Source organism: Nesoenas mayeri (genome assembly GCF_963082525.1).
Source record: "Nesoenas mayeri genome assembly, chromosome: 19".
Classification (NCBI taxonomy): Eukaryota; Metazoa; Chordata; class Aves; order Columbiformes; family Columbidae; genus Nesoenas; species Nesoenas mayeri.
Genome location: NC_137568.1, coordinates 11,484,631 through 11,555,130, shown reverse-complemented (window position 1 = coordinate 11,555,130; position 70,500 = coordinate 11,484,631). Strand labels below are relative to the sequence as shown.

Here is a 70,500-nt window from a genome sequence, read left to right as displayed (position 1 = left end):
GGGTGTGAAACCTGCTGCCCCTCCAGACGGTTGCAATCATGGTCGGGCTGGTTCTGGGTCAGTGGCCGGGTCAGCCGTGGCTCTGCCGGGCAGGTCTGGGGGCAGGCAAAGCAAACACACCGGGGAGCTGGTCCAGGAGTGCTGCCCGACCCCCGGCATCGCCGAGCTGGGGGTTCCTGCGGCGCCGTGGGCACCGCGGTGGTGCCTGCGTGTGGCGAGCAGAGCACAAAGCTGCTGGAGATGGCTGCCAAACGATGCCACCTTCAAAGCTGGTCTGTCTCTTTCTGTTTTGTTGGTGCATTGTGGCTGAAGCGGTTTCGTGCTGCTGCTCTAGTACCGTGTCCAACGAGCGCATCAGCCCAGCGGCTCCGCTGTCGGCCCCGCCATTCACCAGTCAATCAGCATTAGGCTGGTCATAGTGTCCCCTCGGCTGAGCTCTCGTTGGTTTAGGGTGGGTGGGAGCAGGAGAGGACACCGGGAGGGACACAGGGGTGTTTGTACCACCCTCAGCTCCTGCACTGCAGTTTTCCTTCAGTTCCCTGTGAGGGTCACGCAGGGGGTGGTTACACGGACACACACACAGCCCTGCAGGACTGTTAATGAGAATCAGATCCTTTAACGACCCACTGATGTACAGGGTGGCCCTCAGATGTATTTTTGGTTGAAATCACTAGTTTTGTGACTGGATCAGCCAGCCAGAATGGGGGGGTTGGCATCCCCAGGGGATGCAGTTGGGAGACATCTCCGTCTTCCTCCTGCAGTCGCATTTGAAATGCTGCTGCTTTGGGCTCTGCTTTAGAGGAGGGTGAATTCCCAGGGTGAAACCAAAGAGCAGAGCTTGGAGTTTAATGGTTTAACCCAGGACACCTCAGAAATGTCCCCGATACCTCCCCCAGGACCACAACTGCTGGGAGTCAACCTGGTGCAAGGGGATGCTGAGCCAGGGCTGGAGGGTCCTTGGCATTGTGAGGGAAGCTCTGGGATGCTCTGGTAGAGCAAGGTCCTGTCTGCCACGTCTTGGGAAGCCTCCTGGGGTGTGTATGTATGAGACTTGCAATCCTGTCCTTCACTGAGCAGTGCTTAGTGCCAGGGAGGGCAAAGAACAGCAACAATAATAACGAGAAGCGGTTCACAGCAGACGCTGGCCTTCCCTGCAGCTCCCATTTCCCACAGGTTTTCTCTGAAATTTCTGTATCTAAAGCATTTTTGTTACTGTTACAGAAGATGTTGGCAAAGCACGTCAAGGGGTATGAAAAGACGTTGAGGCCTCGGTGCCAAATCGCGGGTCAGGCGGTGGAGGAGCTGGAAGGCGCTCGCAGGGTGCTGCTCCCAGCGAGGATTAGACCTGCCAGGCACGTTAATCTCTGACCTTCCCAGGAGCGTCCCAAATTGTTTCAACACATTTCAATTACCCGGCTGTGCTGCCCAGAACTGCTCAGCTGCTGCTTCACCTTTTTGGTGGCTCTTTGTTGTGGTTTTTTTTTTTTTAATGAGATCTCAAGGAAGCAGAAGGAAACCCAATTTGGGATGTATTTACGTGCTTCTGATCAGCCCCTCGTATGACATGGTGCTTGCTGGAGGTGTGGACGCTCCAGGACAAATTGCTGATGCTTTGGGAGTGGATGCAGAGCCAGGATTTTGGGTTTGCTTTGCTCCGTTTTGGTGGGTCTGGAGGAGCCCCTTTGCCACTTTGGTGGCTGTTGATCTGGCAGGGGGATGAGCAGTTTGGGACTCCGGGTGCTGTCCCGTGCAAACAGAAACGAGGGATTCCTGGCTGCAGATGTGGCCTGTGTGGCAGGAGGGAGCAGATGTGGTGTGTTTTTGCAGTGAACATTTTGGGGGGGGATGATTAAATGCTTTAAGTGTTCTCCCTTGGAGCAAAGTCCTGGAGGCTCTTAAACTCTTTGCAAAAGTGACTGCTGCACGTGGCGTGTAAATCCCACTGCGAGTGAATGGGACTTTGCCCGTTAGGAAGTTAAATCCCTTCTGAAAAATGGGACTTAGGTATTTCTCAGAGCCTGCTTATAATTTTACCTTTATTCTCCCTTTATGAGCTGATCTTGTGCTCATATAGTGAATGCGGCAGCTCTCAATGGCGTAGGTGGGTAGGGATGTTTTCCCCTCGCTCTGCTGAAGGTATTTGAAAACTTGCTCATAATTTATAGCATTTCTGACCCTTGGGAACATGTGGCTCCTCTGTCCTCGTGCATTTCACATCTGCTGCCCAAGGAGCAGGGGCAGGTTTGGCTGAGCAAGGCTCAGCATCATCCCGTCTCCTCTGCCGAGTTGTCCTGGACCAGCTTACCCGCCTTCCCCCAACCATCATTACGCTGCATGAACTCACCCAAGGGACACCCTCAGTGTCCAGCTAGAGCGGGTTGACCCATGGAACCAGAAGAAGACCCCCAAAGAGGGTGATACAGCAGCAGAAAAAGCTTTTGTAGCCTTTTTGGCTGCACAAGGAGAGCAGTGAGGACAGAGCCCGTCAGACACGTTGCTGTGGTGGAAACACCGATTGAGTCGTCTCTGGTGGTTGGTGGGAAATTATTCTGCGGCTGCCTGGGGTGGGGCTTTTAATTTATTTTAACGAGCTGACAGTATCGCGCAGCCACGTGAAGCCCCGGGCTGGACGGGTGCACCCATGGGTGGCTGGGGCGCTTTCCTCGTGCGGCAGCGGGAGCCCAGCACCCATCGGTTAATTAAAATCTCAAAGCCGTCCGCAGTCCGGTTTGCCTTGGCTAAAACCAGTGTGAGAAACTTCCTCGCCGCATTTCTGCGTCGTCCGGGCTGAAGTGTTGTCATCCGAGGCTGCTTTGCATGACAATGCCGTGGGCTCTAATTATGCACAAGGATGCTAATGGGCACGGAGCGGGCTGGATCTCCATGGGAAAACTATCTGTTTGTGAGGGGCGGGGGGAGAAAAGAGAAAGCAAATCCACCCAAACAAAATAAACCATGACAGTTTGGGAAGGGAGGAGGACTTGGGAGCGAGGAAAGAGGACGGGAGGCAGCAGAGGGGTTGAGGAAGGCGAGTGTGAAGTAAATAAGGTTCAGTTTTGGCTTTTTACTGGGGTCTTTCCTCAGTGGTGAGAGACATGCCTGTGCTGAACCTCGGTGCGTTCTGGTGACTGAAATGGCTTCTGCAGTGTCGATATCTGCAACGACCTTGTGCAAAATCACCTCTCTCTGATTTCCAAGCGTCAAATGAGAGCGGTTCTCTGCAGCTGGATCTTGGGTGGGCAAGTGGGGGGAAACTGAGGCACAGAAGAGGTTGGGTTTGCCTGGATGCCAGATGTGTGCACGGGAAGGTTTGGGGGACCCAGTCTTGCTTTTCTTGTGTTCCCAGGGCCGTGTGCTCCAGCACTCACTTGTCCTTGTTTTGTTGCTCTAGCACAGCTACAAGGAGCAATTGCTATTTCACAGCTGAAGAAAAGGCAGCTGGAAATGAAGGGCTTTGCCCACATCTGCGTCCAGAGGCTGATCTTGCCAAGTGTAGTTGGGTTCTTTTCTGGGTTGCTGTGTTGGCTTTTCCTTCCTATGTCTGCTGAGAGCATTTTGTGAAGAGGGGACGTGGGAAGAAGACAGCATAATTTTCTACTTTTCTGTCCTACTTTGAGAAGGATGAGGTGCTTTTGCAATGGGGAATGTTTGAAACGTTGTATTTCCAGGTCGATAAAGCGACATGGATGGTAAGTGTCCATCCAAGGGAGTGTGGGACCTAGAAACCTATGTTTTACAGCGGGGTCTGTTGCCAGCTCGTGGTAGGACCAGCTGGGTCATGAGGCGTTTGGTTTGGCATTTTCAGAAAAGCAGACGTGATTCCTGGTGCTCTGAAGGTGCCGAGGCACCTGACACCTGCTCGGGGTGGTGAGAGAATATACGATAGACACATAGACAGAGGCTGCTCGGTGTCCTTATTAACCCTCACTAAAATGCTCCCTCACTTAGAGGAAATGAAGAACATTAAAGAGCAAGGTGCAGGAGCTTGAGGAGCTTGAACCTTTCCCTCCCTGCTGGTGTTGATGTACTCACCTGGCTTTAATGATGCTGGCATTACCCGCTCTGTTGGTGTTTAGAACAGGGGATGTATTTTTAATATCCAGCTTGCAGGAATTACTTCTGCATTGTTTCTTTATAACCTGGGTCTGCTGAGCGTGGCAGGGATGGACCAGCATCCCCACACTGACTCTGCCAGGGAAGGACCACCTGGATGTTTCTGCTCATCGTGCCAATGGCTCAGGCCATCCGAGCTGGATCTGGAGGTTTTTCCCCTGCTTTGACATGCAGGTGTCCCTCCTTGCTTCAGACACATGGGGTTTGGCTTCCCTGTCCTTCAGCATGGTCTCCAAACGCTGTTGAAACTGGTGCAGCTTGTTCCCATGAGACATGTCACTGGGGAAGGGCTGGAGCGATGGATTGTCCAGGTGCTGGGACAGGTAACTCTGCGGGGATGACAAACATCTTCCCACCCTCACCCAGTTCAGACCAGTAGGATCTGCTGGCTGGGAGGGACTCTGGGCCATCAAGTGTTCCCCATGCCATCACAGGGATGCTGGGCCAAGAGGAGCCACCTGCTTCTTCCAAATCACCCTCCTGCATAATCCAGCGCATAATCCTTCCCCTCTGCTAAATTGAGTGCATGCCAGCCCAATGCTAATGAGCTTAATTGCTCCCCCTTGTTTTACATTGCATCACCCAGAGGAAAATCTGAGCCTGGTTTGCTCCAAATCGTTGGGGTTTTGGGGGAGGGAGAGGAGGTCGTAAACATCCAGGGTGGAAAAAGAATCACCCGCGAATGAAAAACTCTGGTTTTTACCCTGAGAAAAAGGGGGATAGACAGACTGACAGACCTGATGACAGACCGGGCCCGAAAGCACCCTGGCCCCACAGTGCGGAGAGATGCCTTATTGTTTGATCTGGCTGTGAGACAGATTAGCAGCCCCAGGTGGAAAGTCATAATCTGCATTTAAATGGGCCGGTTATAAAAGGTAGGGAGCCCAGGAGCCCGCAGCATTATGCTGTGTCTTTAGGACTCCGTAATCTCTCTTTATTTTCTCCGCAGTCTGACCTGGGGGCACAGTTTCTAATTACCAGGTCACCCTGCTAATATTGTCATTTCCAGCCAGTGGGTGTGAAACCATAGCAACGCCACATTTGCTTCCAAGTTTCTAGAGGAATAAAATTTGCCTTTTAATCACAGAAAATGACTGGGTGTCTCCCTACCCCCCTAACTCACTCCTTACTAATGCAATTCACTATTGGGAGGGGGGGGGTAAAAGATATTTCAGATGGGACCTTTTTGAAACAACTTCACCTTGTGGCTGTGGCCAAAGACAAGGGGTCCGTGTCTCGGGCAGTGAGGCTGTAGGTTCCAAGTAGGTTGTTTGGATGCCAGTGCTTCACTAAATGCTGTTCACCAAAGACACTCTGTACTTTGTTCATAGTACTTTTTATCTTTAAAAAGTTGTAAGTGAGCTGTTAAAACAGGGAGAGGAGGGTACCAGACACAAGTGGGTTATAGGGACATGACCCGTCGCGCTGTTGGGATGTTCGTGTGGACCTGGTTAGCTTGGCTCTCTTGGGAGGTCACCACGAGGATGGTGGCTCCAGCTCATGGATTTCACCTCCCAGTTTGGACACCTTGGAAAAAGTCCCTGGAGAACGAGGAGGTGCCAGGGCTGGTGTGGTGGGCACATCAGGTGCTCCATGGCATAGTGACGTTGGGTCATCTTCCCTTATGCATCTCTGGTAGCTTGGGGCTTCAACAGGTACATCGTCTTCTCGCTCACCTAGTGCAAAACCAAAGGTGCGCTGAGCCAAGTTTTTGTGCTCCTGGAGCAGATGATAAAAACTTGACTGAGATGAGCCCAAAGAGTTTCAGAACTTGGGGAGGTTGGTTTCCAGCTCCCAAGGGCTGCCCTGACGATGGGAGAAATGCAGGTCGGGTCTATGCTGCCACTGTCCCTCGGACCCTCCTCCCGGCCCTGCACAGCGCGTTTACTGGGTTTCAGAAGCCGTTTCTAACTCGAAGTGAGTCAGACGTGAACTGCAATCACATTGTAAGGTGATTTTCCAGCTGACAGGAGTAGGTTAATTGTAAACTGTCTACTGAAGCTTTAAAACTCCTGTCCAGCCTTATTATTAGCAGTTTAAAATTTATGGAGTGAGACTTTGCTTGGTGATAGTTGGTTTGTGCCCAGACGACGTGTGTAATTAATCCCCACGGTGGGGGAAGGAAAATCAAATGATCAAATGTAAAGCTTTTTCTCCCCCTTTCCCTCTGCCACGTCTCAGGGTGCGCGGGGGACCTGGGGGTGGCTGCGCAGAAACGCCATCCTACCCGCGCTGAGCTGGACTGTGACATCCGAGTTGTCACCTCGAGCACTGAGGGTTAAATCCTTTCCAGTAGTGAGAAACTTCACTTTGTCTTGAAGGAAACTCCAGGCTGGGGTCTGAACCAGTGCCCTGAAATGCTGGGGAATCGCACTGTGGATTGGGAGTCTGCGGCTGGAGATCCCAATGGGATTTTTAAGGAGGATGATGGAGGCGATGCCAAATGCAGGGGATGGGGCTGGGTTGCTCTCACCGGTACCTCTGCAGCTCCGGCTCCGTGCGGGTGTTTTCTGCACGTGGTTGTCTTGGGACGGCCACATGTTATTCACCTTGTGGGTTTCCTCAAGTCGCAGCTCAGACCTTGTTAAAAATTGACTTATTTCCAGGCTTAATAGCTGCATCTGTCTGGGCTGGGCAGCCCTTGGACCCGGGGCCGCCCGTCGCTGTGGGGTTGTGGGGCTGTTATTGCGTCTCCGCGCCCGGACACGGCGCTCGTGGTGCTCATGAGCTGCACAGACCCAGCTCAGACCTTCTCCCCATAAAATGCTTTAATCACTGAAAACTGAGAGCAGCTCCCAGGCAGGTAATTAATTAGAAATGTGAATTTGGAGGCTTGTTTCCCTTCCCTGTGTATAGTTGCTGTTATTTCTTATTTCAGGAGATTTTTATTGAGCCTCTTATGAACATGACTCTGTTTTAATGAACAAATAGCTCCCTGCCCCAGCTCGACAAATAACGCGTCTCAAAGCTCAAGCTGCTCGCCATGGATGGTCTCAGCCTCTCTGTGCACACACATGCACACGCAGGAGCACTCAAACACACACGCGTGCAGAATTAAAGGGGAATTTCCCAGCCGCAGGGCCCGCCGAGCAGCTCTGATCCTGCTCCCCGTGCGTGGGCCAAGCTCCTGTTGGCTTCGGGAGAGTCTTGCCTGGTTTATGAGCCTTGCGAGCGCAGCCCTGAGCAGGGGCCGCTTGTATAACGGCTATTGTGTGATTACTGTTTGTATTACAATAGCGCTTCAGGACCCCAGTTGCAGCTCAGCGCCCCATTAGAGTAGTCCTTGTACAAACACGTTGTAAAGAGGTGGGCTCTGACCCAAAGAACTAACAATTGAGGTCTTTATGGGCCCCGAGGCACCTTAGGATCAATTATTTATGTTACAGTAGCACTTACGGCATGTCTGTGCCCATGCTGATGTGGGTGGCTGTGGTGGCTGTGGTCTGTTGTCGGGAATTCTGGGGTCTGCGGGACGGGTGGGTGACACTGGGCTTGGCTGCTGGAGCCATGAATGGCCGCTTGATGATGACTTGTTCCTGCTCCAGAGGGTTAATTCTACAACGGGGGTGGCTTTGCCTTTAATTCTGCAAGGGGGGTGGCTCTGCCGTCCCCTCTGGAGGCAGATTGCTGGGGAGCGGGGGGTCCTGCGGGACCCTTCATCCTCGCCATCCTGTGCCATGGGTGCTGCATCCAGCCGTCTGCCCTCGCGCTGTTGGAGCTGGTGCTGCAAACCCAGGGTGTGTGTGTGCAGGAGCAATCCTGGGGGTGGCGCAGCCCCTGGGCGAGGGGGAGCAGCCTGGCTGGGGACAGTGGTGGCTTGGTGACCTGCAGCATCGCACGGTGCATCTTTGGCACCCGCATCCCGAGCCGTGAGCTGCTCCGATCCCACCTGCATATCCCCGTCCAGCCTTGTTCTGATCCTGCAAGAGGCAGGAGGCTTGTGCTAGACAGATGTTTAAGGCATTTTCCAAATCTTCTCTCATCTCTTGGACCTGTTGGTGTTTGCGTCTCTAAGTTCTCCTCTCTCCCCACCTTGTCCGGATGGGTTTATCTGTACAGCATCGAATCCAAGCATCTTAGTGAAATTTTGCTGGTGTCAGCAGAGAAAGGGGAACTCGTGTTCATCCTCCCGTTCCTGAGACGCCTCTCCTGGGGTGGCCAGGTTGTCCCCGCTGAGCGTGGTCTGGGCGGGAGCCCAGCGCTGGGGTGCGTGGGGAACCCAGCTTGCTCTTTTCACTTTGACATATAAATCTCCATTTCATTTAACCACCTGACTCTTGGAACTGGGCCCTGAAAAGGAAAAGAGAAACCCTAGCAAATCTCCCTTGACTCGCAGCGAGCCCGGCTCCGCTGTGATATATTGTTGTTACACGTCCCAAGCGCTGCAGCTGGGCAGGAGCCGCAGCCGATCCCAGGATCCCGGCGCACAGCTGGCTGCGATCTTGCCGCCTCTCTTGGAGAAAGCCCCGGCTGTAATAAGATGTCAACATGAACAGCTGGCTGAGGAAATGCAAATTGAAGCTAAATTTCGGAGCAGCTGCCACCGCTGCAGGCGGCCGGTGCGCAGAGCCGTGTGTGGCTGGAGCCGGGCGCGGAGCCTCGCACAGTGGGCGTTACGGGGCCCTGGGTGGGAGAGGGGCTGCAGTGCTGGCTCCCCACGGCTGCTTTGCAAATTTCTCACCCATTCCTTTAAAAAATGAATAAATAAAAAATGGGTGTTTTTTCTTTCCAAACTGTGTCGCAGAAGCCCTGGTGCACATCTGTCCCTGCGCCCGCGCTTATCTGCACCACCTCAAACCTGCCCTGCAGCATTGTCAGAGTTCCCTTCAATTCTTTTTGATTTTCCCCACCCCTCCTGCTCTGCTTTCTGGCACAAGGTGCCCTGAAGCTTTGCAGATTTTTCAGTGCATTTTCTCTCTCTCGGTGTCTCCTTTTCCTCCCCAAGCAGAGCACACAGAGCAGGAATCTCGGAGCTGCCCGGGGACCCGCGTCCAGCTCGCTTTCCCCGAATGGAGGCCAAGAGCATTAAAGCCCACACCATAAGTAAACAGTGCAGAAGTTATAGGTCCAGGGTTGGGTCATGAGGTTTGCTCTTTTGGTTTCTTGTGGGGAAGATATCCCCGAGATGCTTCCGGCTGGAAGGTGGAGCCGTTGGGAGCCGAGCACGGCTTTGTTGGGACAGAAATGGCACCGCAGAGCCTGGAGCAGCCGGGCTCAGCCCTGGTTCACGGCATTGCCACTTTATCGGGATCATCCCACCCACCGCTTCTCGCTGCGCCCAGTGCAAACTGGGGGGGATGCGGAGGGTCCCTCCCAGCCCAGACCCCTGGAGAGGCAGGCGGGCAAAGGCCATCCTGTTTTTGGGATGTTTTCCAGCTTGTTGCTGGGTAGCAGCCCAACCCACCCACACGAGCATCAGGAAGACATGAAGTGGTTTATCGAACTGTTTGTTTGTGGCGGTGCCGTGCCAGCCCTGGGCCGAGCGCTCGCCGGGGCCGCCGGGCGCTTCCTCGCCATAACGCCGGTAGCTGCGTTTGTTCTTCTCTCCTAAGGAGCAGCAAAGCCCAAACTTGCAGCGTGCAAAGTCCGACTGGGCAGGGGAAACCCACCACGTGCTGCGGGAAGATGGCTGGGACCGAAGCGTTCCCACCGGCCGCGGTGGCTGATTGCACGGGGAAATAGTGACAGTGACCCTAAGTAATGCACAAAGTAAATGAATCCCTTTCAGTTAATTGGCTTAAGTGTTACTTGTAGTGAGAGTAAATATTTTACAGCCGTGTGGAGGCTTTGCGGGGCAGTGGTGAGCTCTTTGGGCTCTGGCTGGGGCTGCGGCGTCCCTGCCCCGAGGTGCCCGTGCTGGGTGCACCTCGGGGGGTCAGAGGTGGGTTTTTTGGCTGGAGAAGGAGTCTGGAGAGAAGAAACTGTTGGCAAAATAATGTTTTATTAGATAAGCGTCTGGGGGACACCCTGAGCTGAACCGCGATGCTCTCGGCTCGCAGTGTGGGGCTGCTGAGTCTGGGTCAAGTTGTGATGTGTTTGCAGTAGTTTCCCTATGTGAATAACTGTGCTCTTGGAGGAGAGGGGACCCGCAGCCCCTGCGGTGATGCCAGCGGTGGGTGTGCGCTTCCCGGTGTCAGGAACCAGCGAGGCAGAGAACGCACACAGTGAGGTGGGATGAGGTGGGGTTGCCCGGAGCACCAGGAGCTGCAGGGTTAGAAACCATGAGTTTGGAGCAGAGATTCACCCCGGGATGGGTTTGATAGGAAAAGCGGTGCCGGGCCGGCGGGTCTGTCCTTGCCAAGGTGCTCGTGCTGCGTCTCTGGGGCTGCGGGAGAGCAGGGGGCGAGCAGTGACTCGGCTCTTTGGGGATGATGCGTCCTGCTTGGTTGGTTGGGAGATTTCAGCTCTTTTGGGAGAATTTCAGTGGTTTGGGGAGAATGACCTGAAAGCCTAAAGCCCCTTGGCAGCTCCTCCTCTTGTTGTCCCCAAAAACTTGGGGCGGGTGACAGCGCGGAGTTCACACCCTGAGTGTCACCTGGTTTGGTCCCATCTCTGAATCCTGTTGTGTCCCCAGCTCCGCTGTCTATTTGGGGGGACACCCCAAACCCCATCAGTGAAACCAAATCCAACCCGGGGCTTCAGCGTGACCTGGCGGCTCTTCATGAATCAGAGACCAGTGAGGGGGGGGGTTAACTTTTAATACAATGTGTATTTATTGCAAACAATAATATACAAAAAAAAAAAAAGGTGAGTTTCACAAAGAGAAGGATCTTGCAAACAAAACAAACCAAAAACTTACCTAGAGACAAAATATGATTTAAATGACAGGTCTTTTAAGTTACAGAAATACTTTAAAAAGATCTGCTTTTATACAGAAATAGGAAGATGCCATATTATAAGAGTGCTTTAAGATTTTTTTTTTTCTACTGAATCCCTAAAAAAAAAAAAAATGTTAACAAATATATCATTTTTTTTTTTTAAATAAAAAAAGTTTGTCTTTTTTAAAAAGCAATCCTTAGCTGTTCAGCCACAGCCGCACCCGGGCCCGGGGGGGGAGCCTGAACGCGCTGCCGGGGCGCCGGGTCCCGTCCTCGCACCAGCTCGCGTGGCCCCGAGGGCTGAGGCACAAAACAAGGCGAATGGTTCAGTGATGCGCTACATTTGCAATCTGCAGTTTGTACAGTTTCTTCTCTTTTTCCAGTTTATCCTTAAGACAAAAGAAGAAAAAAAAAAAAAACAAACTAAAGGAAGAGCACAAGTTTGTACAAACCCAGGACACAGATTCCAAAAAGAATAATAATAATAATAATAAAAAAGAATTAAAGAGATAAATAAAGGACTGGTTACGGTTTAGACCATAATTTAACAGGCACGGTTACCTTCCAAATAATGCTCCAAATGCAAATGCTTTTGAAAGGACTTAGAATAGAAGGGAGACTCAAAAAACAAAATAATTGTGTTTAAAAACTGCTCTTCTCACAAAATAAATAATGTAAAGTATCTGTGATGTCCCGCGAGCAGAAGGAGCTGCTGGGTGGGCTTTGCATCAGGCCTGGGGTGGGTGGGGGGTTGATCGGAGGGGGTCGACCTGGCCCCCCAGCCCCAGAGCTGGGGACAGGTGATCAGCACAGGGCTGCTCTTAAGGCTTCTCAACAGCACTTTGGGCTGTTCTTCTTCTTATTCTTTAAAAAAAACTCTTTGTTTTTCTTTCTTAAGGCTCGAGGTTATGAAAAAATACAGTTAAAAATCTCCTCCCGGCTGGTTTTGCTCTTAGTTAGAAAAATAAAGCCTCTCCCGCACTCGTTCCCCGCTCAATCCCGCGCTGCGGAGCCGACCTGACGCCGGCCGCTCACCGAGCGTTACAACCACGCCGGGTTGCTGCTTTATTTGTAGAGAAAGAGACACTTATCTATACAAAAATATCTCTGCAAGAAACCCTCGGACTGCTCCGCTAAGTGTCGTTGTTTTTTAGCTGTTGGAAAAATAAGAGCGTTTTAAAAAAATCTCTAAAAAATATGTATAAATCCCCTCAAATTGGTGACGGATCATACACAGTACATACTAAAAAATATTTAAAATAGAGAATGTTCCTCACAGAGGACTCTTTGAGTTTTTTCTTCCCCACCCCCCATTTTTTTTTTTTTTTAATTACTGCTAAAAAAACCCTCAAATCATTATAAAAGTCCAGAGAACAAGTCAAGGAGCCGGTTGGTTACAAGCGTCGTTTCCACGCCGCGCCTTGGAAGCGGATTAAAGTCCAGTCCTTGGCAAAGCCCGTCCCGAGTTCTGGTGCTCCGGAGGCTGCCCCAGCGCAGGAGGCTCCAGGCGCCCTCTCCTCCCTGCCAGCTTCAAATGTAGCGTCTTTATTAATTATTATTTAATTTCAAAGAAGGACAATAGTCTGAGGGAGTTCTCCGTTCGTGCTGCTGCTTCTGTGATTTATTTTTTCGCTGTTGATTTTTTTTTTTTTTTAGATTTATTTATTATTATTCTTTTTAAACGGCTTTAGGGCCTGGTGAGCTGCGTGTAGACGGGCTGTTCCCAGTGCTGCGGGCTGTGGGTCTGGGGGATGGAGGGCACCCCCGAAGTGTCTGCAATGGGGGTGTACATGGGGCGCTGCGTGGGGCTCATGTAGCTGAAGGTGGAGTAGAGGCCGCCGCTCTGCCCCCCGGCGTGGCTGTAGTAGGAGCCGGAGTTCTGGTGGTCGCTGTAGTCGTACTGGGAGCGGGTGATGGGGGGGTAGGACGAGCCGTAGTGCTGGAGGTTGAAGGAGCCGTAGCTGAGCTGCTGCGGGGAGTGCTGCTGCTGCTCGCTGTAGTGGCTGGGGCTGAGCTGCTCCGTCTTGATGTGCGGCCGCTGCTGCTGCGCGGGGCCCTGCTCGCCGCTCAGCGCCGCCAGCCCGTGCTGCGGCTGCGGCGGCGGCTGCGGCGGCGGCTGCGGCTGCTGCTTCGACATCCAGACGTGGCCGGCGCCGCTCGGCGAACCCGACGTGCTGCTGATGCCGTAGCTGCCGGTGTAGGTGACCTGGCCGGGCTGGCCGTGGGTGGCCGGGACCCCCGGGTGGCCATTGGGGGGCAGGTACTGGTCGAACTCGTTGACGTCGAAGGTCTCGATGTTGGAGATGACGTCGCTGCTGAGCTCGCCGATGTCCACGTCTCGGAAGTCGATGTGGGGTGGCTGCCGGCCGCCTTCTTGCAGGGGGCGACCCCCCTCGCGCTTCAGGTCCTGCTTGCCCGGCTGCGTGTCCGTCTTGGGGGTGGTGGGGGGCGTGGGGGGGCCCTGCGATTGCCCTGCGGAAGGAAGGGAGAGGCACGGGCGTGAAGGGGGTGTCGCTCGTGGGACGGCGCGATACGGCGGTTAATGGTTAACCCGCGGGCACAGAGCAGCGCGTCGCTTCTGAACGCGGTTGCGTAGGGCAACACAAACATCGCCAGGTGCGAGGAACACGGACGAGCCCTATCGGTGCCCGTCTATCGCGCTGGGTAACATAACCGAGCGTTCAGACAGGAGCTGCAAGAGCAGGGCTGTCTTTTGGTTTATTTTTTTAAAAAGTATGGATTAGCGTTTCTCACGGGGTGGAAGTGGCCGCAGTGTTTGCGGGCAGCTCCCCGGGTGCAGCCGACCCCTTCTCACTGCATTTCTGGGTCTGTTTCCGCCCCCCCTTACCGAATCCCAGTGTCAGACTAGTTCGGGATGCAACTTTTCTTAGGTGGTTGTGACTTAACCCCCCCCACCCCGTAACACCTGGCGGGGCCGTGGGTACCTACCCGAGTGCTCCCCGGGGGAGTGCACCTCGCTGATGCTGGAGGACGACTGCGGGGAGTCCGCCTGCAGCGCCTTGAAGATGGCGTTGGGGGAGATGTGGGTTTGCTCGGAGCCCTCCTCCTGCTCCGACTGCCCGTTCTTCACCGACTTTCTCCTCCGCGGCTGGTACTTGTAGTCAGGATGGTCCTTCTTGTGCTGCACCCGCAGCCGCTCAGCCTCCTCCACGAAGGGACGCTTCTCGCTCTCGTTCAACAGCCTAGGGGGGGATGTGAGGGTTGAGGGGCTGCAGCTCCTGGGGGGCAATACTGGCTCCCCCCACTATGGCATTAACAGCAGCACAAACCTCTTGTCTCCGTCCCCTGAATCGGCACGCAAAGCCCCCCATGATGTTTAACCCCCATCTGGGGCACGCGCTGGTTGTCATCCCCTCCCTGTCCCCTCCAGCCCAAATAGCCGGATTGCTATGGCGGCTGAACAGGAGGTGAGAAACTGGTGACAGGGTCTGGCCCTTGTCCCTCCCCAGCCACCCCTGCAAGGGGGTACATCCTGTGCCCAAGGTGCTGTAGGTGACGGCCCCGTCCCTGCCTGCCAGGGCCAGGTTTGCTCGCCGCTTTCTCCTCCTGCTCTAAGAGCAGCCACAAATTTAGGATTCATCCCCCACTCCTCCTGCAGTCACAGAGGCAGCCAGGTGACTCACTTGCCTTCTGTTTTTCTCCCCTCCCTGCCTCATTTTGGCAGTCGGAGGGCACCCAGCCACGCAGCACTCATCGCACCCACCCCAAAGCCGGGCTTGGCACAGCGTGGCCAGCGCTCGCCCTGCGCCGGCTCCTGCCGCCCCCTCCCCTCGCATCGCTTCTCCTCCCGGGCCAAGCTGATGCAATCCAGAAAACCATCATTTCCTCTGGACAAGAGCACAAACAAACAAACGCCAAGGCAGGCCCTGCTCACCCAGCTGGGGGGCTCTGCCAGCCCCCCCCCCCCCCCCCCCCAACCTGGCAGGTCCAGCTGCCACCCGGGGCATTGCTTGAGAAACCACTTGCAAGACTAGAAGGCAGCCTCAGGGAACTACTTTCTCTGCTTTTCCCCTATTATTCTGGCTTCTCCCATGCCAAACAAGTTTGCCAGCACATGCAAAAGTTTTCAGCTAGTTTTCCAGGCTTGAGACCATCCTCTCCCTCCTCTTCCACCTCCTCTGAGTGCTGGTACAAGCTCGAGCGGACTTTGCAGGCAGCAGCCTCCCCCCAGCATCCCCCGCTGACCCGTCCCGGCCTCCGCACTCACCTCCAGAGCTTGCCCAGGGTTTTGCTGAGCTCCGCGTTGTGCAGATGCGGGTACTGGTCAGCCAGCTTCCTCCGGGCTGCCTGCGCCCACACCATGAACGCGTTCATGGGTCTCTTCACGTGGGGCTTGTTTTTGCTGGATCCGTTCACCCGGACCGGCATAGGCACCAAGGTCCAGTCGTAGCCCTTGAGCACTTGGCTCACCGCCTCTCGGATGCACACCGGGAACTTGTCCTCGTCGCTCTCCTTCTTCAGGTCTGTGTCACCCTTGGGGAAGGTGTTTTCTTGGGGTCTGGTGTTCTCCGTGTCCGAGCCGGATCCAGAGGGGCAGGGGGACCCGGCAGAGTCATCCGACATGGTGGGGCTGGGGGCATCGGAGATACATTTGTCCTGTTCTTCTGTCATTTTCATGAAGGGGTCTAGGAGATTCATGCGAGAAATTGGCAGAGGGGGGACAGGGGATGAAAAAATAGAAATAAAAAAAAAATCAGGTGGCTAAGGGGTAGGGGAAGAGTTAAAAAAATAAAAGTAGGAGAGACGAAGTCTCCACCGGCTGGGGAGAGCAGGAGAAAGCTGGAAAAAAGTTTGCAAAAGTTTATTATTATTTTACCCTACCCTTCGAAGTAAAAACAAAAAAAAAAAAAGGGCGAGGAGAGAAACTTTTGCAAGTTGTAGGAGAGAAAGGACGGGAGCAAGGGGGGTGGCCGTGGGTGGCAGCGCGGGGCCGTGGGTGGCGGACGGGCCCGGGTGCCCCGCCGGTCTCCAGCGCGGCTCTGCGGCCCGCGCCGCGGCGCGGGAATAAATACCCTGCGCGGCGATTTCGGCTCGGGAGCGCTCCGCCAATGGGAGGGCGGCCCCCGGGGGCTGGCGCGCACGCCATTGGCTGAGCCGCCGCCGCGGGGCGGGGCCGGCGGGCGCGCAGCGCCGCTCAGCGCCGCGCAGGGGGCGGGCGGACGGGGCGCTGCGGGCGGGGCGCGGTGCACGGAGCCGGTTGCGCGGGTGCGGAGCGGCGGCGGGTCCCGCACTCCGTTCCCCTCGGCGCCGTTCCGCCCGCCGCGGCGTTTTCTGCTTTCCCGGGAGTTGAGGAATGAGCGTTGCGAGCGCGGGTGGAGTTTCGCTCCGAGTTGCTCCCGCGGGCTGCCCTCCGCGGGCGCGGAGCGGCGATGGAGGAGCGCGGCGGCGCCCGGGGGCCCCGCGGGCCGGAGCGCGGCGCGGCGGGACCCGCGGGCGGTGCGCGCCGCCGTCCAGAGGGGGCGCCAAAGGCCCAGGAACGGCGCGGGGAGCGCGGGGGCGGGGAGCGCTGCGCACCCGCGGGGGGGGTGTCCGCGCCCCCCGCGCTGCGCTGTTCGGGGGCGGACACGGGGGGTGCATGAAACCCAAAATGCCCCAAAGTTACTCTTTTTTTTTGTTGGTGGTGGGGGCGCACCAGCGCCCGTCCCGCCGCGCTGTAGATCCGTCCCCTTAACCCCCCCATTTATTTCTCTTTCTAACGTTATGTTTCGGCTCCGCTGCGGCCGGTGAAGCTGGTGCTGCAGCTCCGCAAGGGGAAGGAGCTGACCCCCACCCCCCCATCCACCTCCCCAGAAAGTTTTGCTGGGTTTACCAACTCTTATCATCAAAACAAAACAGCAAAGTAACAAACAAATAAGCGCTGGGAGCTTTCCAGGGTTATCCCCAGATAAACGCAAATATTTCTCTTTGTAGTGAATCATACGGTATTTGCTTTTTTATCAGCAAACTGCTTTCCATACACGTAAGAATTAAATATCGGGGATGCTGGCGGGAGAGGTGTCATGATCAGAAAATAAAGCCGATTTCATGGTGCAAGGTTTAAAGGAGAGGGGGTGTTCGCCGAGAACCGAATCTGCAGCCGCTCTCCTTGCCCTGCACGCTGGGCTCCACCAGCGGGTTTTGGGGGGAGACGTTTTGCCAGTTCTGCCTTCACCAAACCCGCACGGGGTGATTTTTCATCTCAACTCCAGCATTAAAGTTGGTGCTTTACGCTTTATTTGCTGCCTTGTCCTGCCGCACGGTCTGCGGGGCAGCGGCCGCTCGGGAGCCGTGGATCCCTTATCGCCATTGTCACCGTCCTGTTAATAAGTGTGTTTTAAAGGTATTGGAAATGGCACATGAAAAAAAAAGTTAAAAAAAAGGGAAAAAGGCAGCGGGGGAAGGAGCTCTGAATAAATGCGGTTGAAAGCAACCTCCCCGACAGACCCTGCTTGTCTTTTGCTATCTTGCCCTGAGACTTTTGTTGTTTTGTTGGGGTTTTTTCTTCCACTTGCAAACTTTTGGCGAGTAGTTTTCTTTGGGGGAGTTGAAAGGTAAGTGTCCTGTTCCCTTTGTCTGACAGAGCAGGGGGCTGAGAGCAGGGGGGACTTTCCTTGGTGAGCATTTGGGGTTTCTCGTGCCTGTGACACCGAACGCGGTTTTCACAGCCTTACGTAGCTTTACTTTGCTAAACGAGAACAGATACGCTGAATTTTGTATCATTATTTGCAGTGGAAAAGAGAAACGTATAGCAAATGTTAAAGGAGATGGTTTTGAAATATATTCCCTTGGTAATTTTGGCTCGAGGCTGGTGCACGAGTGGAATTTAGCTCAACAAATCTCTTTTGGTAGATGTATTTGTTATAGGAGCATCAAAGAAAACTCAGGGACTAGATTGTTCTTATCTCAGCTGGAGCTGCTGTAGCAAAAACCTGAACAAATGTACCTGGAGGAGAAAAATCTGGTGACAACAGATTGTTCCGTGGCTTTCCACACAAAAACAATTTGGGACGATAATTGATTTAATGAAAAGTGTAATAATTAGAACATTTTTCATTCCGAAGGTCCATCTGCTGAAAGGGGCTCTGCCTTTTCACTGCGCAAGAATCTGTTTTAACAAAAGAAAGTGGTTTGACAAGTTTGAACAATAAACAAAAGAGAAATGGCAAAGAGCTTTCCAGTTACGTTAGTGTGTGTAATTTTATAATTTCTGAATTATTATTTCTAATTTCTGCTCTACGGACTATTTGAACAATATGGACAAGTTGATTAATCACAGTCATTTTGCGAGGCTGGAAGTTTCCTTTAAAGTGACAAGCTGTTGCTGCTTTTACGTCAGGATGGAAGTTTTCTTTTCTTTTGAAAGAATTAACGTTGTTTTACAGTAAGCGGCGAGCTCAGGTAGCAGGGAAGGCTTTTAGGAGCAGCGTGTGCATTGCAGCCCTCGGTCGGTGATTTTTTCTGCCTTGTGCTAAGTCAAACCACTGGTTTTTAGGCAACTCTCTGATCAGAGAGCGAAGGAGCTTTGGTAGCAAAGGGAATAGCACCCGCGTTGGGAATCTGGGGGTGTTTTTCTCTCAAATACAATATTTATGTGTATCGGAGTGGTTGTGCTGAAATACGTTGTATTCTATGGGTGTTCTGTGGGAGCTAGGGGTGGTTGATCCAGCTCCCCCTTTGCGTCCGGTGAGGTTTGCGCCGTCCTAAAGCCTCTGTGTGTCTGGGTGTGATGTCACCTGGGATGCTGTGACATCACCCAGGGTGCTATGACATCACCAGGGATGCTGTGACGTCACCCATCCCCTCTGACACCACCCCGGGACGGTGGCGCCTCTTGCTCCAGCACCAATGGGTCCCCCCGCTCGGTGACAAACCCAAGGAGGAGCTGGTGCCAACTCCCCATCCACAGAAACGCTTTCCTGCTCGCGTTTGCCATGGTGCAAAATGGGGGTGAAACTGGGGGATTTGGGTTCTAGCGGAATTCTCTAAGAACAAATGCATTCCCGCACCACATCTCGTGAATTTGATATCAGAACTGTATCAATCATTGATTGGTGGCACAAAACGTGAATGCCAGACACAATCGTGCCTTTGAATTTATCGGGTGTCGTCTGCTCTGGTGATTTTCGGATGGTGGCTTTTGGCGGACAGGTCCTGAGAATGGCGCGGGGCGGTTAATTGCAGTGTAATTATCGCTCCCCTTCTATAAAAATTCTCCCGTTATTAAAAATGAGAGTTGTGCTGCATCCCACTGAGCACAGAACAGCTCCAGCAGCCAAGCAGCCTCTGGGGCTTTTCCCCCTTAGCACAAGATGTTGATACTTTAGTTAATTTAGTTCCGAATTCCTTCATATGGTTTATCTCCACCTTTGCATTAATTTTTAAAAGATCTGTTTCTCTGGCCTGTTGTGATAACGTGTCGCCCTCCAAAATTGCTGCGGGTTAAGCTGGAGACAACACTGCGCGTTGATTTAAGTTTGGCAAATACTGAGCTGGGAATAGGTGAGAAACCTGGATGAAAAGCATTATTTCCCCCTTTTTCAGCGTGTGAGATAACAGGGAGCTTGGAGACTCCAACACGAGTGCCTGAAGATATTTGCTTTTACTGCCTTTTAATTCATACCTGAAAACACCATTTCGCTGGACTTGCTACATAGAATAAAGTGAAAGAAATTCAGCAGTTTCAGAAGAATAACCTTAGTGCCCCAGTGAAATTATTCTGATAATTTCCAAGGGCTGAGCGGTGTTAATTTGACCACGTCTGTCTGTTTTAGCTATTAAATAACTGCACACTCATTGTGGCTGGTGAAATAGCATCACTTTAAATAGCGCTGTGATTTTACCACTCAAAAAATAACCCTGCGAACACAAAGTCGCCGGGGCCAGCGGGGATCGGGCTCAGCAAAGGCGTTATGGTCTTTCGGATCAGAGAAAAGCTTTTTCCCCCTGGAAAAAGAGCTGAAGTGCTAAAAACACCAAGAATCTGCCAAAAGGAGAGGGAAGGATGGGGATTTGTCACTCATAAGAAGTAGCGGTGCTGATGGCAGCTCCCCAGTTCACGGAGCTGCTCCCCCGTGGGAAGGTGCAGCCGTGGGTTCGCAATATTGTCCCGTTTTGGGTGGGGATCCCGAGCGGGGTTTGAGCAGCCCCGGCTCTGCGTGGTCACAGCTCCGCTGCTCTCGCTCCCACAGTTGGAAACCGCCGCGCAGAACCTGGTCCTCCACAGGCGCTCTTTGCTGGAGATCAAAGCACTGCGTTTGCGGGTCGGTTATTTATTGATTTGCTCGCAGCGTTTGGCCCGAAGCTCTGCAAACTTGGGTAAACGGAAAATTTATCAGGCTGGGCTAAAGTGGAATGGAAACACCCTCCTGAAAGTGCTGAGTTTTTCCTCGTAGGAGAAAAGGGAATTATTTTTGAATTTCCAAGGTGCAGCCCCAGCTCCCGTGCTGCTTTCGGCCTGCTCAGCAGTACCTGTTGCTCGGGGTTGTGGATTTGCTGTGTTTGCTGCTCACAGCATCTTCTGAGCGTCCCCTTGAGCTGGACGCTGTTCTCCATCTCGCACTGACACAAATCAGTCCGGTTCCGTATAAATCAATCTGGTTCCAATCTCTCGGGGTAAAGTGATCAAAGCCAACAGCAGAGCTCCGGTGATGAGGACAGAAGACGTAGTTTTCATTGGTAACAACACCGGGCTCTCCAGAAACAGAAAGGTGCCCTTGAGCCAATGTGGCAACAAGTGCTCAGCATCACCTTTTGTGATTTTTTCCATTTTTGTAATAAACGGGTGGCTGCTCTGCTGTTGGTGACACTGTCTGTGGTCACTGCGGCTTCAGCCACCACCGCGTGTCCCCACATTGCTCAGCCTGGCTCTCTGAGCGAGGTTAAAGGGAAGTAGAATTGCTTTGGACGATATAAAAGCTGCTTATAAATAATAATTAAAAACCCCCTTCTGAACCCAATTCTAAATCCTGGTGGACTCTAGTTAGTATATATTTTCTATTGTTTGCTTTGATCTGTTTGTTCCGTACAGGACGCTCCTAGAAGCGGCAGTTTGGTTCTGGTGTGGAAGCGAACTGACACGCTGTGCGGATCGTACACGGCGTTTCATAGCCACACACACATAAATAAATGGCCGTAATTTTAAACCGGCCCTATTATGTTTTCCAAGCAATAGTTCAAATTACACAGCCCAGCAACAGCTTACAAGAAATCCATCAGAACTGGAAGGGGGAATAAAACTGCTATTCTCTCTACCTGTTTGTGCAGCTCCTCGCTAAGGCAGGGAGAGCCCGACTGTTTATTTGGAGAAGTAAAGTTGTGGAAATATCCTTGGAGGGTGTAATGTGGCCAGCACGTGTTGCTGGAGCTACCTGAAGTCTGTGTCCTAATGGCTTGCAGATGTCCCCGGGTCACCGCTCTCCTCTGGGCCAGCGGGCGCAGCGCTGCCCGCCCCCCGCCCTCCCAATGGAACAGAAAGAGGACGGTGGGTGTAGGATGGGGGCGTTGGGCTTCTGGAACTTGTAAAACTGTTTGTTTGGGTTGTTTCCAGCTCCCGTCCCACCGCTGCTCCTGAGCGAAGCTGGAAACTGGAGCTGCCAGCTCCATGTTCGGCTGGAACGATGATTTATTTGAAAAATAGAGAAATCTGCTATGGGATCGCTTTTAGTTTGCACAGGGTGGGGAGTTTATTTACACTGGGATTATTTATGTAAAAAACCTGCAGTTTTCTCTACTGAGTAATAAACAGGGATTTGTTTTAGTTATATATATATATATCTAAACACAGACTCACGTATGCATGTGCTCATATATACTGAAAATATGTATATCTGTGTCTTGCTGGTCCTCTTTTATGCCAAGTGCGCAGCTATGTGCCCCAGCACTATATAAATATTTTATTTTACGTATAACATAAATCTTAAGATGTGTCTTTAGAATGTAGATAAAAAGTATTTCGCATTTTGCATTATATTTGTTTTTCTGGGTTATACGGAGCAGGAAAAGCAAAGGCTGTGCTCGGCACCCCTGGAGGATGCTCAGACTGCAGGGAGCTGGGTTTTCTTGCTTAAATGTGGGCGCTTTTTGCTGTGGTCTCTGTGCCATGGGATGCGGCTCCATCCATCCAGGATGTGACCGGGAGTGAGCGCTGAGCCTTTTCCCAGCCCCAAGGATGCCGCTGAGCCCAGGACATGGTTTTCCTGGTCCCCATGGATGCTGAGGGTGCTCTGTCCCGGGAAGCACCGATCTTTCCCATGGAAACAGCATTTTGAGGCATTTTGAAGTGCTTGTTTGTGGCTGGTCGGCGTTGCTGGGTACCTGGGGCTCGGTGCTGGCGCGATGCTCCTGCCAGCCCTGCATCCCTGAGATGCTCTTGGTGCCTTCGCACGTTTCCTCCTCTTTTTCCCAATGCTCATAATTAAGGGTTTTTCCCGGGCAGGGTGAGGCCTCTGAACCTCCCTCAAAAGGTGCTGAAATTAAAGGCTGGTTTTAAATCCCTTCCCTGGGGCTGGACCGAGGTCCAGGTCTCCGTATGGAGCCTCTGATGGGCAGGAGAGCGGAGCTTATGCCGTAAACGGGATTTCTTTCTATTATTTATTTATCTATTTATTCATATTTAACAATGAAACTTTGCAAGGGGATGTCATTTTTTCAATTTTCCTTTTATTTTCATTTACCTAATTTATGAACCAAACCAGAAGGTTGTTACAATTAAAAGAAAAAATTAGCATAACACTCATCGCATCAAAAGTAATATAGAAAAGCGGAGTATGATAGAAACCCAAGGATTGGGAGGGCAGGGAGTACTGGTTTTCCTGCGTCTGTCTGTCTATCTGCCTCTCCTATCGGTGACAGGTTAGAAATATGCACTGGCCATTTAGCTTGGCAAAAATCAGACTTTTTTTGCATGAACACGAGAAAAAACATCATCCTGCTGCTAAGTGGGAAAAGCTTATTCTGAGAATAACACCATCCAGCTCCCAGCTCTTTACCGAGAAATGTTTGCTGTGTCTTAATAATAACACAGAAAGTCTCAGACTCCGTGACAGAATATCATTATATTTTCTGGTTTTAGGAAGAAACGTATTATAAATATGTCTCCGAATGGTGTGTATATACCTTGGCTTGCAGTTTAATTTGCTGTCAGTCTGAAACCACTCTTTATCGTAATCCTGGGTTCCTACTCATAACACACAAAGTGATTTTTGACTTTGAAGGAAAGGATAGAAACAGGTGCTGCCTTGAGAAAAGAGACAAGAGGCCGCTTTCCCAGGTGGGTGCGGGACCGAGAACCTGCAGCTCTCTGGGCAACCCCAGCAAAACCAGCCATCCCCAATTCCATTTGATTGTATTTTATATCTTTAATGTTTAATTCCGAAACCCGCACTTGAGAATTTAGGGCTACAAATTCTACTCGCCGCACTTATCCAAAATAAACTCTGGCTGAAGAATAATATTTTAGTGGAGTAAATGAAACGGCCGCAAAAGAAGCATCATGAAAACGTACCTTAGTGTGGAGCATGAGTGTCGGCTTAGTCCCGCCTGGCTAAGCGCTGTCTTTTACAGTCACTTAGGCTGGAGAGACTCTACCGGGGATCCGGGGAGGGAGGGGAGTTTGAATGTGGTGGTTTTAAGTGTAGCCCAGGTGCTCAGAGCGGCTGTTGGGATCCCCCCCGGCCCGTCCTCAGGTAGTTGACGTTCAGCAGAATGCTGCTGGCGGTTCCTCTGCTGCCAGCTCTTATCTGAGCGGGCTCAGCGGGACCTTGGCAGCGCCTGAAAGGAGGTATTGTTACCTTACAGAGGGAAAAGAGACAGGAAAGAAGGACAGAAAGGAAAAAGGAAGAAGACAAAAAACCCCCAAACAATCCCAAAGCAAAGAAAACTCAAAGAGCCAAGTTGAGAAACAAAGGAGGGTGCTGGATCCGCTCTGGGATGGGACCGTGCTCCCACCACTGGCCCCGGGGCCTGGCAGTGGGGACTGTTTGCTCTTCATAAAACACTCGCTTTTTGCTTTTTTCTCAATCTATCTCCTATTAACAAAGCTGCTCAGCATCCCTTTAGTGTGCCTGAACTCAGAGCAAACAGCTCAGCATCCCTTTAGTGTGCCCAAACTCAGAGCAGACAGCTTAGCATCCCTTTAGTGTGCCCAAACTCAGAGCAGACAGCTCAGCATCCCTTTAGTGTGCCCAAACTCAGAGCAGACAGCTCAGCATCCCTTTAGTGTGCCCAAACTCAGAGCAGGCAGCTCAGCATCCCTTTAGTGTGCCCAAACTCAGAGCAGACAGCTTAGCATCCCTTTAGTGTGCCCAAACTCAGAGCAGACAGCTCAGCATCCCTTTAGAGTGCCCGAACTCAGAGCAGGCAGCTCAGCATCCCTTTAGAGTGCCCGAACTCAGAGCAGGCAGCTCAGCATCCCTTTAGAGTGCCCGAACTCAGAGCAGACATCACACGGGTGTACACACGTGTCCTCTCCTCCCTCACCAGCGCCTTGCATCCTCCTTTGGAACTCCTGCTCCCATTTCAGCCGAACTTGACAATGAGGATGTTGAAGAAATTGGGGTTTTTGGTAATTTGTGAAGATGGAGTAAAACAGTGCTGAGAAAATGAACAGCAACGTGAGCTTCCCCTGTACGAGACCTCGAGGAACGCACAGATGCTGAGGACAGCCCCTGGGAAGGCAGGTTCCTTCTGCTGCCCATACGGCTCCTCACGGCTTTTTATTGAGTTATTTCCTTGTCTGTCACCTTATCATTTGTCCTAAGTTGGCTCGAAGCCTGACCTTCAGCTCCAGAATCAGATTCTAAATCTTTTGGGGTCAAACGGCCCAGGTTTGGTGTCCAAACCAAATCATTTCCAAGGGATCTATTTCTCTTGAGAAGGTGACAAATCTGAGCTCTCCCAAATACCCGAAACTACACAGGTAACACCCACATTTTTTCTGTATTACCGGGGTAGGAGGGATATATTTTGGGACAGGGAAAAAGAAAAGAAGCCCTGAAGAAAATCAAATCCAGTCTTACTGGTCTGGCAGCATTTGTGAAAGAAAAATCCAATAACTGGGCTGACCAGGGAGCGTGTCCATGTGGGAGAGGAGACCCCTCCGCCTGGACGGGGCTCCTAAGGCAAATATCGGGAATTATTGGATTGTTTCAGGGGAATCTGAACCAATCCATTCAAAATGACCCTATGAAATGAATTCTATGAACATCTATGATGTTCTATGATGCTGAGCTCTTGGAGGTCTGTTAGAAGTCATGTTGGAAAGAGAAGCTCCAGTGGGTCCTCTCCGGGCTCCAGCCTTTCTTCTTTCTTTTGTAGGCCAAAGCAGCGTCTTATTTTTGTGCAGTTTTGGTTTTTCTGCTACTAAACAAGCTCCAAAACTAGGGCAGTGTAAGAAGAGCTAAACAACCATATTCCTAAAGTTTTTCCCCAAAGCCCAACAAGATCGGCATATGCAGACTGGAGCTAGCGTGGGCTGAGATTAATGGATTTGGTGTCTGACCTTCTGGCTGGTGAAATTTCTTCCCTTGCAGAAGACCAAGAGCCAGCCCTGGGCTTGTGGCTACCGCAGGGGACAAGCCCGGCTGGTGGTGAAAAGTGGAGGCTGAGCTGCTGCTTTTGTGCAGCTGGGAGATGGGGATTTGAGGTGAATTCCTGCAGCCTTGGGCCAAGGGCTGGTGTGGAGCTCAGGTGGTGCCAAACCTGCGCGTGGTGTGTCCCACCGTGGAGTTCAGGCAGAGTTTGGCTCTGGACACAATGCAAATCCCACCTGCTCCTCCAGCTGCGCGTCCCGTCCCGGTCTAACCGCTCGTCTGCCCATCACAATGAGCCTCAAAGCTCTCGCATAAAAATAACACTTTATTATTATTAATAATAATAATAAGTAGAGGTAATTTGTGATTCTTGAAACTAGCCCAAGCCACCAAACTCAGATCGAGATCTGAGTTTAACCTCCTGGATGTGGGGGTTTGGTCCCCGTGCACACGCGGGACCGGTTGTGAAATCCGGAGTTGGGATCCTCGTCCTCCTGGCCCTGAGCTCCCAGCGCTGCGGTCTGGCTCCAGCCCAGCATTCAACCCTTATGAGAGCCTCTCTAGCTCAGGGTGTGCCACCTTTTTTGTTTTATTATGATCTTCAGGAGGGTGAATTACCTTAATGAGCTCTGCCGGTAGCTGCCGAGCGATGGGTCGGGTTTGCTGCGGTGGAGAAAACCGTAGGGGCTGCTGAGTCCGTATCAAGGTCTTTATGGGTGTTTTTGATGCTTTGCCTGCTGGACAGTCCCAGAGTCCCAGATTTGCAGTGGCAAACGGCCAGTGGAAGAGGTTACGGCTCTTCGGGAGAGCTGAGCACTGGGTGCGGCACAGACTGTGCTCCGGTGCTGGTGCACATCTGCCTCATGAGGACCAGAAATAAATTGCTCCCATCCTATAAATCTTGTTGTGATGGTAGGAGAAACTCTTATTCTGTTAGCAGGACAGATGAGTGGAGTTTTTCAATTCACAAAAGTGTTCTGTGGGTAAATTCTCTGTTGCCCAATGCATCTGTGTGCAGTCACCACACCCACAGGCTTCCCTGCTCTCCTGGCCACCTTCTGCCACATTGCTCCATCCTTTAGATAAATAACTTTTGAAGCTATCAGACTGACAGATCCACAGATAGACAGAGGGAAACTACATAACTGTGCTTTAGGAAAAACAAGTGAAAATGAGAGATGCTGAGGTTGCACTTTGGTGCGTGGCAGCTTTCAGGTTGGGTATCCAGCGCACTTCTTGGTTCATCTGGGGTTTGTTTAAGAAGCAGCAGGCCAGGGCAGAGCTGAAAGGGGCTCCTGGGGTCATGCAGCAGGTCTGTCCTTGGGGCAGCGCATCGAGTTCTCCATCCTCACCCAGAACCCGGGCAGACCATGGATCAGTCCCTGCAGAAAGCAAACTCCGCTGCTTGCAAAACTGGCCGGTGCTGGGTGACTTTTTTGCAATACAGGAAGGTTTGTGCCATGCAAAACCAATTCTTCTTTTTAAAGAAGCTCTGACTAGCCGATTGGCATCTTTATTAATGGTTTTTAAAGCTGCAGAGGTACAGCCTCTCCCTTGTCCAACAAGGGTGGGTGGGAGAGGGTTTGCAGCCCAGGTGGGCGAGCGGCTGTGGCTGGTGCTGGCCGGGTCCTGGTCGCCCTCCAGCTCTGCTTCCCGGGCCGAGGACACGCCAAGGCAGCGGGAACGCTCCCCGCCATCGTTTTCTGTCATTCGCAGTAAGTTTTATTTATATGTTTGCTTTTTTTCACATGGCCAGCATCGGTGGCTGGGAGCTGTGGTTTGCATCGCGGAGCCAAGCAAGTCGTTTTGTCCTGGCTCTGCCTCCAAGCGAGCTGGCTCACCCAGGTCTACCTGGGCTATTGCTACCTCTGCAAAGTGGGTAGTTTGTTCCACAAGCTTCCAGCAGTAGGTTTGCATCATAAACTAGTGTTTAAAGTGTGGTTATGGTCAGAAAAGAGCCAGAGAGCAACTGTAAAACTGACATCCTAGTCTCTTTATTTTACGTATTTATCCCCTGTCAATGGCTGTCCGTATCGAATTTGCTCCGTTTATGAGTCATGGTGAGATTTCTCCCTCCCAAATTCAGTGTGGCAGCTGGAAGCTGCTTTTAGTCTTTGCTTTGGAGAGCACTGGAAAGCAAAGGGACATGCAGCCCGTGTTGCTCCGAGCCACACAGTTCCAGCTGGACCCAGCTTAGACCAGCGCACACTCAACCATGCCTAGTCTCAGTTTATGTGGACTAAGTGACCGGGAGGACGTTGCCTGTGTGTGGACTTGATCTTTGAATGAGCAGGGTTCTGAGCAGCCCTTGAGAGCACTACAAGGTGGTAGGTGCCCTAAAAGAAGACTTAAACCCGCCCTAAGCTGGCAGCAGAGATCTGCCCATCGTGTTTCCAGAGAGAAGTGGCTTTTCCCCAGGAGGAATCCAGCCGGTGAACATCCCACATGGGGACGGTCAGACCACGAGGGCTCTGCTGTGGGAGCTCTGGCTCGGAGCAGCGGAGACTTGGACTCTGCTCCACCATCAATGGATTTTATTGTCCTGCAGGGTTTTGGTCCAGCACTTAATTCAGCAGCTCCATTCATTTGGATGGGTACGTACATATATACCTTGGCACTTGGCTGCCAGGACAGGCCAAATGGTATTAAGCAGCCCTGGCCAAAAAGCACAGGGTGAGGTAGGGAGGTTGCAGAAGAATTCCTGCCTTGCTTGGGTGAAGTTCCTAGAATCTGCAGGGAGGTACAGGGCGCGGGTTGGCACCGGCGTGGTGGCCCCACCGCCTTGGACAAGGGCTTGAGAAACTTCTCAGCTTGACTTCGAACCACTCCGTAAAAAATTCAGGGCAAACGTTGGAGGTAAACTGCTAAATCATGGCTTAAATCCCTTCCTCCGGAGTCAGATTCCACTCCCGGCCGCTTGCCCCGCACATCTGGAGAGGGGACGAGGATGTCTGAAATTCCCTCTGAACACCCCTCCTTTCCCTTCCCACCTCCTCCCCCTGACCCGAGACCTCCTTGGGGGACAGGGGGGACACACGGTGTAACTACTGTCCCAAACACGGGTGAGTGACGGCCGCCGGGCACACAGGACCGGGTTTGTGTGCAGAGCGGGGTGTGGGCATCGCTTTTCCTCACAAAGGTGAGACCTCCAGGTTTTGAAGCTGGAAAAAGTCCCAGTTTAGCTCCTGAGCTCCTTCCTTAGCTTTTTCCCCCTAAGATTTGTATTTTTGTAACTGGAAGGATTTGTACAGAGGAGATCGCTAGGTGGGCATTGGGTGGTGATGGGACCACATGTCTGAATTTGGTGTCTGCTTGGGACCAGCGCTGTGCAGAAAAGTAAAGGAGTGAGTTGGGCATTTGGTGCTAATCAGGGCAAAACCAGTGACAGAAACGCCATATCTGGGGAAACCTTGTCGGTGCTGCAAGTTTACGTAGTTTTGGTGGGTTTTCCTCATGTCGCGGTGCTGGACATGCAGAGGTGAGGGGCATCCGAGCGCCTTGTTTGCAGTTTGCTTTTAGGCTGGTGCCTAAACTTGAAACATGCGCCCTACCGTCTTGGACAGAACTGGGGGGAGATGGAGGGTCAGCCCGGGCCGGTGTCACCTCTGGCCGGTGACCGACCATGGGCATCGTTGGTGGGGCAAGATCTGCAAAGTTCACAGGGTTTATCATTTTCCCAGTTCGGTTTGGAAGAGACCTTGGGAAATCACAAAAGAAAAGCAACTCCTTGTGAGACTTGAAACCAGTTAAGGGTGCTCAGAAATCCCAGGAATCCTTATTATCCATCTCTTTAGAAACTGGAACTTTTTGGCGCCGTTGCCCGTGCTGTTTCACACACACGATGATGCAGCGAGGTTCCCAAGGACCTGCCATGGAGTCTCTAGACAGGGAAACAAAGACTCATGGATACGACATCGCTCTGTGGGGAAGGAGCAGATGGGCAAAGCGTTTTCTGCAGGTTTCTCTCTGTGACTGTGAAGAGAAAGTGGTTTGTTATTGTAGGTCCGTCCTATTTCCTAGTCTGCCCGAGGTTCTGAAGTCATAAATTAATCTTTCTGTGGTGTAGGGCGAATTGTTGGCATCCCGGCTGCTGATGGGGACAGTAACCCAATATGACAGGGCTGCATGTTGCATTTCCATTGTCTTTATTGAGCCTCACTTCCTTGAAATCAGCTAAGACTGATGATTCCTTCTTTGATGCATCAGCCAATAAGGAAAAGCATCTTTAGCCCAACTTAAAAGAAATATATATATATATTATTTTTAAGTAGAGAAGTTCCAGTTGATATAGTATGATATAGTATGTCTGTACTGAAGGGCGCACTGAGGGTGGGGTGTCCTGGCCTCTGTGTCCTAGGGAGTGAAGAAGAAGGTTTTGAAGACCTTTCTCTGTGTCCGTAGGACGGCAGAATCTCCCCAGTGCCACCCCACGAGGCCAGAGAGACACCTTTGGCACCGTTAGAACGTCCTTGACGTCTCTTGTCACAACACTGATAAAATAGGATCACGGAAAGCGTGGGAAAGTGAACCCAGCCGTGTCCCCCCCCGGCACCGCCACCCCCCCAGCTCCTCTGTTTGCTTCCAGCGGTGAAAGTCCACGTGAAAAATGAGAGGAATCCTGCGGGTCTGGGTGCCGGGATCCACTGGGTTCAGGGAGCAGGAGATGGGCAGGAGCACCCAGGACAGGTGGTTGTTTTGGGGTCACATCTTCAAAAAACCTGTTCTTTACCACTTCCCTGAAGGGCTGTAGGGCTGGCGGCTTGAAAATGGAAGCACCCTCTATGGCGTGTTACTGAAAAATAGCTTTATTTATAAGTCTCCCCTCTGTTCTTGGTCCGGAACAGTTTGTCCATCTCATCAGGGTCTTAAAAGTACTAGGCAGGGATCCCAAATGAATGGCAAAAAGCTGTGAAGTCCAGGTGCGAGACGGCTTATTTTGGGGCTATATGTTTCTAAATGGAAGTTCTTTCAGTGTTCGTATCTGCCTGTGGTTAATGGGTTACAGATGCAAATTGGCACTTCCAGCTCCTGACCCGAGGTGACCCGGCCGGGTCTCATGGCCGAATCAAACAGGGCCAAGAAATATCGACAGGCTGGAAAAGCAGCGGCTCCCCGCGCTGAGATTTCCCTTAGAACTCCAGCTCTCGGAACCGCATCAGTCCTGGTGTTTCCCACCTGAAAGCTAAATTTCAGCGGAGGGAGCCACTTTCCTTAGCGATCCTGAACGACGTGAAAGCCCAACGCCCTTTGTGTTTGTTTATTTATTTACTTCCATTTAATGAGTAATTTAATTATCATTTGAAGAGACTGATTGATGAAGTTTGGGGACTCTTCTTGCTTGGTTTGCGTCGCCTCCAGCTCTGCAGCACCAGCCTGAGCCCAAATCCTTGGCGCTGTTTGTCCATCCGCATCCTACGAGGGGATGCTCGATGTCTTGAATCGCTCAGGGCTGTGTCTCACTGTGGGGTACAAGGTGAAGTTCCTTCCCAAACCAGGTGCAGTGAATCTTATGTATTTTGAAGGGGACGCTGGGCAGGGCACGGTTGGGTTGTCCCATGTCCCTGCTGCATCGTTTCTGTGTTCCATGGCTTTGCAGAGAATTGGTTGTGGAGGAGCTAAAGGTCATTCATGAGCAGGAAACCATGTGAAAATACGAGATTATTTCCTCCTGTTTTCACCAAAGTCAATCCGGGATGAGGTCTGTTAGCGTTACAGCAGACCAAAGCAAGCTTGCATCCATGTGCAAACTCATTCTTGTTTAACTAAAGTGACCAAAGCAGCATTAACTCCCAAGCCACTTGTTCTTTGGGAGCAGCTTATTTCAGTTTAGCTTCAGCCTGATCCCAGCCAGGTGATACCAAAAGAGCAGCCCCGGAGCTGGTGGCACCAGGTCACCCCACATGGGTGGGTGTCACAGGTGGGTTTAGTGTGCTCTGACACTTCTGACGGGTGTAAACCATCACATTTTGGGGCATAGTTTTAAGGATCATGGAGCACTTGGTACCTGGCTGGCGATGGCAGCGATTTCCACCCCCTGATCCCTCCACCTGCCCCTTCCTTCCCCTCCCTTTGAGTAGAATTCAGGCTCCTCCATGCAAACCGGCTCCTCTTGTAACTGTGCTCACAAGGAAACCTTCAAAGGCTCAGTCCTATCAATTTTCCCCGCCATATGTTCTCATTAAAAAATTTATTGTGCACTTTATCTTAGGATTATTTGCCATCGATTAATAAAACATGTTGCAAGCTTCAAATGAACATTCTCCCCTCCCCGCTTGCCTTTAATGAGGAAAGGACAGAGAAATATGAACAAAAATAGCAATCACAGATGGTGGTTTTTACCCTTTCTTTTGCCTAACCTGGAAAAAAAAAGTTCTCAGAATATTGACGTGGGTTTTTCATTATGAATTACGTTGCTTGAAGGCCAAATCTGAAGCTTGCTGAGCTCGGTGGACAGATTGCCAGATCAAAATACGTTTGGATGTTAAGGTGTGTGGATGCTGACACTCCAGAGCGGGTGCTGGGGTTTGGGACCGTGGGGTGACAATGAGGGTGGCTTGGGAGCGGGTCCCCGAGTTTGGGACCGTGGGGTGACAATGTGGGTGGCTCGGGAGCGGGTCCCCGGGTTTGGGACCATGGGGTGACAATGAAGGTGGCTCGGGAGCGGGTCCCCGGGTTTGGGACCATGGGGTGACAATGAGGGTGGCTTGGGAGCGGGTCCCCGAGTTTGGGACCGTGGGGTGACAATGTGGGTGGCTCGGGAGCGGGTCCCCGAGTTTGGGACCGTGGGGTGACAATGTGGGTGGCTCGGGAGCGGGTCCCTGAGTTTGGGACCGTGGGGTGACAATGTGGGTGGCTCGGGAGCAGGTCTCCGAGTTTGGGACTGTGGGGTGACAATGTGGGTGGCTCAGGAGCAGGTCCCTGAGTTTGGGACCGTGGGGTGACAATGTGGGTGGCTCGGGAGCGGGTCCCCGGGTTTGAGGCCGTGGGATGACAGTGTGGGTGGCTCAGGAGCAGGTCCCCACTCTGCTCCCAGCGCCGGGATGGGCAGGGAAAGCTGCAGAACCCGCTCCTGGCCGGGGATGGTTGGGCAGTGCTGCGGCCAGCAGCTCCAGAGCATCGCTTGTTGGCACCCAGGATGTCGTGTCGCCCTTGGCAGGGGATGTCTGGCTGTGTCAGTGACGCTGGGCTGTGCTGGAGGTTTCAAAAAGCGGCATTTTGGGGTTTTTAAAGAGTTCCTGAAAGGAGAGCACTTCCCTGCCGTGCTCATTCACGTAGGGACTATAATCCCCGATTTAGGGGTAGGAAAGTGATTTGGAGGGACCCCGATGAGCCCCCAAGCCACTGTGTGACCCTCCCTCTCCTTTCCCACTCGATGCGATCAGGACTGTGGTTTTTCCCTCCTGTTATTTGCATTTTTGAGCCGGTTGAGAGGAGCCGATTCCCGGGGCCAGTGGGGTTGGTTTGGGGGAGATGGGGAGGAAAAGCAAATAAGACATCCAGCAGCCATCCCTGCGGATGCTGCGGGGCTGGGACACCCTGTACCCTGCCCAGCATTTGCTTTGTGTCTGTGCCTACCCGGGGAAAATAAACACAAAAACGATGCCCACAGACGGGTTTCTTGTCTAAATAAATGTCTGTGGAGAGAGCTGGCTGTGGGGAACCTGCTGGGAAAGTCCTGCTCAGATGGGGATTGTAGAGTTAAACACTCCCGTCTCCCTTGGATGTGTCTCGGCTTTGATTTATACTTCTGATTGGATGTTTGCCTGGCCTGATCAGAGGGTTTGGGCAGCGGCTCATGTTGACACTTGGTGTTTAGCTCTGGGTAAAGTTTAAACAGGACTTATCATGGCTCTGACACCTCGCGAAGGCTTCCCTGGTTTAATAGCGCGCTTCGTGCCATCTCTTGCGTAGGTTTTTCACTGCGTTGCTGTCCTAGATATTCAAAAAGAAAAAGGTAAACTTGCAAAATAAATTCATGGAATAGCTTATTCGAATCCTCTTCTAATCATAAAATAACCCCGTTGCCCTCTAATCGTGTGGCCGTTTCTCCGCTCGCTGACACTGGTAGAATATAAAACCAGGAGAAGTGATCTGAGGTCAGATCCAGCCGTTCAGAAAGTGTTGGTAACAACTGTCTTGCCCGTCTTGCTGGTGTTTGCCCCGTTGGGCTCTGCCGGGACTAAATGAGGCTCACATGGGAGGATAGGCTGGGTTTGGGGCTCTGGGATTGCAACTAGACTGCAACTGGAGTGGGGCTAAATGGGAACTCTAATTTGGAACTATATATATATATATATTTTCTTTTTTTCCCCCCAAATTGTAATGGCTTCTTCCTCTTTTGCTTTTACCAGAAATGGCTCAAATTAACAGCTGTGAGGTTTGTTCCTCCCTTTTTCTCCCATCTGGAAAGTGGAGTTTAACACAAGCTCCGGCTTTGGCCAAAGCTCGTGCTAAATAGCATTAAACTAATTTAATTTTATGCTTTGTTTTTTAGGAGTAACAATTAATAAAAAAATCAGCGCCACTTAATCACAGCACCTCAAAGTGCAGCGCTAATGGGCCAAAGACTGAAATGAGGTTACGATATGACAGCCTTTTATCTCAGATCTGATAGGGGTGTTATTCTTTGTACTAAAAGTTTGCCAAGAGAGGCTTCTCTGAAAATTAACCGGTGTTATCACAGTGAGTAATATCCTGGTTTTATCATGTGGAATAAATAAATTAACACAGACTTTATGCTTTTGCTTAATGAGGTTACACTGAGTGCAGAGCAAGGAAACGGTGTTAACTCTGGTGCAAAAAAACAGTGATTAAGGCGAGATGAAACTGGAAAAGAAAATGCCCCCAGTTTTCTTGCATAATGGCAGAGCTTGTATTACTATTAATTATATTATGCAATGGGGATAGGATGGAATTTGGCTCTATCCAGCAACTGACTGGGGTGAAAAACTCTTTGCAAACATCTCTGTGATTTCTCAGGAAAATTCCACTTCCGTGATGCTCCCAACACCATTTCTCCCTGTGACCGGTTGCGGTTGTTTGGCTTCGAGCCACCCTGAGGAAAAAACCCATTTGGCCCAGTCCAGGGACCCTTTTCCACCAGATCTTGCTGGTGCTTTTCCCACTCGGTTCCCCAACCTGCTGCTCAGCACCGCAGGACCAGCACATCCAGACTCGAAGGGATGTGGGGTATTGGCAGCACCAATGGGGAGAAACTCCAAATTAGAATCACAGAACATCTCCGGTTGGGTAGGACCCGTAAGGACCATCACGTCCAGCTCCCAGCTTGTGAGAGCTCAGTCTGCTTGGTCACGGCACGTGGTCCTGGCTTGTTTGAGCATGTATGATGGGCCAAAAATGCTGGATGGGGAATTGATGGTATTTCTTTTGGTGAATAGTTAAACCTTACAGAAGAAGGTTTAACTCAGGCTATATGTGAGGAAGAAATTTTTTACAATGAGGGTGCTAAAATACTGGAACAAGTTGGCCAGAGAGGTGGTGGATGAACCATCCCTAGAGACATCCCAGGCCAGGCTGGATGGGATCTGAGCAACCTGAGCTGGTGAAGATGTCCCTGCTCATGGCAGGGGGGCACTGGGGGAGATGGGAAGGTCCCTTCCAATTGAAATGATTCTGTGCCTGTGATACCGGTGGGAATGGGGCTGGAAAAGCATCTGAAGCCAAGGGAAGGGGCAGGCTGGCATCTGCCCAGCCACTGTGCCGCAGTGCTTGGGGACATCCCGTCCTATGGCACGTGTTGCTGGAAGTGGAGGGGATGCTCGCTCGTGCTGCAAGCTGGGGTTTGGGAATCAGTTGACCTGATTAAGAGAGGTGAATAGCCTGATCCTGGACTTCGTTAACCAAGAGCCTGAAATAGTTTCACGTGAACAAAAGGATCGTCCGGGACGTTAATCCCTTGCACCTGTTGAGCTTTGTTCAAGCTCGCTCTGCCCCGGCCGGGCTGCGTCAGCAGCCGCAGCACCGCAGGCAAGAAACCAGCCGCGGCAGCAGAATGAACCGCGCTGTGCACTCAATGCGCTCGCAGGCAGAGCCAAGCTGTGCCCGGCGGGTTTGAACTCGGGAGCTGGCATGGGAGAGTCTTGATGCCCCTGGCACCCCGAGCCCATGGGCCGGAGTGGACTGGAGGAGGGGGACGGCATGGCCGTGTCCCCAGGGGTCCCCGTGTTCCTAGGGGTTCCCGTGTCCCCAGGGGTGCCCGTCCCATCGCCACCGCTGGGTGCACAAAGCCCCCGGGCTCAGCACCACTCCCAGCTCCGGCTGCACCCATCTTTCCCTTCCTAAAAGGAAATTCTTCCTCCTCCTCCAAAATAATTACGTTGAAGAACTTAAAAAACTCAAACAAACCGCTTGTCCCTTTGTGCCAGTGGATGTTAATAATACCAGGAATACTATTATTCTCTGGGCTATCATCATCTGTAATACCTCCAGAAATTGCTTGGGTAGTTTTAATTATGTTTGTGCCTTTTCTTTCAGCCCTTGTTATCTCTCCGGTTCCTCTGGGCTGGGGGAAGGGTCACAGCACCAAAGTCGCTTCTCTAAAGCGCCTTTGTTTTCCCTGCGCAGGTATTAAGTTGATGGCACAACCATCCCCGAGTACATTAGATCCGCTCTCCTGCCCGCCCCGGCCTGAATGCAAAACTTGTGCCGCCCCCGTGGCCGAGCGAGCCGGGCAGGGCAGCCCCAGCACCGACCGCAGGAATGCGGGGAACACAGCCAGATTGTTCCAGCCACCAGAGAAAGGGAAGAGAGAGGGAGAAGGAGAGAAAGGAAAAGCAAAGGAGAGAAGAAAGAGCTAGAAATGGGGTGGGGGGCGGAATAAATCCTTCTTGATGCATGGTGGAATTTCTCTGGAGATGCTTGCAGGGTAGTGCAGTTAAAAAATAATGCTTAGCCAAAAAAAGAATAATATTATAATAATATATCTGTTTTAATGATTATTTCCCTAACAGCTACATGTTGGGGAGAAGTCTCCTGTTGGTTTTATTTATAAAAAAGGAGAAAGAAGGAGATGCAAAGGATGCCTGTGACACCACGTCTGCTAAAATATCACATGCGGCACTAAGCTGAGAAATCATCTGTCATCACGCTCTCCATACTTAGAATCTACTCGGGCCATACGCTCTTCAGGGCAGAAATGTGTTCTCTGTTTGGTGCTAGTTCTCGAGCGCGATGCATCGCAACTGCTCCGCGTGGCAGGCCAGGGAGAAGTAGGGATGAGCAGGGGCCGGGGGTGGCGGGGCGAGGGGCTGCCCCCCGTGCGGGAGGAGGGGTGACCTTCCCCGGGGAGCAGACCTTGGAAGGAGTTGGTTATTCCCTGTATATAACAGCGGGCATCCCTCACCTGCCGCTCTCTGGGTGGGTTTCATTCTCACAGCACCTAGTGAAGTGAAAACAACTTTTTTCTGTTTTGCAGGGAAGAAACCGAGTCAGAGGAGCTGCTGTGGGACTCGTGCAAAATGGGAGAGACCACGGAAGGGAGAAAACCCACTGGGCTCCACTCCAGTCCCTATTTTCCCCTTTATACCCAGAGGGATGAAGAAAACCAGCGGAGAGCCCTTCTGTCCCACTGCTCATCCTCGTCGCACCCCGAGCCGCTCCGCGGCTGAAACAGGTTGGACCCACATCTGGTGTGTGGGGCGGACACAGTGGGGACGTGGGGACTTGTGCTGGCTCGTTGCCATTTTCTGTTGGCCAATAACTCCAAGGTTCTTCTGCTGTAGCGTATTTATTTACTTTTTCGTTCGAGTGAACAGGCAGCACAGGGAGGGCTGGGGCCGCTGTGCTGTGGGCTGGGTGGCGAGGGGAACCTGGCTGGCGGTAGCCCGGGGTTATCATAAAAGAAACTGAAATGAGAGTGTTAATGTCTTAGCTGAGTTATGGAGAAATGGTTTTACTGTTCAGAAAGAAATTGTGAGAGTAACAAGTCTGGGAGGGTCTGGGAGGACCCTTGGGAGCCCTGGGGAGTGTGGGCAGAGATGCAGAAACAGGGATAATTTGAGCTGGAAAAGACCCTGCAGGGCTCCAGTCCAACCAGAGCCACCACCACTGCGTTGCTTGGGGCATGTCCTGTCAAGGTCTGAATATCTGCGAGGATGGAGGTCCCACAAATTCTCTGGGTCCCTGTTCTGGTGTCTGAGCACCCTGATGGTGAAAACAGTTTCTCCTATTGCTTGTGACCACTGTCCCTTGTCCTGTGCGAGAGCAGCCTGGCTCTGTCTTCTCTGTACCCTCAAATTAGGCATCTGAAGACAGCAAAAGATTCGCCCTTTCCTTTTTAAGGCTGGTCAAACCCAGGGAAGGAGATGTCCTCCAGTTTAGGTTTCTCAGTCCACATGGTCATTCAGCTGGTGCCTTCCTGCACAAGAGACACTTGGGCTGTTTGGTTTTGGTGTCCTTATCCTGCTCCTGATGTCTTTAGAACATCTTCATCCAGCGTGGTCCTCTGCTGGCAACAGTCAGATCAACTCCGCCAAAGTCGAGAGCACCAAGAACAACAATCTGCTGGGAATGATGAATAAATGCAAATAGTGTTTGTTTGATTTATTTTTCAGGTCTGGCCAGGAAACCTTCAAGTAGCAGCACTTTCCCTTTTAAGCAGGTAAGTGCTTTTTAAAAACATACACGGGAATGTCTGTGCTCCTCTGTTTATCGCTATAAATCTTTCCGTGCCCGAGCTTTTAAACAGCAATTCGCATGGTAACTTCATGCTCGTGAAATCCGTGAATGCGAGGAGGTGATGGATGGAGTGGCTGTGGGGCATGGTGGGACGTCTCCAAAACGAAGAGAGGAGAAGACCCACGGGGGTGTGGGGAGCGGGGCTGGAGGGGACCCGGGCAAACAGCAGCTGATGGTCGAGTCTCTGGTCCAGGCTGGGGCTGGTAGGATGACCATCCGGCACATGGGACATGGGGATGTTGCTTCAGGGGAGAGTTCTTTCATCTGGGGAGTCTCATCTGTTGGGGTGAATGGGAACGTAAGCAAATTATCTGAGAAGGGGTGGTGAATGATCAAATCAGCTGAGATTTTTGGCTTAAATCTTTTAAGTTCTATAGTAAAAAACAAAAAGTGTTTTCTTAGTTTTAGTATTCATTTTCTCAACGTTTTTCCACGAAAGGCAGAAGCTTTTTCAGAGGAGGGGGAAGTGTAATCTAACCTCCAGTTTTCTATCCCAAACCAGTTTTCACCAGCCATACCAGCGATGTCATCATCAGGCTTGTTGTGTTTTCTTTCCCCTCCTTAACAAACAGCAGCCCAAGTATCATTAAAAAAAAATCACCAATAAAAAAAACATCGCAGCGTTTTGCCATACATGGCTGGTGTATTTTTCCCTTGGAAGGTGGCCACCTCGGCACACACAGGGCTCTGTGTGCGCCTCCCTCGCCCTCCAAGAACGAGCGGGAGAGAAAAGCTCCCTGTGACTTGGACGGGCTCCTTACGGGGGGAAGGGGGCGAGCGCGAGGCGGCGTTTTGAACCGAGTTCCTTTTTCTATTTTATTTAGATTAGGTTCTGCTCAGCGGGGTGATTTCTTAATTAGAGCAGCCCCAGCCTCCCAGGCCGGTCGCTCCAGACCCCTGCTCTGCCTTCTTAAGTTTCACGAGGGAAGTTGTCGTGCCTGATTTCCTGAGCTCTAATATTCCAGCAGCGTGCGGTGATTTCAGTGGGAGGAAAAGACATGTAATTTAATCATCTTTATTAGATTTTGGGCGAAGGAGGGGGCCAAGCAGTAGGAACTGTGTCCTCTGCTTGTCTCTTGACTTTCTTTTCTGATTGAGATGAGATTTCGTGGGAGATGCAGCAGAAAAGTGATGATCCTAAATGGCCATGTAGTGATGGACTCCTTGTCTTAAGATGATGAAGTTTTCCTGAGCAGTAGCTCTTATCGCAGTTTCAGATGGATCCATGACCCTGCTTGGATCTGTCATGGGCTTATTAATGACTAGCTGTGATTTAAAATGTTGATTTAAAAAAAGAAAAGCGATTGAATTTAAATCATTGCCTGCACATACCCACCATATGCCCAATCTTAACATAAATCAATGCTAATCCATCGATGCCAATGAAGCCAGGCTGTTCTAGCCATCGAGAGCCCGGCCTTCTGTGCCACACACACTCAGCTGGGACTTTGTAGCTTAAATATTAAGCAACACTCTGGGGAGCACATTCGCATTTAATTCAAATGAAATAAAATTCTGGTTTTTTTTACTATATCCATTTTATGGCTGGAACAATAGCGAAAGAAGCAAATGTTTGTTATGTGGAGAGGCCGTATTCTCTCCCTCTCACCACATGGGTCTGAGTTATTATTTCTCTAGCTGGCCCTGTGAAAGGCTCCTGTGGAGGATGGGAGAGGTTTATAACTCAGCAATAAGCTTCTCACCTCGGAGCGGTTCCAGTCGCTCTCAGCTGGGTCGGGATGCGATGGTTTCCATTCCGGGGCGATGCTGAGACATGGGGGAGCTGGAGCACACGCAGCTGCTGGTCCAGGTGATGCTTGGGGAGAAAAACATCTCCCGCATCACCTGAGTTTGGTGGTTACTTCAAAACATGATTTGATTTCATTTTTGCCCATCCGTTGCCCTCGTGGGAGCCAGCGCGGAGCTGCCCCGTGGAGCAGCGATGCTTTTGTACAAGGTGCTGCTTGAAAAGCCCATGATGCACCGAACCCAGGCAGATGGGCTGTGAAAGCGGCTGCAGGTGCCAGGGAAAACTTCTGCTTGTACATCCTACCTGTGTGTTTGCATCAGGGACGGACCAAAAAACACCCGCTACTGCGAGCAGAAGCAGCAGCTTCTGTTGTAAAGTGTGTTTTGCGGGGAAGCTGCCACAGCTTGGAACTTGGTTTCTGGAAAGCAGCTTGCCTTGTGAGACGGGGAGAAAGACATGTCAAATTAAAACCAGAAAGCCTCTTTTCCCTCCATCTCTTGATGTCTTGATTCAAGGTGTGCATAATTATAATAATCATTTTTAAGGGCAGCCCCCCCACTCCACCTCCCAGGGTCTATGTTGTCTCTAGAACCACCCTCTGACTTTTGATTGCAAAAATGACACTGGAGAGAAACTCAATCTGCTGAGAGGGAGGCAGCTCCAACCCCTCCTCCTCCTCCCCGAGAGCGGCCGAGCTGCAGGGGCAGGAAAGGAAGAGGAGGGAGGGATGAAGGTCGCCTTCCGCTGCCCCGGGAAGGTAACAAACCCCACGCAAAGGCCCAGGTCGAGCTCTCCAGAGTCATTATCGCAACAGGCTGCGAAAGGTTAGGGAGGAAAGAGCTTTTCGGAAGTCTTTGCCCACTAATTGATTGCGAAGAGCGGAAGGAAGGATGTATCGTGCCGTTTGTAACCCCCCTCCTCCCCTTCCCCGAGCGCGCCGGGCAGGAGGCGGCAGGTTGTAGTGTTGACTGTAAAGGAGCAAAGGGAAATCAGCTTCAACAGCAGCAGGGTCTCCTTTCAGCCTCATGGCAGATGTTGGCAAATGTGTTCCAGCATCGTTAGGAAGGATGAAAAGCTCCAAAGGCTCCCGGCCCTGCCCGGTGAGGATGCCCAGGGCTGGCTGTGCTGGACCGCTGGCACCCACCACCACACTGGGACACGATCTCCAGCCCCCCCTGGACCATGCAGGGTGGTCCTTTGGGGGAACAGTCGCAGGCTGAGCAGATGCTGCACCCTGTGTAACGCAGGGACCACTGGTTTTTGCGTGGGTGGGTGGGAGTCGTGGCCCAGCGTTTGCAGCTGGACCGGAGCCAGGATGAAGCCCTGAAATGCTGGTTTGACCCAAATGCAGATAAAATGCGCTGGGGTTAAGCCCAAAGCAGCTCTGGCCATTGGTGACTCTTAAGGACGTGAGTTAGTGCCAAGGCTGGGTTAAGAGTTGGATTTGATCTTGAGGATCTCTTCCAACCAAAAAGATTCTATGATTCTGTGACACCCATCCATGGGCTGAAATACAAGGAGATTGGTACAGGGCTTTCCTACGAATTCTGCTTCCCTACAGTGCATCAACCTGTGTGTTTCTGTAGGCTTGTGGACAAGGTCTTGAGATGTATCCCAGGGGAAAACAAAGTCCCAAATGCTCCCCAGGCCCCCAAGGGCTGGACCACATTGCACGGACTGGACAGGGTCTGGAGAGGAGGTTTCTCCTTCTGACTGAGCTGTAGAGAAGCTGCTGGGCTCTGTGCACTGGAGGGGGCTGGTTGGGATGGAAGTCCTCACCATGATCATGGCTCCTCTGGCCCAGAAATCAAAGGTGGCCTTAGAATTTGCCTCCTCCCAAGACTGGATGAAACCGGAGCACTTAAAGATGACACAAGTGCAAGAATTAATCTGCTCAAGTGGCACCAAAGGATTGTCTAAGTATGCTGAGTAACTCTCTGTATCTACACTAGGCAGTCTAATTTCATATTTCCTAATGAAGTGTTTGCAAATGAAACAGACACTTATGCCATCTTCTAACTGCTACTTCTCCTTAACCTTTCAGTCTGGCTTCCAGGAGAAAACGCAGTGGAAGAGATGAGCTGCTCTTGTGGGGAGCGACTCCTTGGTCAATGCTAATGAGTGGATCCTGGTGAAACCTCAGGTCAGCAATTATCACCATGGTTGTACTGGTGAGGAAGGAAGGGAGAAAAATAAAGGGTTTTATAGCTGACAGCATTTGCCCAAGTCACCTGGATAAAACTGGGAACACTCCCATACCGATCAGGAACAGACTGAGACTGGAAACCAGTTGCCTCGATGCCTTGCTCTAACCACTAGACGACCCACCCTGTATGAGCAAACGGAATAAAATTTGAAAGAAAACAAAAATCTGACTTGAAAAATGTGTTCCGCATAGAACCAGAATGTTCAGCGGAGAAAAAAGGATGCAGTCCAAAGTTTTACTTCCAGGCAAACATTTCAAAATGGACTTATAATGTACCCTTTCATTTAGATTTTATATGAAGGTTTTACTTGAACTTGTAATGAAGATGGAAAAATCCGAGGTTACCATGGCTACTGGCACTTTGCATAATACACTCAAATCTTTTTCCCCTAATAAAATAGATTTCAGACCCCCTCCCCCCCTAAAAAGGGAAGAGTTAAAGACCCTATAAACAACTGGAGAATGAAGAATATTATTCCATGCAAAGCAGGTTCTGAACAACATGGCAAGGTAATTATGTTTATGCTTTTTAGGTCTCCAAAACCTGGAGTCCTGCTCTGGATGTTCTGCTCCCATGACTGGGGGATGTCAGGAGGAAGCAAACGGGTGGTGCTGAGCGAGGTGCGTGGTGCTCTTTCCAGCATGTCCTCTTGTCGGATGGAGATGCATCTACCTGGTCTTGCAGGAAGAAACGTGGTTGTTTTGGAGGCTCTGGCAGGTTGCAGCTCCGTCCCAGAGCTGATGGACCTTCTTGGGCAGGTGTTGGAGCCACGCGAGGTTCTGCTCAGCACTCATGCCAGCAAAATTCAAGGTAGCTCGGGGTCCCTGGCGCTGTACAGTTGCTGCTGGTGAAACGGTGCATGTTTGACCTAAATCAAGGTGGTTTTTGGTTAGCATGGATGTTTTTCAGGTCTGAGTTGGGGCTGGGAGGCGAGCTGATGCACAGCTGGGATGTCGCAGGCAAAAGGCAGCTGGGCAGGGCTGGAAGAGGCACCTTGTGCCGTCTCCTCCCTGGCTGAGCTGCGGACCCGGATCCAGCGATGCTCTTCAGCTTCGGCTGCTTCTTCCTGATGTCCCTTCTTTGTTCCATTCCCATGTTCTTCCCAGAGTCATTGCCTTGTTTGCCTGATGAATTTGGGTGAGACTGGCACTTTTGCAGCTTTTCTCCTCGCAGTTTCTTCTGGAGATCTTGGTGGGAGCTGATTTGGGCCACACAGGAAAGGAGGTTGGGCTTTGAGGTCTCCTCAGAGGAGACTGAGCGTGCCGAAGGTTCAGGGATGGATGGACAGAGTGTGCGCGCACAGAAGTCACAAGGGGTGGTCGAAAAATGGTTGTGACATTTGTGTGGGTAGGAGAGAGCACAGACCATGGAGATGCACAATAAACCTCTGGGACTTGTCCTGGCTCCGGCAGGCGGAGGGAACCGCTGATGCTCTTGTTCTCTTCAGGCTTTCGGGTGATCCTTTTAATGCGACGGCTCTTTGGCTTTTAAAAGCGGTGGCTGTCTGCCAGCCCGATTTATTTTAAACATGTGTTTCTGATTTGAGAATGTCCAGATCTCAAAATCTTTAATCTTCTCACACCTAGGGATTTTTTGTTGTGTTTTGCTTTTGTAAAAGGCTGAACCACGTGCACGGCGTAGCGGTTAGAAAGCAACGCAAACTGTTTAAAAAGAAAAAAGAAGAAACAGTAGGAAAAAAAGAATGCAGCTGGCACTCCGCTGTTATCAAAGCGAGATGCAGCGTGGAGATTCGCGGATGCCAACTAATAAAGCTTTTGTTTGTCTCATGACCATAATTGCTGATGGAACCCCCAGAACTTAGTGCTGAAAAAGATCCTAAAAGATCCTTCCCAGATGAACAAAACCCCACCAGAGTATTTGTGAGGCTGAAACAGGTTGTCTTCCCATCCATTTAAATCCAGTTGAGCTCTGGTGTGAATCTGGGCGGGTTGGGTCCCCCCGCTGCCCAAGGCTCAGCGGGGCGGGAAGGTTTGTCTCTGGTTCTCCTCCTTGACCCTGGATTTGGGAAGGTCACTCGATCCTCCCGGTGTGTGGAGGCGAGAGGGGGTCAGGTCAGCCCGGGAAACCTCTCCTGGGGAGGGGACAGGAAGGACGGGGACATGAATCACCGCCAGGACTTCAAAGGAGCTTCCTCCCCTCCCAAAGGCAGGAGGAACGGCTCAGGATGAGCCCTGCGCCGCGCAGAGAGTCCTCAGCACATTTCGCATCAGGAGCCTGTGATGGAAACCCAAACTGACAGATTTAAAACGTGCAAGGGAAAAAAAAGCTTTTTTATAGCAACCTACAATTAACATGCGGCTCCAAGGGGCTATATATACAAACATCTGACCGAAGACGCTGCAGAAAGATGTTTTATTCTGGGCGTATGGCTTATTTAAGTTCTAAACAAGTGATTTAGCTCTGCAGAGATGCTCATCACTTGCTAAACTGCACTGGAGCGGCGTTAGCGGCTGCAAAGCGAGGTGACTGGGCGCCTTTGCGGGTTCCATCCTGCTGGCTTTTCCTGCTGCTGTGGCCCCTGGTGCAAAGGTCTGGGCAGGGCGGAGATTAATTCAAAGCCTGTCTGATAGATGGTGTCAACAGCCTCTTTGTGTTTACCGCTCTGCCATCCAGAAACTTCCCCTGATGCACATCGCCCTGTCCTGCCACCGCAGGTATATATATATATATATATATATATAGATATATAGATATATGGTTGGTATAGGGGGATACTGAGAGAGGATGAGCATGAGGATGAGCATGAGGTGCTGTTGTACCTTTGATGGTACCATAGGGCATCTCCTGTTAACGCAGCAGCATCTTCCCGTACATCTCCCAAAGATAACGTGCCATTAGAGATGGGGATGGGAGGAGAGACCCATGTCCCCGTCCCCCCCATGACACACGTTTCTGTCCCATCCCACCACGTCTCTCCTCGGAGCAGAAGGGCTTTAAATGTCTCCTTGGGCACCAAGAGTTAAGGGGACTGTGCGGCTCTGAAGATAAGAAACAGATGATAAAGGTTAGAGGAGGGATCGCGTTTCCATTCTGCAGCCTGTAAATGCAAAGTAATTAGAATGCAGCCTTGTTTCTGAGAAAATGCGAAGAAAGGAAAAAAAAAACCAAAATATCCCCCCTTTCTTCCCCAGGAAAGAAGCCGAATGAGCACCAGGGGCCTGAGAATGTGGAATGAACTCAGCTTTGCTGCTTAGATGTGCTTAGAGGTGGAAAAGAGACACCGGCCCAGGCAGCAGCTGATCCCCGCCTAAGTCGGACCCAATTCTTCATTGTGTTGGTGTAATGCTCAGCTGCAGGACAGGAGTTAAAGCAAACCCAGTGTTTTTATGGTATAATATGAGATTTTCAAGTGCTAAATGAAGGAGTCTAGCACAGCTTCAACAGAGTTATCGCCATTTGAAAAGAAATCACATAGGTGTGTGTGCTCAAGGTAGGCGTGTTTAGCGCTATTTCCACCGACACCGTACCTGCTGGGCTCTTGTCTGAACGAGGCAGAAGGGAATCACACCTCGAAAATTTTTGCTGACCTGGTGCCTAGGGTTTTATTGGCAAAAAGGGTCTCAATGCCGATTATTTCTGGGACTTTAACGCCACCTATCCTTAACCATTCCCTGAGAAAGGAGGGCTGCTCCTTATCTGGTGACTTGGACGAGCGCCGTTTCCCTCTGCGGATCAGCTGGGTGCGGATGTCTGACCAACATTGGGTTTCATTGTTTTTCTTTTGTTTTCATTTTCTTTTAAACTTTATTTTTCTCTCCTCTGCAGTTCATTAGCATCTTCCCTTTCCTTGCTTGCTTTTCCCCCCTTGCTTTCTTCTGGAACCTAGAAGTATTTCACCGTGCCTTGCCAAGTGATTTCTATCTCGGTGAAAAAGAACTTGCTATTTCCTGAAAACCTACCACTGTTTTTTCTCTCTCTCTCTCTCTCCTCCTTTCTCTAATACATTCTGAGTATTGAAACAAATCCAGGTAACTTGATAAGAAGTTAATGAAAACAAATGCATTCTGTTTTGCAAAGGTGCATGGAGGAGAAGGGCAGCAGTGTTTGGAAGGAAGGGAATTGTCTCTGCTGAAAAGAGATTTCGAGGGACATCTGGCTTCAAAATCCCTGTGTGCCAAATTTTGCAGGGGGTAAAGGCAAAAGAAGAGGCTCTGGAGTTTCCCACTTGTGCGTGCTTTTTGTTATTTTAGGTGTTGTTTGTGAGGATGATGCGGTTTGGTCGGTAGGATTCAATGGGGTTTGGGTGGCAGCTGTTTTACATGGGGGTCAGAGGGGCTGCAGCCACCCCGACCTCCCTCGCACCCCCTGCCCACCCCATAGCCCCCATGGCCATCGCTGCTAACACCGCTCAAGCCCAGTTTAGCCATTATCCCATGAGCCGAGCTGGGGGCCGCGGCAGCGCTGCCGTGGCCGTGTCACCATCTCAGGGCCGTTTCGCTAAGATGTTATATTTCATTTTCCATGAAGCTCTTTTATGAACTGCACTGGAGCACACTGGGAAAAAACAATCCTCATTGAACGAGCTGATTCTTTTATTAGGCTGATTTTCAGCTGCATTTTACTTCTCAGCACACGGGAAGTTCAGCTTTTAAGAAGTTTATTTCTTTATCGAGCATTCATTTCCGAAGGCTTCGCTGTACTTCAGGGTAGATTTCTGTTTGCTTTGGGACTTGGAGAAATGAGCCTTTGAACCCATCAGTTGTGGGGTAAGGTTCTCTGTTTGTTAGGTGGGTTTCTATGTTGCATAACACACAAATATCATCCAGCACTTAAGAAAATGGATGATATATTATTTTTCTTTAGCCCTCCCCATCTTCTGTGTGATTTTTTTATGGTCCATGATTGGAAGCAAAAGGTCTAAAAGAGAGAGGAAATCAAGCCCGTCAATAAATGCTAAAAATATTTAGTGTGGCAGCCTCTGTATTTTCTTTTTTGTGAAACGCTGATTAATATTCAGTGGTTGAAGGTTAATACCCCATTCATTTTATTCCCTTTACATCCTCTGCACAGCAGTTGCTGCTCCAATTTCGACTTCTAATTCATGCAAATCTGGTTCCAATCAGGATATTAGTAACTCGCTGCATAAGCAGGAGGGGACTTAAAAAAAAAAAGGAAGAAATCACACAATTGTTAAACTTATCTTTCAGCACAGGCCTATGCACACACATGGACACCCCAAATCCACAAAGGTGCTGTAATGAAAAGGTGTTTATTGTGCGTTTCTCTCCTTTGAAACACAGAGAGAACGTCGATACAGAAGGTTTTTGGCAGGTTTAGCCAGAAGTTATTGTTTTGGTAGCGCAGCGAAAGTCTCTGGCCTGGGTTGCAAAGGAGATGGATGATGATAACAACTCAGGCTGAGCTGAAAAGCTGAGATTCCATATGGGGACAGGAGGGATCCACTCTCAGGTGAGGTTGTCCAGCCCAGCCTGGGGCATGAAATGAGCCGTTTAGAAAAACAAAAAGTTGTTTCCCCTCTCCGCTATTTTCTTTGATATTTCTTGTGGGTGCAAAGCAGTTTTGACCAGTGAAGTGGCTGTTTCCAGCTGCTGGCGGTGTGTGTGGGTGCCCATGCCCAGTTTCTCCATCCTCTTTGGAGGGCGATGGGTTCTGCGTCGCTGTCTGGAGAACGGAGGCTGTGGGGCTGGATGGGGGTCCCCAGGTCCTGCGAGGTGACCCCAGGTCCCGCGAGGTGACCCCAGGTCCTGCGAAGTGACCCCAGGTCCCGCGAGGTGACCCGGCTTCGCCCCCCTGATCTCACTGTCGTGAGAACTTGTGAGCAGTTGTGATATCCTCAAGCACCTCTCCAAAGCAGGAGTGGAGAGAGAAGCCTGGTTATGATTTAATTTAGATGGAATATAAGGAAATGTTGTTGAGACACTGGAACGGGTTGCCCAGAGAAGTGGTGGATGCCCCATCATTGGAAGTGGTCAAGGTCAGGTTGGATGGGGCTTTGAGCATCCCGGTCTGGTGGAAGATGTCCCTGCTCATGGCCGGGGTTGGACTGGATGGTCTTTGAAGGTCCCTTTGACCCCAGCCGTGCCATGAGGAATGGCTGGCCCTAGCCAGCGAGCAGGAGGAGGTGGCAGTGCCAGGTCTGGTGTTCACCCATGTGTTGTTGGAGCAGGATGCACGTGTGAATGTGATGATCCCCCGGGGGTGGCTGTGCGCCCTCCGGAAGATGCTGCTCCGACAGCATCCTCCTCAAAGGAAAGAGCATTTTCTCCCTCCATGGATCACCGGTGCCCTCAAATTTTAAAAAGCAGCGGAGGCTCCAGCACAGCCCTGCACGCGGTGTCTAGCCAAAATGCAAAACTTTACCACAGTGCACAAGTGGGCTGTGTTTTTCCAACCAGGGAACAACGTTAGGGCCCTTTCATCACCTTTCTTTTGCACTTCTTTTAAAAATGATTTAAATTGGAGGCAATAGTATTGAACCTCTGACACTCAGACAGGACTCTGAATCACACACTTAAGCTGCATCCATTTTCTACAGCCACTTTGCTCGCAGTCCTTGTGGTTTGTTTTATTTTCTCTCTTAAGTATTTGTTCTTTCCACTCTGTTTGCTATTTGTGCCATCTCTGTGAGATTCTGTTTCATTTTTTGCCTTGATATAGGAAAGAGCTGGTGACCGCTGGGGGTTCATTGCTCAGTGCTGATGCTGATGCACTCCAAAAGCCAAGGCTTGCTGCCAGCCCCGCTGGAGCAGCAGCATTCAAAAGGTTGTGCTGAGCCCTCCGTCCCCACGTCTGCTGCCGAGGAAAACGCACAGCGAAGGAAAGTCAGATTCCAGATTGCTCAGCAGAAAGGCAAAACCAGGTTGGAAGCCCCTCTGGAAAGGGGCCAAGCAATAATCTCACGCTGTGCGGGTAAGATCGGCAGCGTCTCCCTTGGACTTCGATGGAGCGAGAGCCGCTCGCGCCCACTCAGCGTCCAGCCCGCTGCATTTACAGCCCCGATTTTGAAACAGCTGAATGAAAATACTTGTGGGCAGCAAAAATAGCCAGCGTTGAAAACCTGTGTCTACAGAGGGTGGAAATTGCTGGGAGTTCCTCGGTGGCTGCAGCCCATCATTATAACCCGTGTCATAAATAAGCCGCGGTTGCACGGCTCCCCGCACCGCGCCGGCACGCAGCTGCGCACCCTGGATCTGAGGGTGCTGGTGCACGGACCAGAGAGAAATAGGCCTTTTCTTGGGGCAGAAAAAACATGCACCATGCATTTTTCCATTGCATCAGCACAGTAGGCGGTGTGATGGAGGAGTTTTTCACCCCGAACTTTAATTTCTAAGCACAACGCTTAGTCTTGTGATGCCGAGGTAGGAGGCGGGTTATGCGGAGCCACTGGGGTTACTGCGTTACTGGAACTCAGACTAGATGACCTTTGAAGGTCCCTCCCAACCCAAACTGTTCTATGATTCCATGACCCAAGTTTTATATCAGCACTGGCAGAGCGAGCACCGGGCTCTGGGAGCCTCTTTCATGGGAAGGACAAGTGGCTGCTCCCAGGGTTTATTTCCCAGGAGCACAGATGGGTTTGGGAATCTCCGGGTTGTTGTGGGATTTTACAGTTGTCAGGAAGCCCTTTGCCTCTCAGCTCAGTGAGTGCCGTCTCGTGCAAGAGATGCTGATGCCACCACCCGTGGTTTGGTCGGTAGAGCCCAGTGCCAGTGAACTGGGTGACCTGGGACATGTTCCAGTGTCACCTCCTCCTGTCCCCTGCGCTGGGTGGGAGGAGGGACAGGGACACATTTCCTATGGACAGAGCAGCTGGGGTCGCACTGGCCACCAGCTCTTGATGCCTCTGTACCGACTCATTTGCTGTTTGGTGCTGCCAGGGCCGGCTCTCAGAGCCCATGTGGAAATGCTTGAGCAGCCCTTGTAACCTTTGGGCCGCAGTAATGAGCCTCACATGGCAGCTGATCTGCAACATGTGGCCCAGACCATTACTTCGCTTTAGCTGCTTGTTAAGCCCTAATCTCTGCTTGATTTCAAGGTGAAACCGATTGGAGTTTCCTGATGTTTCTCAGAGGAGCTGCAGGGGTGCTGCCCCTTCCATCCCGCTTGTCTCCTGCAGCCGATCCTGTGTCTGGATGGAGGAAGGAGTCAGAGATCAAACTGCTGGACCCACCGTCCCCATCACCGTGATGCTCCTGGATATTTGATTATATTCAGTCCCTACTGCTCTGGGGAATCCGTGGGCTCGTTGAGGAGCAGGTGAGTCCCTGATCGCGTCTGTGTCCTGCCTGCATGTTCCTCGGTGGGTACGTTGTAAATTGGCCACTTGTTGTTACAGATGTTTGAAGCTTTCCATGTCAGCTTTGCATTTGGTTTCCCTTCTGCCCTAATTGAGACCAGAAATCCAATTAGACAATAATCCTGCCCTTTTTTTGAAGTCTCTGGTCGCAGCATCACATAATCTTGAGACCGGGGAAGTTGTGCTGGTGATGGGACCAACTGACCGCGGTGAAATCCCCCCCGGTGCAGATGATGAAATGCATTTTTAAGATCCATCCATGGCGTGTGCTGCGCTTTGCCGTTCCCGTTAGGGACAGCAGATGTTGGGACAAGGGGCTGTGACATGCACAGCCCTATGGCTGCTGCTGGAAGTGGCTCGTGTTTATTTGCACAGATGTGCTGGGTGAAGGGAGGGGGCAGGTATTGCAGCGAGGCCCCTTTAGGCAAGCTGCCCCGAAGGAGGTTGTTTATAAGTGGTGTTTCCTTGGTTTGGAGGTTTTTAGGGGCCACTATGAGCAGCCCCTGTGTTAATACAGGGTGGGGAATTACTGTCACCAAGTCTGGCACGAGCCTGCGATGGTGAGCTGGGCACCAATCTTTGGAGTGTTACTGTCAAATATTTGGCTCCTTAAAATATAATAGTGCCGTGGAAATTGCTGTCCTTACAGTGCATTCAACATATGTCTATGTTACATATATACTCATATTAAGAATATATACGCATGTGTGTGTATGCAGTGTGTACACGTATACGTGCATACATTCTTGGTTTAGGGTGTGTTTTGCGGAGATTTTGAGGAGTTAAGATTTGTTATCGTTGTGTTTGGAGGATAACGATGAAGTTAATGCTCAGGTATCAGGTTTAAGCCTTGCAGGCTCGGTGGGTTCTGAGCCCGAGGGACGTCACCGGTGCCGTGCAAAGCTGCGTGGGGCTGGCTCTGAGCTGCCTGAGCAGCCGTGTCCCTGCTGCAAAGCCAACTTGCTGCCAAGCAATCGAATCGAACCCCATCCCTTGGCTTTCAGTTGCCAGAGCCAGCTGGTGGTTTGTATACCTGTTGCCTTGCAGTAGACAAGCCGCTTTGGGCTTGGTATTAACCACAGGCTTGAGCTGGAGCTCTGAGCATGTTGAGCTGAGCTTGAGCAGCTCAGGAACACAAGAGCTGAGCTTGAGCAGCTCAGATTTGCTGCATCTCCCTTCTCTCCTTCTATCTGCTGCAGAAAAACAGGAAACTGCACCAAATTAGCTCGGCAGCCGAGCCCCTGAAAGCCACAGCACGGCAATTGTAGACACCACTCAATTGCTTGTTTCAAACCCTGCACCAGCCCTGCGTTAGGCCAGTAATTGGATTTGGTGTCTCAACCTCCTAGTGTGGAAGAGAGCAAGAAGGGAAAAAAAGTTAAGGGAGGGTTTTTAAACTCATGGCCCGGGGGGTTTGGGATGAGTTTTCTGGCCGTGGTTTCCCCGCGGTTGCAGCCGTGGCTGGTGGTGCCTCCCTTGGCTCAGCACATCCTGCGATTTGATGCGAGTTTTCAGTGGGAAGATGTACCTGTTAAAAGTGCAGTTGTCCTCCGTTTAATTTAAAGTCATTTTGGCAAGGCTGGCAGGCCAGACAAGGGTAACATAGAGGGATTCAGCATTTATTTTACCAAAAAATTGTGTTGTGTTTTGTTTGTCCTCTCTCCCGCTCTTGCATTGTTTCCCAGCCTGCCAGTCCCTTCAGCCTTGCCTCAGAGCTGCCAAAATTCCCCATACGCCTGCGATCTGACCCATTATTTGACTTATTTGCTTTTGTCTGTTCTCCAAATATGCCTTGCTTCCAGATGTGTCCATTTGTGGATGCTTTGGATTGAAAGCTAACTGTGTGTATCGATGATGTCAATATAACCCTGACTATTTTTTTTTGGGGGGGGCAGAAAAAGAAATCGATTGCAGCCAGTGAAAGGGCTGGACCTTGGTGTGCTGGAGGGTTGGGTGAGTTGGGGCTCGTGCAGCTTTACCCTCCAATGGGACCTGCTGCTGGTTCAATCCTCAGCCTGTCAATGGGCTTCTCCCCCTGGATCCCATCAGAGCCCAGTTGCAGGCTGTCCCAGTTGTGTTTGCCCTGGCCAGAGCCGCCTCCCCGAGCATCTGTCCGTGTGGTTTAGGCTGGAACATCTCTCGGTGCCAACGGCCACACCTCTCCACACAGAACATGTCATTGCAAACTTCTTTTCCCCCCCCTCCCTCCTATTTAACATAAAACAAGCAGACACCCGTCACCATCCTCTGCTTCGGCTCTGATGCAAGCTTTTTCCACCTGGCCAAGTTAGGCGTTTAAAAATATAAATAAATCTGAAAAGAAAAGGGGGGGTAAAAAAAAAAAGCCGTCAGTAGAGATATTTTTAAACACATGACACAGAGGAGTGTGACACACTCGGTGTTCTCAGTGGGTGGGTGCAGTGTTATTTCATGTTATTCTTGTCGCTGGGCCCAGCATTACAAGTGTACACGTTATTAGTGGTGTCTGATAATAGCGTGTGGCATGACGGGCTGGTCCTGGGGGGTGTTGGGGGGTTAAGGGGTATCCCATTGCAGCCCTGTGCTGATGGTGCAGGGGGTGTTCATGCCACTGAGCATCATCAGGGTGGGGAGGCTGCAAATAAAGGGCATTTCTTCACCTTGCTTGGACCCCGTTTTGCTTGGGCACGTCCATCTGAGCTGGTGTTGCTGCAGTTGCATCTGTCCATGACCACTTGTCCATCTGAGGGATGCTGGTCCTCAGGTGGTGGTTTTGGAGGTGATGGAGGGAGCAGGGAGGTGGTGATGAAGGTGGCACAGGCTGATGCCGGCAAACATCTGACAGGCTCGTGGTTTTATAGCCCTATAAAAGGCAGCTGACAGAAGAGGTTCTGATTTTGGAGGCTCCAGCTGAGCTGGGAGGAGACGGCCTTGTCTCCCAGAGCCGCCTCTGCTGGTGCGGAGCCTCGGCCGTGACGCTGGGGACAAGACCTGGGAGCTGGGACGTGCCGGAGCCGGGCGCTCGCTGAGCCGCTGCTGTCCCGGCTCCTCTCCCAGCCCGCGTGCGATGCTGGGAAGGGACCTTTTAACCCCTTGCTCTGCAGCACGGACACGTTTCCCCCCTTCTCTGGGTTTGCTGCTGGTGGTTGAGTTGCATGTATGGGGGATGTTACGGGGAAGGATGAGGCCGGCTGAGCTCCCGCATCTCTGTTGATCTCCAGCACATGTCCACCAACACCATGGGCAGAGCTGGTGTGGAGCAGTGCAGCTCCATGGTCTCTCTAACATGGCGTCTTTACCCACGGGTTTGCTTTCTCTTCCTTGCCCTCTTCTTGCTGCCTCTACTCACACATCTCATTTGTTAGACACCTAAATACCTCGTGGTAGCCAGGTTGGGGGACTTTGCTTGGGTCCCTTCTCATGCTGCTTTCTCGTGGACCGCTGAGCCCTCGGCAGGACCATGCCAGCGACGGAGCAGCACGTGCACAAAGCAGGTTTACAGAAGATCCCCTTACTTGAAACCCTGGAGGTTTCAAATCAGGGCTGGGGATGCAGCTTCTCTTCCCGGTTGTACTCGGGAGCATCACAGAAAGTTTGCTCTGGTTGTGACGTGCGCTGGTGTGATGGTTCAATGGTGGGCTGGGGGATGCTCCATCTTAATCAGACTTTAGAGCTGAGTTAGCAGCTCAGAAAGCAGGGAAATGTCTTCATCCCAAAGCAAAAGCTGTGAGGAGGAACTAGGGACTCGGAAAAAGGAGGATTAACCTTTTAAAGAAGTTGAATTTCTGTTAAATCCAATAAGACATGGATAAAAGGAGAAACTACCCCCCTGGAATTGTTCGATTTGCACAGGTTTGTTCTGTGAAGCTAGAAACAGGAGGAAATTTGTCTTTTGGCTTATTTCCATGTGAAAGGTGGAGAAGCTCACTGTACAACTCAGCGCATGGGATGTGCTGGTGCATCAGGTGTTGTCGGCGTGGAGATGGGGGCTGGCTCGGAGGTCCTTGCACTCAGCTGGGTGCTACGTCCTGCGAACCAGGGGGACAAAACGCAAAGCAGAGCCCTGAGCGTTCCCCTTCTGCTCAGAAATCTCCCCGGTGCTCCTGTGCCTCGATCCCCCACCACGACCAAGGGATCCTGGCTCTTTTTTTATGGAGACTCCCCACCGAGGTAGACGCTAGTTAAAAGGTTACTACCCAGCTGTGAAATATGTAGACAGGGTAACAGCTCAATGGCGAAGTGACCTCATATCTCATATTTATTGACTAAATGTGGCTTGAACTAGTCACCACTAGTAAAATAAACCACAGCCTCAAGTACTGCAGGAATATTCCATGGCACACAGGCTCCTGGTTCCTTGTCACACATTTTCTTTCACTTGAGGAAAAAAAAGGGCAAAAACTTTGTTTTTAATCTCATTTAATTTACAAGGTAGGTTCTGCAGGAACCCTTTCAGTGCAAGATTGCTCTTTCCTTTGAGAAGAGCTGGGATTCTCTTTGGATTTGCACATAAAGAGAGGGAGTGAATGAGCCTCTGCATGATGTGTTTGCCGACATTCACCTCAAGACAAAGCTTGATCAGACTAGGACAGGCTTTAACAGAGAGGACTGGGCTCAGGCGGCTTTTTTGTGACACTCGTGTCCATGTCACACTTGTTATCTCAGAGAAGAGAAATAGCTCTGAAAAAAATCAGGAGACTGCCTTAGTTATTGTCTTTTCCGTGTGGTTGAACAGACGTGCGATGAGGTTCTGAGGGACACGGGGTAGTGCAGAGTCAGGTTATGCTTGGACACGGTGCACACACAGCATCGCCTTCCCCGATCCCCCAAATCACACCGGGTGACCCATTTCGCATCACCTCCTGACCCAAAAGCCTGCGGGGTGCTGTAAATCGTCTGCATTGTGGCTTATTAGCTCATGGTTGTCGGGGGGGTCCTGGGGGGTGGTGGAAGCCACAATAATCGTAGTCTGGGCTGCAGGTGTTGCCATAACATACTGCCCGGGATTACCTTGTTGGTCAAAACCCATGATGCAGTGTTTCCCTTTGGAGATTTACATGCACATGGTGGAGTGGGGGGGGATGCAGAGTGTTGGAAAAAAGGTGAACTTGGCACCAGGATGGGATGCAGATGTTACAGCTGTGAGCACACGTCAGCGCGGGCTGTTCGCTGCAGGCCCAGAGCCCAGCCAATCTTTATGGCTACTTTTCGATACGCTAACGATGCAGAAACCCCCTCCCCAGCCCCTTCATTTCTCAGCTAAACCATTAAAGAGACTCAGAATTCAAGGGAATGAGAGGGATCGTTACTAGTGATACCCAGTGTGGATACCAAGAGTGGCCAAAGTCTGCTTGGTCCCGTCACCTGGGATCTTATGCTGGTTGTTATTGTGGTTGGTTGTTCCAAGCTAATATGCAGACAGATAAACAAGGGTCAGAGGAAGGAGAGGAAATGGCCTCGTTAATGCTCTGTAGAGATAATAATTCCTGCTTCTGGCTGGGGGAGCTTTGCTAGCAGAGAACAACCAAAAAACCTCTTTCCCCACTGATGCGACACTTGTTCTTCCCTAGAAAATTGGGTCACTGAGGTTGAAACCCTCTTTCTTTCCTCTTTTCTTTTTAGGTTGGAAAAAATAATTGTGTCTCCCACTGTCTGTGATAATATTTTGATGGGGGAATAAATATTAAAAAGCCATTAGAAATGTCCTGAAATACCAAAGCACTATTGCAGAATTCTGCATTTAGGGAAGCGCTGTTCACGAACAGTGGAGCTAGTGAATTGCTACTTTTCAATCAGAAAAAATAACTTTATTGCTTGCTTGCCCTTATTATCCTTTGATTTGTTGAATTTCCTGTCTGTGACTGGAGCAGGACACTGGTTTGATTTGTGTGTCAGCTGCATTTACTCAGCACATGAGGAACAGGGCTTGCAGACCTTGTTGGGATGTGTTTGTGCTGTTTAATTCCATTTTTGCTGCTGGCTGTCCCAGTTCCTCAGCCCCAAACGTGGACAGCAAGGCTGGGGCACCCGACCATCCTCTGCTTTGAGGCCGAACCCGACGTGTCTCATGGTTTCCACCTGAGGCCATAAATCACGCCGGGGTTGCGTTAGAGCTTAGGTCAGATTCACTGTCAGTTTTGCTATTTTCACTGAACCTTGCGGTGATTTGGACGTGAGCTGAAGATTTATGCGTATTTGCGGAGCCCTCGGTTCCAGGTCAGAGCTCGGAGTGAGGCATTACCAGGGAATCATCGCTTCCCCAAACGTCTTTGGTGGCCTCATCTGAAGCAAGAGACGTTGCCAGGAAAACGCACCCAGCGCTCATCTCCCTGCTGAGCGTCCTTCTGAGGAGTGAGAGCCTCACTAAAACATGCCCAAAATATTCCGATATAGACATTGCTCAGGAAAAGCGTGATCTGCCCTCATCGCTCTTAACTCGGGCAATATCAGGGTCTGCTGGGAAGAGCATATGGGCAGATCGGATGCAGAAAATTAGAGTGGAATACAGGTTTTACTTCCTTTTCTAATCTCAATGCATGCAACCAGGACGCATAGATGCATGGGACTTCTCAGGGTAACCCTGTCTCTGCATCCCTGACATCAAAATAAATGGGCTGATATGATACCAGTGCTTGAAACGGGGGGAAATGATCCAAAACGTCCCATTTCAGGGCAATGCCCCCCTTGGGTGACCTGTTTGTCACAGCTCTTCCCTCTGGACTTCGAGTGGTTCCCAGATATGATGCGCATCCTCTTGTAACTGTGGCCTTAGTGAGTTCTGTGTTCACCTGGTCCCCTGCCGGCCCATCTCCAGCTCTGTTCTGGGGGAACCGGAGCCGTAACAATATGGCAGTAAAAAATAATGAAATGCCACCATAAAATAAAAAGAGAGATGTGGAAAAACAATTTATTTATACCTAGGGAACTAGGAATAATACACCTGTTTCATAGGGATGGCTGGCACAAAGCTGGCATTGCATAGTGGTACTTAATAATTTTTTTACCGCACTTTATAGGCTCTTTCCTGCAATTAATGCTAAATAAAATCAACATTTCTGCAACTTGTGTTTCTGGCTCTCATTAACTCCCTTCTTACCGTTCGCCATCTCTTTCCCTCTCAGTATCTTTTCTTCTTCTGTATTTTTGTGGATTTTTCTTTGCTCTCCAGCGCTCTGGGGCAGCTTCAAAGAGCAGGACCTGCTCTCTAACTGAATTAGCTGAGATTTCCCAGCCCGGTGTGGGATCATTGCAAATCAAGCTCAGCAAGGGCGGCTCCAGGTGCAATGCAAGAAGAAGGCTGGAAATCGAGACCGTCATCTGCTCAAGCGAATTAGTAGATAAATAAATGCATGAAGCAAAATGCCATTGGTGGTGCTGGGAGGTGATTTTTGGGGACAAAACTTGGGTTCTGCACTGAATTAATTGTCTTCCTCTGTTTTTTAGGAAGGAGGAACTTCAGGGACCTGCAGCAGCTGAGATCCACCTGGAAGTGCTGGGAGCTCTTGGTCCTGAAGTGTTTGTCTGCATCTTGGTTTTCTGACATTGCAAACCATGGGATTTCAGCACTTTCCTTTGTTGTGAACCCAGGGGACAACACTCAGCGCCAGCAACGCTGCCGACAGGTAGGTTGGAAATGATGAACAAATAGAAATCTTCTTAATGGTCCATTTAACACTTTTTACATTTTCATATTACATGAATGATGCGCCCTTAAGACCATGTTTGTGTTACTCTTTTGCCATAATGAAATTATTAGCCTTAAAGAATTAAAGAAAAGCCCATGTCAGCAGATGAAGCCGCCATGGGGAGGTGGGTTTGGAAGGTCCCCAGGTCGCTCCCCGTGTCCCCACATACCGGGCGTGGATGGAAACGGTGACTCCAAGAAGGTGCCCCCGCCTCGTTCCAGCAGGTTCATTATCCTAATTGACTTACAGCGCTCGGTTCTAAACGAGCCTGCTTGGAAATGTGATTGGCACCTGTAATTTTCCACTTTATAATTTAAAAAATCATAAATAGCAGCGGTATGAGATCAGTGGTGCTCAGGAGTTGGCCCGGGTTTAACACATGGGGATAGGAAAAAGGGATTTTATTTCTTTTGTGATGATGCGTCCTTAAAACTGCATCTGTGTTACTCTTTTGCCATAATTAAATTATTGCTTATAAGAACTTTTGCTTGATTGAAAAGAGAAAAAGCTGTACCAATTATAATTATTCCATTCCAGTGTTTTCCATGAGCTCCTGGCCAAGTTGGCCAATAACTAAGGCAAAGAGCAGGAAAAAAAAGGTATGTATTGTATACACAAAACTTGGCGAGAAATGACCTTTTATTATCTTTATTTTTTTTCCATGCCCGACTTGGCTACTGGAGGGAACCTCGTTGCCAGGTTCCTATAGCGTGTTCTTGTCCTATGTGGTAAAAAGCAGTGTAAAGAGCTGCCCCCCGAGTGCTGGCCCGAGGTTTGACACGGCCCCGGGAGGAGGAGCCGGCTCCGCGGTGGCACTGAGGGTGCTGCTGCTGACAAACTAGATGTGTTTGGCTTGCTTGGTCTTGCCTTGTTTTCTTTCCTTTTTTCCTTTTTTATTTTTCCTTTTCCTTTTTTCCTCTTTCATTTTTTTCTTTTTTAATTTTATTTTTTTTCCTTTTAGATTTTTTTCTCTATTATTTCTATTTTTTCCTTTGTTTTTCTTTTTTTCCTTTTTACTTTTTTTCCTTTTTTCCTTTTTCCTTTTAAAAATATTTTTCCTCTTTCTTTTCCTTGTTAAATATTTTCTCCACTGTTTCTATTACTTTTTATTTTTATTTTTTATTTTTATTTTTCTTTTTTATTTATTTTACCTTTTTCTTTTTTTTTTTTAATTTCCCCTTTTTATTTTCCTTTTAAATTCTATTTTTTTCTTTTTTCCTTTTTTTTCTTTTTCATTTCTTTTTCCTTTTATTTTATTTTTATTTTAATTTTTACTTTTTTTTTTGGTAGTTTTCCCTTTTTATCCTTTAACAAAATGTATGTTAACGTTGTCCTCGTGCAGCACACACACCAAAGTCTCCACCAGCCCCTGCGGCTTGTCCAGCCGTGGATGTTGGTATCGGCTCCTGCGGTGGCACAAGGGGCAGCAGGATCTCCCAGGTTGGTGCTGGGGGCTCCCGGCTCCGCTGCTGCCATGTGCCAGGCACAAAAACCCAATGGCGGCAATTCTGGGCTACAAAACCCAACCCCAAGCCAGTTCCTGGGGTTTCGGATCATCCACGAGGTTCCAGCCACCGTGTTAGTGATGCTGGAGCAATGATAAAATCACAAGGGCAGTTCTCGCCCCATCTGGAGGGTAATTAATTTCTCTTTGGGTCCCTCATTAAAAACACCACACTGCAATAAATATAAAGACCAGGGGCTCAGGCATATTCTTATTTGGGATTCTTTCATTTTAGAAAGGAAGAAGAATGATCTTAAGGTTTGATGCAATTTTTTTAGTGGTTGTGCAGTTTCAGTTGGTGTTTCACTGCACTTGCTCCAGAGACATTTATTTATTTTCTTTTTTTCTATTTAACTTCATTTTCTGTGTTTCTCTTTTCTGAAGCTCTGCCGTGTGGGTTTTTTTTGTGGTGAGACACATCTGAAATATTACAGGTGGAAAGACAGCCACTTGGAAGCAATAACAGGGGTAAGTCTGTCCTACCTTTTATTTCCTATATCCATTTTGTCCTATATAAAGTGCACAAAAGGTAACGCTTTCAGACATCTTGAAACCGCTTATAAATGTATTTAACTTTATTATCCAGCAGCACAACCTGAAAACATGTATAATACAGAGGTGTGAGCTCTAGCTTTTGAATGTAATTTAGAAATCCAGCTACAGAACAATAAATAGTGGAATTTTCAACTATACAAGTTTCTCTCTGCATCCTGTGATTAAAGTGTCTCTTCAAACCCCACCTCACATGATTTAGGAGCAAAAGTCCCACTAAATGAGACAGGAGCCTAAAGCGGTGACATGCGGCAGAAAGTGATTATATTCTTGATGGGTTCTTTTCCATTTTATGGATTATCCTGTTTTTCACACGCTTATTTTTCACTCTTAGGTGGACTCGCTCTTTGTTAGTGTGTGGGTAGCTGAGCCCATATTTAACTCTGTGCTCTGCTGGCATTTGTTGTGTTCCTTTACTGTAGGTCCAAGCAGCGAGGACGCGGAAGAAAAGCGATGGAGATCCAGCAGGGAGCGGGCAGGTCGCACAGCACAGCGCACACAGATGGCTCATTATCGTTGGGACCATGTGGCACCATCCAACAGTCTGTTTCCATGACAGAAAACTCATTTCGGGGCGCACCGAACCTCTGCGAGCCCCCGGGTGCGTTCTGCGGGGTGTTCACATGTTGCTGACCTCGCAGATGCCTCCGAGTAGTTGCAGTTTCAACTCTTGGTTTGCAAGCGAAGAGGTTTATTGGAATGCTGGCGGTGGGGTGGAGATCCAACTAAACGTTTTGGTGTTTGTGGGGTCGCTCGAGCCCAACTTGCCGGGTTTCTACACGTTTCCAGAGAGCAGGTGGATGTTTTGTAGGTCCCACCTCTGCAAGGGTGAGAGGAACTCGAGCAGCTCTTCTCTGCGGATCAGTCCTTCCCTTTCTCAAAGCAGAAACAAGAAAGATTTAGGTTGGAACTAGATCCCCATGGAGCACAATGTGAATAAGACCTCCATCCCCTCCCAAATCTTCCAGGCCTGACCTTTCACAATCTCCATTTCCCGACCAATGACTCCAAATAAAATAGAGCTGCTAGCGGCTATCTGTGCAAAACTTGTCAAAATACACCAACCATGCCTGTCAGCTGCCTGGGACAAGACCTCTACAGTAGTTTCCAGAAACCCAACGCAATTACTTACATTTTAAATTATCTTTAATTGTCGCGTGTGAGCTACAGAAACATTTTTCCCCACGCTGAAGCGAGACCTCGCTATTAAGAGTCACCCCGTAATTGCAGGTTTAATGGGGGACGCGGCGGGTCAGGCGCGGAGGGGAGCGCGGGCCTAAGTGGAAGTGACACAGCACGGCTGTCCCATCAATTATGTGGGGGCACTTTGGAGTGTAAACTTTTTAGTGAATCTAATTACCTCGCCAGATGTTTTAATCCAATCTCCTCATCCCTCCTCTGCTATCAAACACTGTGGTGTTTTGGGGTTGAGTTCCTGCTATGAAAAAGTCACTTATAGAATCTAGAATAAATGTGGTGAGGGTTTGGGTTTCTTTTGCAGGAACTGAGCATCCTTTTGCTATCTGAGACATTATTCAGGTTTACATGTGATTGCACTGAAGCAGAATGAACGCACTCGGGGACTGATAAGGGTGTCACGGAGGGTGCAAGACATGAAAAATAGATGAGATGGTGCAAAATGTGCTCAAGAGCTGAATGACAACTGTTAGCACAGCAATGCCGGATATAAACAGGCCCTGTCAATAGCGTTAGAGATGCTGCACCAGATTTTCCAGGCGTGTTTGCAACTTGACCCAATGTTCCCGTTGACACAAAAAACCTTGGAAGTGCAGCTAAAAGCAGCAGTGCTGAACTGATCTGCTCATATGAACAAAAATACTTGCCTGTGCATCCAGGGGGAGGGAAGAATCGTGAATTAATTGCACACACATATACATGATATTACCTTGCAGGGCAGGAACTTACCAGCATTGTGTTTTGTTTGGTTTGGTGGGAAATCTGGGTTTGTGAGTGTGACGCATTGACCAGTCTTCAGCCTTGACCTGCAATGCATGAAAAATCTCCACCTTTAACAAATTAAAACCCTAACATGAAAATAAAAAGAAAAGAATCAGAGGAGTTTTAAACTGTTCTATATTAGAACTCTGGTTGAACAATTTGATAAGTTTCTCTTTTATCATCACACTATTAGTTGCTGTTGTTCCCTTTTCTCCCCATCATGTTCCCTGGTGAGAGAACATTGAGCTGGAAACCTGCAGAGCAAACAATGAACCAAGTTGTTTGTAAAGCCTTCAACACGTTTGGCAGTGGAGAAGAGCCCAAGTTTCCACGTGAAGGCCTGAATGGACAGAAATGACGTGAAACTCATGGAAAATATGGAAAAAGTAATAAAATTATAAATAAAACAAATACAATAAATTGGGAAGGCAGTTTTACTCGTAATGATTTGTGTTCCTAGTAACCCAAGACTCCCTTACCTTTGGAAAATTGCATGTTTTTCCAAGGAGGGAGCTGAGCGCAGGTGACGGGGCTGATGCTGGATCACTGAACGGCTCCATCACTGGGCAGGGGCTGCGGCAGCCTCACACAAGCCCTTCCTGACAACGACCTGCATTATAATCCCAACCACACAAAAATCACTTAATGAAGCAGTGGGTAGTGTTAGTGCAGGAATTTTTGCCAGAAACAAATCTGGCTTGTTCTGAGGGATTTGCCTGGCAGGGCTACCCAGCTGCTTTGCGCTGCGTTTCCCTTTTCCCCTGGGTTTTCTTGGTTACCCCCGTGAGTCTGGTGTCCCACTGATACCTGTGGGGATTCTGGTGGGATGGGAACTCCGGTTTGTTGTTGCCATCAAAGCCGGCAGGTACTTCTGGATCTCACAGCTCTGCTTTCATCAACCGCTCGTGTAGACGCTCTGGTTAACAACTGCAGTGTCTTCCATCAACCGCTCGTGTAGACGCTCTGGTTAACAACTGCAGTGTCTTCCATCAACCACTCCTGTAGACGCTCTGGTTACCAACAACGAAGTGCAGTGTCATTTCAGCTTAAGAACCTAACTCTGAAAAGTAAAAAATAAAGTGCTAGCCTGTTTTAACCACTTCTGGTGCTTTATCATTAGATTAACAATAGCTATCAATATAGAATAAGCTTATAAAATGTAAGAAACGTGGCTTGTACCCACAACTAGTCTGTGGGAGCCCAGGGGACAGCAGGGTTATGGGCACCTGTAGCAAAAGCCACTAGGACAGGAAGAGTGATGGGGCTGGACTCGGCTGCCTCTGACCCTTTGTCCCACTTAATTAGGTACCAAATTAGAAGGAGTCCATTGGGAATGGCTTTGGCACAAGCTGAGCAGAAAGCTTAAATTCATGACTTTCAGCTGGAACAATTTCTGTCCAAACAGACCAAAGAAACTCACCCAAAGCCATCGTGAGAACCCAAACGAGCTCCTGCAGACACAGCGCCGCGGTCTGAGACCATTAAATGCTGAGTTATATGAATGAGACTGGCCCTTTGCTGTACGTCAACAGCTTCAAAAAGTTTCCTTTGATACCACTGTGATGATTCGTTTTGCTGTAAAAGAAAAAGAAAAGCAGCATATGTATCACAGATATTCTTTGAGGTGAAAGATCTGAATTTCCATCTCCCTGTGCCATTAGGAACGATACAGGTCTGACTGGCCACTATATGGTAGAAAAAGTCCTTCCCTGTGCCAGTATTGAAAACTGTTTTTGCATTAGTTGGAGTCTTTTGGAGTGAGATAATATCGTCCCCTTTGTTTATTATATTGAAACTCGATAAAAGAAAGTGTTGGAGGGGGGAAAAAGTAAGTTTGGGGTGTGAAATGAATGTTCTCGTCTGGGCTCCAGGATGCAGCCGCGAGTAACGTCTGTGGCATCGCCGGCGTCCTGCTGCAAAAACCACTTACTGTGCTGCAGTTGGGGCTTTGCTGGGAGAGGGACAGTCCCTGCTGTGCCAAGGGACCCCCACGGTCCATCTGTTGTGGGGACAGTTCCCTTCTGGGGGACGTTGCCTCCCAGGTGATGACGATGGCAGAGACAATAACTCAAGTCCAGATGCAGATGCTTCACATTGTTATCCTCCACCAAAGCAGACCTGCACGAGCTTATTTCCAAGCCCAGCATCATCTCGGTACCCCAGCATTCAGAATACAGCCAAAGATAACTTTGCTGCGCTGAAAAATTAGAAGAAAACACCCCCAGCTGAGGGAAGTAACCTTTCAAGTGATAAAGGCACACCCTGCTCATAATGTGCTTGAATGCTAATGGAAACACATTACAATAAATTACTTTAAATTACAAAGCAAAGCCAAAACAAAACCAAACAACACCCCTGTCCCCTCCTACAAGCCCACAAAGTCCCTGTACAAAAAAGGACATAAAAACCTCCCATGGCTGAAATGCTGCAAGATTCCACAAGTATTAACCACTATCAATTTGTGTGGGGGAGGAAAAGCATTAGTCAGATTGCAGATGCTTTGGGCCAGCCCTCCCCGTCCTGTTCCACATCTCTGCCGGCTCCTGCTCCCTGACAGGGACCCAGGTGATAATGCAATAAGAACCGTAATAACAGCAACACCACCACCACCATCACCAGCAGAAATACTGGCCTCCACCTCACCCAGCTGAGCACACACATCGCTGGGCTATCAGACTGTATCGATTTTCACCTGGGCAGCTGTAAGGTGTGACTACATAGGTATATATATATATATATATAATATACCCAATGTATCTGCTAAAGCAGAAGGGCCAAGGCAGCACAGGGTGATGTGGCTGTTTCACCCCAGAGCCTGCGCTGACACAGGGATCGAGGGAACAGCCCGTCCCTACCAAGGCTCTTGCATTTCTTAGGGTTCAGGACCAGTCCAACATCTTCAATGTTACCAGCACAGTCTTTCCATAAATTGTTTTTTCCATAAGAAAGACATTGGCTAAATGAATGAAAATAATAAAGGCTTATTTGAAAATGAGGAGCCTTCATATTTGGGGTTTTTTTTGAACTTTAGAGGCTATTTGAGATCATAGTTTCTGGTGTCTGGTTAACAAGAGCATTAGAAGGAGCTTGAGTTTAAATGAAAGCTGAGGTTCACACGAGGCCAAAAGCTGGAGTTTTACAAAACAAGACAAAGGAACATCCCTGCACTCCAGTTTACATCATGGCAGTTGGAAATACAACAATAATCTTGCTTTCCTGAAATGCTGCAACAAGACAACTGGTCTCTTCACCTATGCTGCTCTGAACGATGGGTGTCTATCCTTCTCCTCTTGAGATGCAGGCTGTGATAAAAGGATACCCTCTCAATTTAATATAAAAATGAGAAATGCTAAAGAGAAAAGAGCCCCTGCTGGCATCAGGCAACTGCAGCTTGGTAAGGTTTGAGAGCTGGGCATCCTAAGGGTTAAAGGAAGAAACAATCTCCCCTTCTAAGAGCATGTGTGTGCACAAGAGCTCAAGCTGGTGTTTTTGGTTCACCAGCAAAACACACACACAGACACACGGATCCCGGTCACCCCCGTTTCAGGACACTCATTACCTCACAGCGTTAATGGAAACCAGTCTCCAGCGCGGGGTGAACCAGGAGGCCGGGAGGGGGAATCTGCTCTGCGAGGTGTCGAGTCCTAAAAGTGGCAGCAACTTCTGACAGTTCCTAAAAACCAGCCTTCTCGTGGCTCCCTTGCTTTCTGGGCAGAGCTACAGAGCGGCCCCGAATGCAGAAACCTGGAGAGCAGGATTTAAAACATTAGGTCACTTGCTTTTACATGGAAAAGAAATACACTTACCCACCCTTTGGAACGGGTTCGCAGGGGTGTTCATCTCCTGATCTACAGCCCCTTAACGCGCAGCACAAGATGCTCCTGGGGAAGCGCTGGTTGCTGTGCAAAGAGAGCCCAGAGGACAGATTCAAAGTTCTCCCTCTGCCTCCGAACCCAGACAACCTCTGTGATTTTCCAGGTGTGACCTGGGGTTCCTCCCCACCCTTTGCACTGCGGCTGCTGCCAAATCCCTGCGGGCAAACCCGCATCCCAGCAGAGCTGCCCGAGCACGGCGATGCCAGGAGACTCGTCCCGGAGTGGTTGCTTAATGCACCGAGCGCTGATTGGGGACAGTGATGGGGTAACACACGTGGCAAAACACTCACCTGCTACGCGATGGCGTCTTTTGGCTTTTAAGCTGTTTTTGCTCTGACAGTCTCACAATTAGCAGCACCTCCGCGGTGTTGCCGCTGCCATGTGCACACTAGTCCTAAAAGCTAAACCTCCAGCCCTACTCCAGTAGTCACAAACAGCCTTATAGAATCACTGAGTCATTCTGGTTGGAAAAAACCTTTAAGATTATTGAATACAATCATTAACACTGTCAAGTCCACCATGTCCCTAATGCAAAACAAGGGAATGCGTAGCATGATGAACAAACCAGAGCAGGGTATCGTCCTTGCCTGCAGCACTTGTACCCCAAAACCATCACTCCAGAGCTGAGCTCTGCACACCCCCCACCTCCACAAATGCCTTTTCCCTCCCTTGCCCAGCATCCCGGGAAGGACGACGGCTCCAGCTTCTTGAACCATCTGCTGGGGACTCACCCTCCACCGCAGCCACGTGGGAGCTTGTGTAATGTTCTAGCACTATCAGTCACATCGCTCATATTTACTTCTTTTGGCCCGATTTTCCGCCCACCAAATAAATTTGCAGCTGCAGAGGCTGAGCTCTAGGAGAAAGCTGAAGGATTTACTTCCAGCTATTGAAAGGTTTATAGCTCAGAAATGTGAAGTTGCACAGATTCTGCTGCTGGAGATGCGTCCTCCTCCTCTTCCTCCCTGAGATGCTACTGGGTTAAGGGGAATACCACATCATGGACCACATCCAGCTGCTCCTCTTGTCTGCAGAGATAAATCCCGCCTTAAACATTGTTTGAAAGCAATAATTCAGAGGCAGAACTTGTTGCCGGTGCCGGTTTATCGCTGTGCATGCGGCACAGACACCTCATGGGCGCTGTTTGAAGATGAGCTGGGATGAAAAACTCCTCCACGTGTTATTCCCAGCCGTCCCCGGCGCCTCCGCTCCATTAACTCCAGGACTGGCCCAAACATCTTCACTACGAACACGTGTGTCTGGGGAGGGCTCAGCAGCGCCCGCAGCAGCGAGATGCTCTGGAGTGCTTTCTTTTGGCTAAAAAGGGTCATTCTTTACACCTTTCGAACTCACAAAAGGGAAATGATGAATGCGCTTGTCTCTGATTTATTATCACTAGGGAGAGACTGTGCTTTTGCGACTGAATCGAGCAGGACCAAGCCCTGGGATGAGACATTGCCTGCCCTGCGCATTTAGCACGGGGTGCTTGTGTTACTGGAACTGTGGCAGCCCCTGGTTCATTGAATCGTCTTGTTCAGCTTGATGCTGTTAAAAAAACAAACAACAAACCAAACCAAACCCAACACACAAAACCAGAGCAAGACAGCAGCACAGGCAGCAGAGAGGGGAGAGAACAGGCATCCAAAGAGCAAAGCAGTTTGTTAAAAGCGAGGACAAAGATGCATTTTCACCCAAGTCAGCCTCAGCATCACCACCTGCAAAGAAACACCCCCAGTTCTGTCTCTCAGGGAGATCCAGGTAGGATGAGAGGCACGTTTTGTACCCCTGTCTGTATCTTCAGTTCTGTAGGGCTCTCAGTGTCGCTTTGTGCCCAGGACACCACCAGATAACTTCTAACTTTAACCCGCATGGTGCAATAACAGAGATATCCAAGGGCAGAAATTAAATCTCTGGGACTGTTTGTCCTGCTCCCTCTTCAGTGTCCCCTCCTGGCTGTGGGACTCTGGGGACACCTGGGGCCAGCAGCTCCCTTGCTCCCTTGGTTCCCCGTACACCCCATTGGAGCCCAACGCCGTTAGATGTTCTCTCCATCCTTAGGGACACCAGCGCTCACTCGAGCTGCCTTTATTTAAGCAGTTGGTGCTTCACAGATTAATTCCAGGCCCCTCAAGGGTAGAAAGACTTTTCCCTCCACTGGCCCTGAGACTATTCCGACAGCTGTAACTATTTCATTTTTAATTTACTCGATACAACTTGTCTCTGCTTAATCCATCAGGACAACTTGGAGGGTTCCTGACCCATAAATCCAGAGTGAGGAGGGCGGCGGGGCTGGAGGAGGAGGGAAAAGAAGGGGGAAAAAGAAAGGAAAAGAAGAAAATGCAAAGGATTTTTGAGAAATATTATCTAAATCATAGCCAAATGTATTTTCCCAGCTTACTGCGAATGCACAACTAGACCAAGAAAACAGCCAAGTCTCACCTTGGAGGTGAGGCAAGACCTTCGCTTTAATCACGGTGACACACTCCACTATGCTTACGCTTTTCAATAACTTAAACCTCCTAACTTTGTCTGGAATGGGATTTCACAGCTATTCCCGCTAACCGGTTCCTTTGTTTAACACCAACACTAAAGAGGAAAAACTGCTTCACATCTTCTTTACACAAATATAAACAAGTTTTACGCCATGAACTTTCAAAGGCAAAACATCCCCTCCTGGGGGTGCCACTTGCCCCCCTCGCCCACCAGCAGAGGCTCTGCTTGCTTCGGCTGGGTGGCAGGGCTGCTCTAAATCAATCAGGTGACATCAGGCTAATGTCTCATTAGCTATGGGTGGGCATGTGCTTTGATTATAGGAAGAACCCGGGGCAGCGACTTGTGTTTTTAAGGCCCACTTCTACATGTATCAATCACCTTTTGACATGCGGAGCGGGAGGGAAGAAAAATAAGCTGCAATTAAATAAAAAAAAATCCCAAAGAAAGAATTCTGAAATATTAATGTATACATGAGGGTGTAGAAACATACGCTGCAGTTATAGCTGAAATGAAGAACACACTCTTGTACTTTGGCATTAATAACGAGACCTTCCCTGCCTTAAATCCAATACATGTGTTTTTTTTCCTGCGGTTTTAAACAAGGAGAGGAATTCCCTTTGTAGAGAAAGGAAGGGGAGATGCCTCATCCCCAGGGAACTGGTACTACTGAGGCTGTTCTAAGCAGAGCTACACACAATCTCCCACCAGTGGAACCTGTTCTTTGGGAGATGCGAACCCCGCTGTGTTACCTGTGTCTGCTGCTCCAATTCATGTCCGATCATCGGGCTCCCCTGAGACCGAGTTCCTCTTGGGTTGCTGAGCATCCTTTTCCCCTCAAATCAAGTCTTATTTTGCCGTTGTCACCATCCGCATCCATCCCAAGTATGGGCAGCAACACTGCCAAGACAAAAGTGATGCTGGGGGAGAACATTTCAGTTGGAGAATTTTTCTGCCTAAAAAAACCACCACCACACCAACCACAACCCAACCAAACAAAAAACCACCAACAAAACCCACAGACACAAAAAACCCAAACCCAACAAACAAAACAAAAGCCACAACAACAAACCAAACCAAACAACCCCAAAGTAATGACCACCACCACACACCCTCTTCAAAGCCCAACGCCTCCATTTCTCACTTGAATTGTTTCACCTCAGTCTGTGTAACAATGCTTCAATTTATTGGCAAAGACAAGAGGGGTGTTTTTAGAATTACACGTAGGTATAGAAACCGTATAGGAAAGGTTCTAATGATAACTATTAAACTCAGAGAATAAAGGGATACAGTATTCCTAGCTAGGCGGTTAGGAGCTATGCAATACTTTCTGGGCTTTAAAATGTGTGGCAAACAATGTGATTTTTTTAAAGGAAGAATTATTTTGATATTATTTACTTTGCCCTCAGCATTGGTTGTTCTGCTTTGGGTGATGGACTTTGCCTCTTTCCTGACAATCTCTCTGCAGAGCGGATGGGGATGAAGTTTCTGTGAGACATGCCAGAGGTGTACTTCAAATAATAATAATGCTGGTAATGCTAATAATAATGAAAGTCCTGTGATGTGCAGACTCTGATCGCTTTGTTCCTCGCTCCTCCTGTAATTCTCTGAGACCACATTTTAAAATTGGGTGATGATTATTCAGGGATTAGGGATTAGCACGGTGGTTTCGCTGCCAGTCAAACCTTAAAATAATACGCAACTTCAAATAATTCAATTTTCTCTTCAATAATGAAGCAGACAATTTTAAAACCCACGGGAAAAAAAACACACAAACCCACACTGGGTAATTAGAAGGGACAGATTTTCTGAATGATCTCACAATCTCTCTCTCTCAACCTTCATTCGGCCTGATTTCTGCAGAGATTTAGTAATATCTATAGCACTCAATTAAATTCCAGAACTCATTAGGCTGGCAGTGTCATTTAGTATGCACATATACTGGGAATTCACAGCTAAATGTAAAACCTAAATATAATAGAGCTGATCCCTCCAAGCAAGCAGCTTGCTCCCCCTCCAAAACACCCACCCGCTTCTGAAAGGGAACCTTCAACCAAACCAATGAA

At 50.0% G+C, this 70,500-nt stretch overlaps 1 protein-coding gene across 1 annotated transcript; it reads right to left on the bottom strand.

Annotated features, from left to right (window-relative positions):
• Positions 1-12,116: 12,116 nt before the first annotated feature.
• SOX9 (SRY-box transcription factor 9) lies at positions 12,117-16,369 on the bottom strand. Its single transcript, XM_080356279.1, has 3 exons — positions 15,160-16,369; positions 13,881-14,134; positions 12,117-13,403 (listed from the first exon to the last, which is right to left on the bottom strand). The coding sequence occupies exons 1-3, from the start codon at positions 15,588-15,590 to the stop codon at positions 12,619-12,621; spliced, it is 1,470 nt and encodes a 489-aa protein (XP_080212405.1). The 5' UTR covers positions 15,591-16,369; the 3' UTR covers positions 12,117-12,618.
• Between the last annotated feature and the right edge of the window lie 54,131 nt (positions 16,370-70,500).

Coding starts and splice junctions, on each gene's coding strand:
- SOX9 (XM_080356279.1), bottom strand. CDS start 15,590: ATGAATCTCCTAGACCCCTTCATGAAAATGACAGAAGAACAGGACAAA. Junction 14,135..15,159: donor ACCCTGGGCAAGCTCTGGAG/GTGAGTGCGGAG, acceptor ATCCCCCCCTAG/GCTGTTGAACGAGAGCGAGA. Junction 13,404..13,880: donor CTCCCCCGGGGAGCACTCGG/GTAGGTACCCAC, acceptor TTCCTTCCGCAG/GGCAATCGCAGGGCCCCCCC.